The sequence below is a fragment of the Zea mays genome, chromosome 3, assembly GCF_902167145.1.
Source record: "Zea mays cultivar B73 chromosome 3, Zm-B73-REFERENCE-NAM-5.0, whole genome shotgun sequence".
Classification (NCBI taxonomy): Eukaryota; Viridiplantae; Streptophyta; class Magnoliopsida; order Poales; family Poaceae; genus Zea; species Zea mays.
In genome coordinates this window covers 43,875,742-43,947,344 of record NC_050098.1, presented here as the reverse complement: position 1 = coordinate 43,947,344, position 71,603 = coordinate 43,875,742, and the positions used below count along the sequence as shown (strand labels likewise).

The 71,603-nt window shown below is 49.0% G+C and overlaps 2 protein-coding genes across 4 annotated transcripts; both read right to left on the bottom strand.

Annotated features, from left to right (window-relative positions):
- Positions 1-24,153: 24,153 nt before the first annotated feature.
- LOC111591155 (uncharacterized) lies at positions 24,154-46,318 on the bottom strand. The gene is made up of 2 exons (XM_023302083.1): positions 45,973-46,318; positions 24,154-24,892 (listed from the first exon to the last, which is right to left on the bottom strand). Exons 1-2 carry the CDS (start codon positions 46,308-46,310, stop codon positions 24,154-24,156), a joined length of 1,077 nt encoding a protein of 358 aa, XP_023157851.1. The 5' UTR covers positions 46,311-46,318.
- A 345-nt stretch (positions 46,319-46,663) lies between these two features.
- Positions 46,664-51,973, bottom strand: LOC100191841 (Isocitrate dehydrogenase [NAD] catalytic subunit 5 mitochondrial). 3 transcript variants are annotated; one of them, XM_035965620.1, is made up of 8 exons: positions 51,620-51,973; positions 51,352-51,533; positions 48,486-48,806; positions 48,239-48,400; positions 48,065-48,139; positions 47,790-47,899; positions 47,502-47,574; positions 46,664-47,232 (listed from the first exon to the last, which is right to left on the bottom strand). In XM_035965620.1, exons 2-8 carry the CDS (start codon positions 51,514-51,516, stop codon positions 47,041-47,043), a joined length of 1,098 nt encoding a protein of 365 aa, XP_035821513.1. In that variant the 5' UTR covers positions 51,517-51,533; positions 51,620-51,973; the 3' UTR covers positions 46,664-47,040. The 3 variants fall into 3 exon arrangements, with proteins under 3 accessions (XP_035821513.1, XP_020405023.1, NP_001130737.1); XM_020549434.3 differs by having other exon boundaries at positions 51,630-51,752; NM_001137265.1 differs by having other exon boundaries at positions 46,683-47,232; positions 51,787-51,820.
- Positions 51,974-71,603: the final 19,630 nt, after the last annotated feature.

The following is a 71,603-nucleotide window of genomic DNA, read 5'->3' as shown; positions in this document are numbered from 1 at the left end:
TATTAAAGAAAATAAGAAGCATGTTAAAGTTAAAAATGCTTATGCTCAGGAGATAGAAAAATGTGAAAAATTAACTAGTGAGCTAAGCACTTGCCATGACACTATTTCCAACCTTAGATTTGAGAATGATAAACTGATTGCTAAGGTTGAGAAATTAAATGTTAGTGATGATTCTCTTGTCAACCTTAAAAATGATAATGCTAGTTTAATTGCTAAGATTGACAAGTTGAATGAATCCATTGCTAGCCTTAAGATAGAAAATGATAAATTGATTGCTAAGGCTAAAAATTTAAATGTTTGCAATGATATTGTTTCCAATCTTAGAAATGAAAATGTCATGTTACATGCTAAGATTGATGAATTAAATGTTTGCAAACCCTCTACATCTACCATTGAGCATGTTACTATTTGTACTAGATGTAGAGACATTAATGTTGATGCTATTCATGATCACCTAGCTTTAATTAAACAACAAAATGATCACATAGCTCAACTTAGTGCTAAAATCAATGAACATGACTTAGAAAATGAAAAATTTAAATTTGCTACAAGTATGCTCTATAGTGGGAGACGCCCTGGCATTAAGGATGGCATTGACTTCCAAAAGGGAGACAATGTCAAGTTTAATGCCCCTAAAAGATTGTCTAACTTTGTTAAGGGCAAGGCTCCCACGGCTCAGGATAACGAGGGTTACATTTTATATCCTGTTGGTTATCCTGAGCACAAAATTAGGAGAATTCACTCTAGAAAGTCTCACTCTGGCTCTCATCATGCTTTTATGTATAAGAGTGAGGCATCTAGCTCTAGGTAATCAACCCATGTTAAATTGCCTAAAAAGAAATCTCCTATAGCGTCAAATGATCATAACATTTTATTTAAGACTTTTGATGCTTCATATGTTTTAACTAACAAATCAGGCAAAGTAGTTGCCAAATATGTTGGGGCCAAACACAAGGGCTCAAAGACTTGTGTTTGGGTACCCAAGGTGCTTGTTTCTAATGTCAAAGGACCCAAGACCGTTTGGGTACCTAAGAACAAGGCCTAAAATTGTTTTGAAGGTTTATGCATCCAGGGGCTCAAGTTGGATCATTGATAGCGGGTGCACAAACCATATGACTGGGGAGAAAAGGATGTTCTCCTCATATGAGAAAAACCATGATCCCAAAAGAGCTATCACATTCGGGGATGGAAATCAAGGTTTGGTCAAATGACTTGGTAAAATTGCTATATCACCTAACCACTCTATTTCCAATGTTTTTCTTGTAGATTCTTTAGATTATAACTTGCTTTTAGTTTCTCAATTATGCAAAATGGGCTACAACTGTCTTTTTACGAATATAGGTGTTACTGTCTTTAGAAGAAGTGATGATTCAGTAGCATTTAATGGAGTGTTAGAGGGTCAGCTATACTTAGTTGATTTTAATAGAGCTGAACTCGACACTTGCTTAATTGGTAAGACTAACATGGGTTGGCTCTGGCATCGCCGACTAGCCCACGTTGGAATGAAGAATCTTCATAAGCTTCTAAAGGGAGAGTACATTTTGGGACTAACCAATGTTCATTTTGAGAAAGACAGGGTTTGTAGCGCATGTCAAGCAGGAAAGCAAGTTGGTGTTCATCATCCACACAAGAACATCATGACGACCGACAGGCCACTTGAGCTTCTCCACATGGACCTATTCGGCCCGATAGCTTACATAAGCATCGGCGGGAGTAAGTACTGTCTAGTTATTGTGGATGATTATTCTCGCTTCACTTGGGTGTTGTTTTTGCAGGAAAAATCTCAAACCCAAGAAACCTTAAAAGGATTCTTGAGACGAGCTCAAAATGAGTTCGGCTTAAGGATCAAGAAAATTAGAAGCGACAACGGGACGGAGTTCAAGAACTCTCAAATTGAAGGCTTTCTTGAGGATGAGGGCATCAAGCATGAGTTCTCTTCTCCCTACACGCCACAACAAAATGGTGTAGTGGAGAGGAAGAATAGAACTCTACTTGACATGGCGAGGACCATGCTTGATGAGTACAAGACTTCGGATCTGTTTTGGGCGGAAGCAGTCAACACCGCTTGCTACGCCATCAACCGCCTCTACCTTCACCGAATCCTCAAGAAGACATCATATGAACTCCTAACCGGTAAAAAGCCCAATGTTTCATATTTTAGAGTCTTTGGTAGCAAATGTTTCATTCTTGTTAAAAGAGGTAGAAAATCTAAATTTGCTCCTAAGGCTATAGAAGGCTTTTTACTTGGTTATGATTCAAACACAAGGGCATATAGAGTCTTTAACAAGTCCACTGGACTAGTTGAAGTTTCTTGTGACATTGTGTTTGATGAGACTAATGTCTCTCAAGTAGAGCAAGTTGATCTTGATGAGCTAGATGATGAAGAGGCTCCGTGCATCGCGCTAAGGAACATGTCCATTGGGGATGTGTGTCCTAAGGAATCCGAAGAGTCTCCACAAGCACAAGATCAACCATCATCTTTAAATCAAGCATCTCCACCAACCCAAGATGAGGATCAAGCTCAAGATGATGAAAATCAAGATCAAGAAGAGCCACCTCAAGAGAAGGACAATGATCAAGGGGGAGATGCCAATAATCAAGATAAGGAAGATGATGAGGGTCCAAGACCGCCACACCCAAGAGTCCAGCAAGCGATACAACGAGATCACCCCGTGAACTCCATCCTCGGTGATATTCATAAGGGGGTAACCACTCGATCTCGTGTCGCTCATTTTTGTGAACATTACTCCTTTGTGTCTTCTACTGAGCCATACAGGGTGGAAGACGCATTAAGGGATTCGGATTGGGTGTTGGCAATGCAAGAGGAACTCAACAACTTCACGAGGAATGAGGTATGGCATCTTGTTCCACGTCCTAATCAAAATGTTGTAGGAACCAAGTGGGTCTTCCGCAACAAGCAAGATGATCATGGTGTGGTGACAAGGAACAAAGCTCGACTTGTGGCCAAGGGATATTCACAAGTCGAAGGTTTGGATTTCGGTGAAACCTATGCACCCGTAGCTAGGCTTGAGTCAATTCGTATACTACTTGCCTATGCTACCTACCATGGCTTTAAGCTTTATCAAATGGACGTGAAAAGTGCCTTCCTCAATGGACCAATCAAGGAAGAGGTCTATGTTGAGCTACCTCTCGGCTTTGAAGATAGTAAGTATCCTAACCATGTGTATAAACTCTCTAAGGCGCTTTATGGGCTCAAGCAAGCCCCAAGAGCATGGTATGAATGCCTAAGAGATTTTCTTATCGCTAATGGCTTCAAAGTCAGAAAAGCCGATCCTACTCTCTTTACTAAAACTATTGCAAATGATTTGTTTGTATGCCAAATTTATGTTGATGATATCATATTTGGGTCTACTAACAAATCTACTTGTTAAGAGTTTAGTAGGATCATGATTCAAAAATTCGAGATGTCTTTGGAGGAGTTGAAGTATTTTCTAGGATTTCAAGTGAAGCAACTCCAAGAGGGCACCTTCATCAGCCAAACTAAGTACACTCAAGACATACTCACCAAGTTTGGGATGAAGGATGCCAAACCCATCAAGACACCCATGGGAACCAATGGGCATCTCGACCTCGACACAGGAGGTAAATCCGTAGATCAAAAGGTATACCGGTCGATGATAGGATCTTTACTCTATTTATGTGCATCTCGACCGGATATTATGCTTTCCGTATGCATGTGTGCAAGATTCCAAGCCGATCCTAAGGAAGTTCACCTTAGGGCCGTAAAACGAATCTTGAGATATTTAGTTCATGCTCCTAAGTTTGGCCTTTGGTACCCCAAGGGATCCACTTTTGATTTAATTGGATACTCAGATGCTGATTGGGCAGGGTGTAAGATTGATAGAAAGAGCACATCAGAGACTTGTCAGTTCTTGGGAAGATCCCAGGTGTCTTGGGCTTCAAAGAAGCAAAATTCAGTAGCCATTTCTACCGCCGAAGCCGAATATATTGCCGCAGGCCATTGTTGCGCGCAATTGCTTTGGATGAGGCAAACCCTTAGGGACTATGGCTACAAATTAACCAAAGTCCCTCTCCTATGTGATAATGAGAGTGCAATCCGCATGGCGGACAATCCTGTTGAGCACAGCCGCACTAAGCACATAGCCATTCGGTATCACCTTTTGAGGGATCATCAACAAAGGGGGATATCGAGATTGCATATGTTAGCACCAAAGAACAATTAGCCGATATCTTTACCAAGCCATTAGATGAGAAAACTTTTACCAAACTTAGGCATGAGCTAAACATTCTTGATTCTAGTAATTCTAATTAATAGCTTGCACACATAGCTCATTTATGTACCTTTGATCATCTCTCTTTCATGTGCTATGACTAATGCGATTTTCAAGTGTATTTCATGCTAAGTCATAGATTGAAAGGGAAATGGAGTCTTCGGCGAAGACAAGGCTTCCACTCCACTCCATCGTATTATTTCTACTTCACCGTCACTCTGCATCGCTCTCCAACTTTGGTATAATCCTTCACTCATGTATTATTTGCCAAAGGGGGAGAAAATTTGAAAAAGGGCTTATATTTCACTCACAAGTATCCGTTTTTGGTGATTCATGCCAAAGGGGAGAAAATATTAGCCCAAAGTAAAAGGACCGCACCACCACCAATTTTAAAAAATGTAGTCTTTCAAGTAGTATTAAAAGAAGTTTTTCAATTGGTATCTTATTTTTTATATAATTTCAAATTGGTTTGACCTCCTTCAAAATTAATATCTAAAACCCTCTTGAACACTAAGAGGAGAATTTCATTGAGGGGGAGTTTTGTTTAGTCAAAGGAAAAGCATTTAAAATAGGGAGAGAAATTTTCAAATCTTGAAAATGCTTATCAAAATTTTATTCATATACCTTTGACTATTTGCAAAAGGGTTTTGAAATGAATTTTACAAAAAGAGTTTGCAAAAACAAAACTAGTGGTGCAAGCGTGGTCCAAAATGTTAAATAAGAAATAAAGCAATCCATGCATATCCTATGAATGTAAAATTGGTTTAATTCCAAATAATCTTTGCACTTACCTTATGCAAACTAGTTCAATTCTGCACTTATATATCTGTTTTGGTTTGTGTTGGCATCAATCACCAAAACGGGGGAGATTGAAAGGGAAATAGGCTAAAAGCTTTTCCTAATTGATTTTGGTGGTTGAATTGCCCAACACAAATAATTGGACTAACTAGTTTGCTCTAGATTATAAGTTCTACAGGTGCCAAAGGTTCAACACAAACCAATAAAAAAGTCAAAGAAAGGGTTCAAATAAAAAGAGCAAAAGACAACCGAAGGCAGCCCTGGTCTGGCGCACCGGACTGTCCGGTGCACCAGGGAGAATCACTCCGAACTTGCCACCTTCGGGAATTTGGGAAGCCACTCTGCTATAATTCACCGGACTGTCCGGTGTGCCAGCAGAGTAACGGCTAAATGCGCCAACGGTCGTCTGCAAAAGCAACAGTGAACAGTGAACAGTGCGGACTGCGCGCGTAGAGTCAGAGCAGGCGCCAGATGGCGCACCGGACAGTGAACAGGACCTGTCTGGCGGCCCCACATGCCAGAGCTCCAACGGTCAAACCCTAACGGTTGGGTGATGTGGCTGGCGCACCGGACAGTGTTCGGTGGCGCACTAGACTGTCCGGTGTGCCCTTCGACAGCAGCCTTCCCCAACGGCCACTTTGGTGGTTGGGGGCTATAAATACCCCCAACCACCAACACTTCAAGGCATCCAAGTTTTCAGCCAACACATTCAATACAAGAGCTAGTGCATTCAATACAAGACACAAATAGAGTGAATCAAAATCTCTCCAAGTCTCAATTTCACTCAAAGCAATTAATGACTAGAAGAGAGAGTTTTGACATGTTCATTTGAGCTCTTGCGCTTGGATCGCTTTTCTTCTTCCTCCTTTCTTGTTCTCAACTCAATTGTAATCAAAGCAAGAGACACCAAGTTGTGGTGGTCCTTGTAGTGGACTAAGTGTCCCATTTGATTGAAGAGAACAGCTCACTCGGTCTAGGTGACCATTTGAGAGAGGAAAAGGGTTGAAAGAGACCCGGTCTTAGTGACCACCTCAACAGGGAGTAGGTTTGCAAGAACCGAACCTCGGTAAAACAAATCACCGTGTCATCCGCTCTTATTTGCTTGTGATTTGTTTTCGACCTCTCTTTCGGACTCGATTATATTTCTAACGCTAACCCCGGCTTGTAGTTGTGCTTAAAGTTTATAAATTTCAGATTTGCTTATTCACCCCCCCTCTAGGCGACTTTCAATTGGTATCAGAGCCTAGTACTTCATTAAGAGCCTAACCTCTCAAAGTGATGTCGGGAGCTCACGCCAAGAAGGAGATGGTGATCGGCGACAAGCCCGCCACAAGCCACGGGAAAGCTCTATCGGGAGAGTTCGGCAACAAGAAGAGGGAGGAATCACCTCCCCACGTCAAGTCGCACCGGAGTGGTGACAAGAAGAAGAAAATGAAGAAAGTGGTCTACTACGAGACCGACTCTTTGTCGCCTTCAACCTCCAGCTCCGACACTCCGTCCGTCACTTCTAAGCGCCATGAGCGAAAGAAGTTTAGTAAGATCCCCCTACGCTATCCTCGCATTTCCAAACGCACTCCTTTACTTTCCGTCCCACTAGGCAAACAACCAGTTTTTGACGGTGAAGATTATTGTATGTGGAGTGATAAAATGAGGCACCATCTAACCTCACTCCACGCTAGCATTTGGGACATTGTTGAGTTCGGGCGAGACAAAATCATAATGCGGAGCCACCCGTCCCCCAGTCTCGTGTGGGTTGGGGTTCGGGCGAGACATGGTCGACCCCATAAAAGTTCGCACGTTATTTGATCCTTTGAATACCCGTCGTCTCTTGTTGATCCAGCACCACGTCATATCCGTGGTATTTGCCCCCGATAATTACTAAAGCCTCGGTAGGGAGACTCTTTCAGCCCTTGTCCTCAAGGTTTCTTCACCATCACATATCATTGTATGCTGACGATGTGGTACTCTTCCTCTAACCAACAGCCAATGATATTGAAGTCCTACTCAATATTTTATATCTTTTCGAAGATGCTTCAAGCCTGCAGACAAATATTGAGAAAGCAGTGTGTGTTAGAGTACTCGTTTAGGGTTTTAGGGTTAGCCCTTTGTAATTACAGTCACACCCATGTGTAATGTGCTAGGTCCAACATCTTGGTCTATTAATACAACACCCAAACATGAGTTAGGGTTTGAGATTCCCATTCCAACTTGGTATTAGATTTAGGTTTAGGTTTCTCTCTCTCTTCCCCACCTCCCCAGCCGCTGGTCCCCTTCCCTTTGGTCGTCGGCGTCCCCTCTCCTCTGCTCACCTGGACGCGCCGCCACCAGGCCTCGGCCCTCCTCTCCACCAGCTCGTCGCGCTGCTCCCTTTGCTGGGACACGTCGCCTGGCCGCGTTCTCGACGCCGGCGCGCTGCCCCTATCGCTTCTCCTTGCGTTTGCCACCGGTGCCTGTGTCCTCCTCCCCTGAGCCGCCGCTAGGCGCATACCCAACTGGATTAGCCTCGCCGCTGCTTCCAGGGCTGGCCGTGTCGGTTGCGCCTCCTCGCGACGGCTTTCTCGACTTCCTCACGCCTGCACCCGTCCACGCCGTCGACCTCGACCCAGCCCGACGCGGCTCTCCTCCACCTTGTAGGCATGCCATGGAGCACGACTCCCCTCCACCGGCGACCTCCCCGGTGTCCCAGGTCATCGGTGCCACTCTCCTGGGCACCGGCGGCCGCGACCACATTTGTCCCCTCTGTTGCACCACCCCACTCCTCCAGGGCCGGTAGAGGCGCCCCTGGTCGTTTCCCCAGTCTTGGTGCGCTGCACCTCGCGGTGGCTAGCCTCCGTGCGACGCTCTGCCCCCTGCAGCGCCTAGTCTCCCTCCCGTGGCGCTCGGTGTGGCACCCCTCACCACCACCAGGCATGTCGCCCCACTGTCGAGAGCTTTCCTCCGCCAGCCTCCTACGGTCCAGCTGGCCTCTCCCGCCACTGGACTGCTCCCTTCCCCTGCTGACAACCCCATGCTCCCTTGTGCCACCCCTTTTCCCTGGTGGCGTGTCGTTCCTCTCCTCATGCTCCAACGCAGCGGCACTCGCCCAGCTCCCACCGTGGCTCTGCGTAGCCACCCGGCCCATGCAACCCCTCGCGCTGTCGTGTCCCCTTCATCTCCAACCTTGGGCCTCTCATTGGTGCTCCCCTCGTTGTCCTTGGTGGCCACCACCGCTCTTCCCGACCCTGCTGCTGCCCTATACAACAACACCTCCCTCGGCGTGCCCCCCGCTACTCCCCATCATGTCGTTGCCCTAGCCGTCGGTGCCACTTCCTTTTTGGCTCCGCCTTGTTTCATCGGGATCGTTGTGTGCGTCCTCCTTCACGACGACCAGTTTGCCCGGGGCATTTTCGTGGCCTTCTATTAAGCCATGAATCCTATCCTTTGTGATTGCATCGAGCTCCACCCTCAGGCGGGTCGTCACGCGCCTTTGCCGCTTGTCTTCCCCAGAGCTGTGATTGCTTCCCTGGCGATCGAGACCTTGTCGTCTCCCTCCCCTAGTAGTGACTGTCAGAGCACCTCCCCTGGCTCTTTCCGCGCACCCCGCTTCTTCACTACCCCCTCCCTCTCCCACCTATTGGGTGCTCGACTCCGAAGCTTCCTTCCACACTACTCCTACCACTAGCTTGTTATTCCACTCTCATCCACCACACCCCTCACATCCTCCCTCTATCGTTGTGGGCAACGGTTCCACCCTCCTTGTCACCTCAGTAGATGCATTGGTTCTTCTAGGACCATAATACCTTAACGACGTCTTTGTTGCTCCCGGTCTAATTCATCCCCTTCTCTTGGTTTGTCGCTTCACTAGTGACAAGCACTGTTCTATGGAGTTCGACCCTTGGTGGCTCACCATACGCCACCTTCCCAATCGTGTCGTGATCGCTCGCTGTGACAGCTCTGACCCCTTCTACTCTATTCACTTGCCATCCCCTTCCCCCACTAGCGTAGCCTCCCCCGATGCTCTTGCTACTACCACCACCTGCTCTGTTTGGCATCATCGTCTCGGGCACCTTGGACCTGACGTGATGTCCCAGTTTTCCAACTGATCAGATATCTCCTATACCCGGGGCTCCTCTGAGCGTCTCTGTCATGCTTGTCAGCTTGACCATCACTCTCATCTTCCTTTTTCCACTTCCACATTCAGGGATGCTCAGGCCTTTGCTGTTGTCCATTGTGATATCTGGACTTCTCCTGTCCTCAGCCTCTCTGGCTACAAATACTACCTGGTCATTTTGGACGACTTTTCTCATTTTCTTTTGACTTTTGCACTTTAGCTGAAGTCCGACACGTTCACCACCCTCATCCACTTCTTTGTCTGGGTCTCCACCTAGTTTAGTCGCCCGATCCGTGCCCTCTAGTGTGATAATGGCCATGAGTTCGACAATAACGCCTCTCGCTTCTTCCTCACCCATGGCGTCCAGTTGTGTCTCTTGTGCCCCTACACCTCTCCCCAGAACGGCCGGACAGAATGCATCATTCGCACCACCACCAACATGATCTGTTGCCTTCTCTTTTAGGCGTCCCTCCCTGCCAGCTACTGGATAGAGGCCCTAAACACGGCCACACACCTCCTCAACTGCCTCCCCTCGAAGGCGGTGAGCCACCCCACTCTCCACTTCACCCTATATGGCACAATCCTTTCCTACGACCACCTTCATGTGTTCGGCTATGCCTGCTATCCCAACACTTCTGCCACCGCTCCCCATAAGCTATCTCCCCACTCCACTCGCTGCCTCTTCCTCGGTTACTCCCCTGACCACAAGGGGTATCACCTCCACTTCACCCTATATGGCACAACCCTTTCCTACGACCACCTTCGTGTGTTCGGCTGTGCCTGCTATCCCAACACTTCTGCCATTGCTCCCCATAAGCTATCTCCCCGCTCCACTCGCTGCCTCTTCCTCGGTTACTCCCCTGACCACAAGGGGTATCACTGTCTTGACCTCGTCTTCCACTGCATACTCAGCTCTCATCACGTTGTCTTCGATAAAGATGTGTTTCCCCTTGCTGGCTCCTCCCCACACACCGATCTCAACTCTCTCCTTGAATCCGATCCGGTTCCCCCTACACTCCAAGCGCCCCGCCTTGCGCCTTTGCACGCGCCATGCGTGGCTCCGCCGCCTCCGCTCGTGCCTCTACCTGCACCACGTGTGGCCTCGACGCCTTTGCTCGAGCCACGCTCTACCTCGATGCCTCCGCTCACATCTCTTCTCACGCCACGCGCGGCCCCGTTGACCCCACCCGCGCCATGTGCGGCCACATTGACCCCTCCCGCGCAATGCACGACCCCATCAACAAGCGCGACCCACTTCCCCGACCCCGCCCTCTTCTACCATTGTCGCGGGCAGGCCACTCCCTTGGCTCCCATTGATTTGACCCTGTCGACGAGTGCGGCTCGCTACACTGACCCCGCCCTTGTCTACCATCACCGCGAGCGGGCCACTCCCTCGGCTCCTGACGCCCCGCCGGTGCGCACCGAGCCTCCCGTGTACCACCCGGTCTCCATCCACCGTGACCCCGAGCACGTTCACCCGATGGTGACTCGCCACACAGTCAGCATTCTCTGCCCTATCGATCGGCTGATCCTAGCGGTTGACACGACTGCCATTCCTCTGGACACCTCTCCGGTCCCCTCCTCCGTTCGCGTTGCCCTCGTCGACCCCCACTGGCGTCGTGCTATGGAGGAGTACGTGGCCCTGCTAGCCAACCACACCTGGGACCTGGTGCCTCGTCCACCAGGCACCACCGTGGTCATCGGCAAGTGGCTCTTTTGCCACAAGCTGACCTCAGACGGCTCCCTCAGTCGCTACAAGGCCCGTTGGGTCCTTCGGGGCTTCACCCAACGTCCCGGTGTGGACTACGACGAGACCTTCAGCCCTGTCGTCAAGATCACCACCATTCGAGCCATCCTCTCCCTCGCCCTCTCCTAGGACTGGACGATCCATCTGCTTGACGTCAAGAATGCCTTCCTCCATGACACTCTGACGAAGACTGTCTACTGCAACCAGCCCATCGACTTCGTCAATGCCGCTTATCTAGATCTGGTCTATCGGCTGAACCGCTCCCTATACAGCCTCAAACAGGCGCCGCAGGCACGGTACAGTCGCTTCGCCTCCTACTTGGTCTCCATCAGCTCCGTTGAGGCCAAGTCAGACACGTCTCTCTTCATCTATTGGCGCGGCGACGACACCATCTACCTCCTGCTCTACGTTGACGATATTGTGCTCACGGCATCCACCACCGACCTTCTATAGCGCACGATCGTCGTCCTTCAGCAGGAGTTCATGATGAAGGACCCAGGGTCCCTTCACCACTTTCTTGGCATCACCGCCGAGCGCTAGCCTCAGGGTCTCTTTCTCCACCAGCGCCAGTACACCATCGACATCCTGGAGAGGGCTGGCATGTACGACTGCAAGCCCTGCTCCACGCCTGTCGACACTCAGGCGAAGCTCTCTGAGGACGACGGGCTCCCGGTCGCTGACGTGACATCCTACTGGAGCCTGACCAGCACGCTCTAGTACCTAACCTTCTCTAGGCCCAACATCGCCTACACCGTCCAATAGGTGTGCATGCATATGCACATCCAGCGGGAGCCCCATCTCACCACTCTCAAGCGGATCCTGCGCTACCTCCATGGCTCTCTCGACTACGACCTTTTACTCCGGTCCTCCCCGATGTTGGAGCTCATGGTCTACACCGACGTTGATTGGGCTGGCTGTCCTGACATGCGCTGGTCCACTTCTGGTTATGTCGTGTTCTAGGGCGCCAACCTTGCCTCCTGGGCCGCCAAACGGCAACCTGTCGTCTCCCGCTCCAGCGCAGAGGTCGAGTACCACGCTATGGCCAACGGCGTGGCAGAGGCCTCCTGGCTGCGCTAGCTACTCCAGGAGCTCCACAACCCCCTTCAGCGCGCCACCCTTGTCTACTATGACAACGTCGGCGCAGTTTACCTCTCCACCAAACATGTGTAGCATCATCACACGAAGCACATCGAGATCGACCTGTACTTCGTCCGTGAGTGTGTCGTTGCCGGTGATGTTCGAGTTCTCAGCGTCCCCACCACGTTGCAGTTCGTCGACATCTTCACCAAGGGGTTATCGTCGAGTGTATTCACAAATTTTTTATCCAGACTCAACATCTATGTAGGATAGAGTTGAGACTGTGGGGGTGTTAGAGTACCCGTTTAGGGCTAATTTGGTGACCAGGGATCACGGGGGATTGGAGGGGATTGAGGGGGAAATTAGTTCATTTTCCCCTCAATCCCCTCCAATCCCCCGTGATCCTCTTGTCACCAAATCAACCCTTAGGGTTTTGGGGTTAGCCCCTTGTAATTACAGTCACGCCCATGTGTAATGGGCTAGGCCCAACATCTTGGTCTATTAATACAACACCCAACCATGAGTTAGGGTTTGGGATTCCCATTCCATCTATGTGCTCCCTATCCAATGCACTAAGGAACATATGAATGTGATCCAGGAAAATCTATCTTGTGAAGTACATGATTTCCCCTCAAAATATCTTGGAATTCCCCTCAGCCTTACAATATTAACAAAGGTGCAAATACATCCCATAATTGATAAAATTGCTGACCAACTCTCTGGATGGAAGGCAAACTTGACCCGGGCTGGCAGGGTTGTGCAAGTTCAGTTTGTGCTTACTACTCTGATGGTGTATCTCATCATGGCCATAGATCATCCACCCTAGGCAATTAAAGTAAATGATAAAATTAAAAGGGGCTTTGTTTGGAGGGGAAGGAATGAAGCTAAAGGTGGGCATTGTCTGATTGCTTGGGATAAAGTTCAACGACCAAAGAGCTTGGTGGACTAGGAATCTCTAACCCACACACTCTTGGCTGGGCATTAAGAATGAGATGATTATGATTGCAAAAAAATGACTCGGGTAGGCTATGGACCCTATCCCCAATCAAGTTACATGGATCTGTGGGTGCATTTTTTCAATGGATGTTGAAACTGTAATTGGTGATGGAAAGAATACTCTATTTTGGAAAGTCAGTTGGCTGCAGGGCCAAAGATTAGAAGACTAGGTACCTAACATTTTTGCCTTAGTGCCAAAAAGGAGAGCCAAACGACGTACAATCTATGAAGCTTTGACAAACCATGAGTGGATTAAGGATATTCAGGGAGCCTTGTCTGTTGTTGTACTTATTGAGTTTCTGGATCTTTGGGATTCACTAGCTCAAGTGGAGCCTAATGCCAAGGATTCCCATCTGTGGAGACTTGCCCCTTTAGGACTGTACTCTAGTAAATCGATTTATGATAATTTCTTCCAAGGAACAACTCCTTTCAGACCCTGGGAACACATCTAGAAGTCTTGGGCACCTAATAGGTATAAGTTTTTCATTTGGCTAGTTGCCCATAGGAGATGCTAGACCGCAAATCGACTGGCTCAGAGGAAATTGTCGCACCCTGATACATGTTCACATTGTGATCAAGAGGAGGAAACTATTGACCACTTGTTGATGAATTGTGTGTTGCACGACAGTTCTGGTTTGCTCTCCTCAGGCGTTTCAATCTCCAAAACTTTACGCCTCTACCTGAGGATGAGAGCCTTGATGCTTGGTGGAGCAGAGAGAGAGAGTGTATGAAAGTTTCTGATCTATCCTAAAGAGGGTTTACTTCCCTTGTTATTTTAGGGGTCTGGATTCTATGGAAGCACCATAACTTGTGTGTCTTTGAGGGTGCGACACCTAGTTTGGCAAGGACCCTGCTCCTTGCTGAGGAAGAGGCACACTTCTAGATGCTGGCCGGTGCTCGATGGATTTCCTTCTTGTCAGCCTCATAGCCTGCAAAGTAGGCTAAGATGTCCTTGGTTATCTTTATGTCTACATAGGCGCGGATGTATCTCTAAACTTTAGTGGCTAGTGGTAGTTTGTATTCACTTCTTTTCTTCTTTAGTATAATGATACACAACCCTCCTGAGTGTTTGAGAAAAAATGTATGTGTGTGTATATATGCCAGTGCTATTTGTCACCTAGGGTGAAGCTTCACCCAGTCATTAATTTTCGATAATGGCTGAATATCGCACAACCATTACCAGTAAAGGGGTGTAAACGATATGGATATTATCCGAACGTCCGAAGAGGTCAATTATTTGACTGGATAGTTTTTTAGGATATCCATTGAATATCCGGATTTTAGATCCGAATTCGGATACTACAGTTTGGATAACGGATACAAATATGATATGACTAATATCTGTCGGATATCAGATATCCGGATATCTTTTCGTATATATTCGACTCAGCATCCGAGTATTATCCGACTTTAGCCCAACAGGCAAAGGCCCACGCGAGACGACCCACGGTCCACCCACCGCTCAGACCTACACGGGCACGGCGATCCCTCTCCCACTCCCTCTCGAGCTCCTCTTCCCTTCTCCTAGGATCGATTCGGCCAAGCGGGAAAGCAGAGCGCAGAGGGGTGCAGTGGGCGTGGTGGCGCACAACAAGCGTAGCGGGCTCGACGGGTGGCTAGCCGCGACGTGCAGCCACTCTACTGTGACAGTGGCAGCGGCGGCCGACAACACATCACCACCACCAATCGACGTCACGTCACCGCCGCTACATCACCACTCACCCAGGGCCGGTCCTGACATTTCGGGGTCCCTAAGCAAAAAAATATATAGAGGCTCCGTATAACTATATATATATATATAATCTACACATCTACTAAACATATATCAGTACAGAAATTGCATATAACTTCCTGTAATATAGAATATTACACATTATTGTTTATAAAATAACATTGGCTGAAATAATAAAAACTTACTTGCCACTTCTCATCTTATAAAATTTCTCCTAACTTTTTTGATATAAAATCATCGATTATACTATTGATATCGATATCATCCAATAGCTTCTTCTCGATGCATAAAGTCACCAAACCATTCAACCTTTCTTGACTCATTGATGATCTTAAATAATTCTTTAGTAACTTTAATTTAGAGAAGCTTCTTTCAACAGATGCAACAGTAACAAACACAATAAATAATATTCTATAAGCAACAGAGGCATTAGGATAACAATCCACATCTCTGATATGCTAAAAAATCTCCATATATAGCAGACAATGAGCCGTTAGGCAAAGTAAACTTTAGAATATTCAATCCAGAAATCAAATCATTTAACTCAACATCACATGAACCATCATGAGAGAAAGTGTTTGCAAATTTAGTGCAACACTTTTTAAGTTCTCTATCATTTAGTGACCTTAGTTTGCTTGAGCTCAATAAAAACCCTGAATATACCTTTAAACATGGAGAGTTCTTCAAATCTGGTCCTCAAAGAAGTGCTCGCCATGTCAACTAATACCAAAAAATAGTTGACTTCAAAAGCTCTCTCATTTTCTAGAATTTCTTTATGGCAACTACTTTCATCAAATTGTTTTTTTCTCACCACTTTACGCTTTACTGGAAATTATGCATTTACACCAATATCATTTGCAATATCTTTAGCAATGGTTACCAGCGAGCAACGGCTAGGGATTTTATGAATAGAATAAATGTATATCATATATATATATATATATATATATATATATATATAAGAGTATATATTTTTTTGGGCTGGACCGGGGGCCCTACTGACTTTGGGGCCCTGAGCGGCGGCATACCCTGCCTACCCTCAGGGTCGGGCCTGCCCACAAACCTGCACCCATTATCCACGACGGGTACAATGTCACCCACTACAGGGGGTAGCAGGTATATATATAGGTCAGGGCTTTCGCCGAGCTATTGGAAGCCCAAGGCTCCTAATATCTAAACTATATATATATATATATATATGTCAGTGCTATTTTTCACCTAGGGTGAAGATTCACCCTGTCAGTAATTTCCGATAATGACTGAATATCGCTCAGTCATTATCGGTATTTACTGAATATCATTCAGTAATTACCGGTTGGGTGAAGCTTCACCTAGGGTGACGATTGAATCATATTCAGTAATTACTGGTAGAGGTGTAATCAGATCAAATATGGACGGATATCACCAAAACCATATTTGATTTCATATTTTTCTTCGGAATCGGATTCAAATACAGATAGCTTCGAATTTGAATACAAATACGGATATTCCCGGATGCAAATACGGATAGATGTGTGTCGAATACGGAACTAATCGGACATGGATAACATCAGTAGTGAATATTTTTGTCGGATACTGAGTAATACATCATTCCACACATATCATAGTTGCTGTAAGCATTTATCCACTATGAGTACAAAATCTTAATAATTTTTGCCTAAGACGAGGGAAAATATAAATTAGCATTTAGATCATTGACTAGTACATGTATACCTAGTACTGTGGTTATAACCGTGGATCGTGGTTGATCTTTTTCTTTTGAAACCGGTACATCAGTACATGTCAGCGACGAGCGACCAACGAAATTTGGACATGCATCACCTGGCAGGGTGGAAATTGGAAAATCTAGTTTGTCAACCGTAAATAGGAAACACAAATTAAAATGCCTGCATTTCCTCTCTTCCATCAGACCACTTGGACAAGCCTATCAATACCACCTTGCCATAGTACATGCTACAAGCGACATCTGATCTTATTGGCATCTTCAGAAGAAAGAAAGAAACCATGTATTTGTTCCCAGCACATTGCACATATCGAGATTTCCAATCAGTCCATCACGCTTGGAAATTAGAATGACTGCTGGCTGGTGAGTGCAGGCCCGACCCTGAGGGTAGGCAGGGTATGCCGCCGCTCAGGGCCCCAAAGTCAGTAGGGCCCCCGGTCCGGCCCAAAAAGATATATACTCTTATATATATATATATATATATGATATATATTTATTCTATTCATAAAATCCCTAGCCGTTGCTCGCTGGTAACCATTGCTAAAGATATTGCAAATGATATTGGTGTAAATGCATAATTTCCAGTAAAGCGTAAAGTGGTGAGAAAAAAACAATTTGATGAAAGTAGTTGCCATAAAGAAATTCTAGAAAATGAGAGAGCTTTTGAAGTCAACTATTTTTTGGTATTAGTTGACATGGCGAGCACTTCTTTGAGGACCAGATTTGAAGAACTCTCCATGTTTAAAGGTATATTCAGGGTTTTTATTGAGCTCAAGCAAACTAAGGTCACTAAATGATAGAGAACTTAAAAAGTGTTGCACTAAATTTGCAAACACTTTCTCTCATGATGGTTCATGTGATGTTGAGTTAAATGATTTGATTTCTGGATTGAATATTCTAAAGTTTACTTTGCCTAACGGCTCATTGTCTGCTATATATGGAGATTTTTTAGCATATCAGAGATGTGGATTGTTATCCTAATGCCTCTGTTGCTTATAGAATATTATTTATTGTGTTTGTTACTGTTGCATCTGTTGAAAGAAGCTTCTCTAAATTAAAGTTACTAAAGAATTATTTAAGATCATCAATGAGTCAAGAAAGGTTAAATGGTTTGGTGACTTTATGCATCGAGAAGAAGCTATTGGATGATATCGATATCAATAGTATAATCGATGATTTTGTATCAAAAAAGTTAGGAGAAATTTTATAAGATGAGAAGTGGCAAGTAAGTTTTTATTATTTCAGCCAATGTTATTTTATAAACAATAATGTGTAATATTCTATATTACAGGAAGTTATATGCAATTTCTGTACTGATATATGTTTAGTAGATGTGTAGATTATTATATATATATATATATATATATAGTTATACGGGGCCTCTATATATTTTTTTTGCTTAGGGCCCCCGAAATGTCAGGACCAGCCCTGTTGTGGGTTTCATACTTGTTGCCATCCCTAGTCACAAGAGACATACAAGGGAATATTCCTTGGTGTATGCTTTTTGTGGATGATGTAGTGCTAATTGATGAAAGTGGGCTGGAGAAAATAAGAAACTAGAGTAGTGGCGGGAGACTGTAGAATCAAAATGTTTTAGACTTACTAGAACTAAAACAAAATATATGAGATGTGCTTTTGGTAGGATTGTGGATCCTACCAGGGATCTCCCTTAGCCTATAAGGATGAACAACTGCGCGAAGGAGATGGGGGCGGCGACGCTGGGGCGCCGTGGCTGACCTAGGCTGCGCGGGCAAGCGAGATTGATTCTAACTCCTGGCTCCCTCAGGGAAGCCAGAATAATTTGATTCTGCTTAATTCCACAGATGACCTCTTACAAGTATTTATATCCCAGCTGATGCTTATCTGATCTAAGGATAAGAGCTATGAGATCTCTTCTAATCCTTATCCAACTAACTAGATATAATCTCTCCTTTTTATTAGCTAATCCTTATCTAATCTAACCTAGCTGATCTCCTGGCCGCATGTGGCCTATGGCCTGGCCGTGGGCCTTAGCCCTCCTAGCCACTAATGTCCCTGCGCCTGGTGTAGGGGATGTCGGTCATAACATCTCTACCCACCTGCTGAAACAGCTCGTCCTCGAGCTGAAAGTCGGGGTATGTCGATCGAAAATCCTCCAAGAGTTCCCACGTTGCATCTTCGTCCCCAAGTCCGTGCCACTTGATAAGGACCTGCTAGACATCGCGTCGTTTGCATGCGCAAAGAGCTCGTTCGGGCATCGACAGTATATGCCCGTCTTGGACCAGTGGCAAAGCACCCACCGCCTCCGGGGGATCACCACGGTGGGGCTTCAGCAAGCCCACATGGAAGACGTCGTGAAGGCGTGAGTCGGCCGGTAGCTACAGTTTATAAGCCATGGAGCTGATGCGCTCCAGTACCCAGAATGGTCCTGCGTACTTAGGCCCGAGCTTCTTTCGTGCGCCGGGCTCCAGGGACTGAGTGGTGCAGTGGAGCAAACGCAACCACACCCAGTCCCCAACAGCGAACTCCAAGGGACGATGGCCGGCGTCGGAGTGCTTCTTGGACAACTCCTGAGCTTGAAGAAGGCACTAGCGAACCTCAGTAGGATGTCGTCGCAGTTCCGTAGGAGAGTATCCACAACCTACGTGCGTACTGTGCCAAACGAGTATGGCAGCAAGAGTGGGGGCGGCCTACCATACACCACCTCAAAAGGTGTCGTCCGAAGAGCGATGTGGAAGGAAGTATTATAGCAATACTCTGCCCACGAAAGCCAATCCACCCATGTGCGCGGCTGGTCACCTGTAACACAACGAAGATACATCGCAATGACCTTGTTAACCACCTCCGATTGGCCATCCGTTTGAGGGTGGAAAGCTGTACTCATGCGCAGCTTCACCCCCGCCATCTTGAAGAGGTCACGCCACACGTTGCCAGTAAACACGGGGTCCCTGTCGCTGACGATGGAAGTGGGGAACCCGTGCAACCGAACAATGCCATCAAAGAAAACTCAGGCGACTGACGATGCTGTGTATGGGTGGTCGAGCGCGATGAAATGCGCATACTTGGAGAAGCGATCGACCACCGTGAGGATAACAGACTTGCCCCCGACTTTAGACAACCTTTCGATGAAGTCTGGAGATGTCGGCCCACACCTGGGACGGCACCTCGAGGGGCTGTAGCAGCCCAGCCGCGGTAAAGTTAGGGTCTTGTTGCGCTGGCACGTGACGCAAGACCGGACCCAGTCCGCGACCAGGGACCGATCTCCCGGAATGTAGAAGTCGGCGCGGAGTCGATGCAGTGTCTTCTGAATGCCCTCATGCCCGGCCGAGTGAGCTAGTAGGAGCGCTTGGTGGCGCAAGTCCCCAGAGTCCAGCACGTAGATGCGCCGACCGTGTAGTAGAAGTCCTACGTCCTCGCGCCACGACGCGCCCAGGTCACCGACGCGGAGGCGGCCCAGCAGCTGCTGAGCGTCGGTTGCAGCTGTTGTGGCCCTGCGCGTGTCATCTAGGAAGGCGAACGACGGCCCGGATATGGCCAATACTGCGCCTGTGGACCGGGGCGCATCGTCGTCCGCGTAACCGCGGTGGGATAGAGCGTCCGCCGCGACATTGAGATGTGTTGGTCTGTACTCCACCTCGAAGTCGTAGCCGAAGAGTTTGCTGATCCACTAGTGCTGAGGAACAATCGACAAACGCTGGTCAAGCAAAAACTTCAGACTATAGTGATCGGTACACACCAAGAAGGCGCGCCCCCATTGATACGGGCGCCAATGTTGAACGACCTGAACCAACCCGATTAGCTCACGCTCGTAGGCCGCGAGCTTGAGATGACGGGCTGCGAAGGGCCGACTGAAGTACGCTAGGGGCCCTGCCCCCTGGTGGAGCACAACGCCGAAGCTTGTGCCCGACACATCGCAGTCCACCATAAAGAGTTTGTTGAAGTCGGGCATCTAAAGGACCGGTCCCGTGGTGAGGGCCTCCGTCAGCGCCTGGAACCTATGGTCACTTCGTCGTCGTGGGCAGATTGTATGACGACGAACCGGCGGTGGGAAGGCCCAGCGTGGAGGTCAGGGCGAGCGTGGCGGTGGTGGAGGGTGGCGTAGTGTGCGGCGTGGTGGCTGGAGGCGTGGCGGCCATGGAGGCCGGTGGGGATTGCGACGAAGAACTCATGGTGGCCGGAGGATCGAAGGGCTCTGGTACCAAATTGGTAGGATTGCTGATCCTACCAGGGATCTCCCTTAGCCTATAAGGATGAACAACTGCGCGAGGGAGATGGGGGCGGTTGCGCTGGGGCGCCGTGGTTGACCTAGGCTGCGCGGGTAAGAGAGATTGATTCCAACTCCTGGATCCCTCAGGGAAGCCAGAATAATCTGATTCTGCTTAATTCCACAGATGACCTCTTACAAGTATTTATATCCGAGCTGATGCTTATCTGATCTAAGGATAAGAGCTATGAGATCTCTTCTAATCCTTATCCAACTAACTACAGATAATCTCTCCTTTTTATTAGCTAATCCTTATCTAATCTATCCTAGTTGATCTCTTGGCCACATGTGGCTTGTGGCCTGGTCGTGGGCCTTAGCCCTCCTAGCCACTAATGTCCATGCACCTGGTGTAGGGGATGCCGGTCATAACAGCTTTCGACACTACACATGAGGAAGGAGATGTTAGTTTGGAAGGTTAAGTAGTGCCTAGAAACGACACTTTTAGGTATTTAGGATCAATGCTGCGGAGTGACGGGGATATTGATGAATATGTTAGCCATAGAATCAAAGCAGAGTTGATGAAGTGGTGCCAAGCATCTGGCGTTCTATGTGACAAGAGGGTACCACAAAAGCTAAAAGGTAAATTTTATAGGACGCCTATTAGACTTGCTATGTTGTATAGTGCAGAATGTTGGCCTACAAAAAGACGTCATGTTCAACAGATAAGTGTTGTAAAAATACGTATGTTGTGTTGGATTTATGGCCATATATGAAGGGATCGAATTCAAAATGATGATATATGCGATAGGCTAGGGGTAGCACCATTTGAAGAAATGTTTGTCCAACATCTATTGAGATGGTTTGGACATATCCAACAGAGACCTCTAGAAGGTCTAGTGCGTATGGGATCTTAAGACACGATAACAATGAGAAGGGAGAAAGAGAAAGACCAAAGTTGACATGGGAAGAAGCAGTAAAAAGAGACTTGAGAGGATGAGGTTTACCCAAAGATTTAGCTTTGAATAGGAGTGCGTGGAAAAATTCTATCCATGTGCCTAAAACTTGATGGTGGGTTCTATTGGATTTTGAACTCCGTCTACCCCAACTTGCTTGTGATAAAATGCCTTATTGTTGTTGTTGTATAAAAAACAGTGCCAAAGCCTTGATCTTTTTTATGTACTATGATTGATTTCACAAATTTGTAGATCCTTAAGAGTTTGGTTTTCATAATCCCTGTGATCACATAACTTCATGCTGGTATCATTTGTCGGAATAATTCTTGGCACATGATCCTAAAAACTCGACCTGCGGGGTAAGACCGCTCGACGGTGTTATATTAAAAAGAAGACCTTCACACAGGTCAAGAAAACCCTGAACCCCTACCCCACCCATACATAGTGGCACTGTAGCCCATGTGAGAAAGACCACGACCGGGGCTAGGCCTTAGACCCGCGCTTTGGCATGAGACCGGCGAGGGAAATTTTTTAACCATAGCCTAAAATTCGCTCCCACGGGGAGTCGAACCTAGGACCTGAGTATTGCTACTCAGACCACCTAACCAACTCAGCTAGAGGCCTTTTCGCTTGGTACGTGATCCTAATCAACAATGATTGGTATTAAGTATTTTAATTTCCATTTCTTATATTTTTTAGTTCCATCTTTCTTATTTATATTTTTTGATGCATCTCCTATTGACATTTGGCTTTTCTATGTTTTTAAGGATTATAGTAGAGATTTTGGGCATATGCATGTCGGAACTTTTCAATTTTTTTCTTTTGACTCTAATTTTGACAAAAATGTACTATCCTCGAGTTTGTTGCTATGACCATGCGCTGCTGGATTTTGAATTTTGGTTACCTAGGTATCCATACAACAACAACAACAAAGCCTTTTTGTCCCAAGCACGTTGGGGTAGGCTAGAGATGAAACCCCATATGAAAACCTCAAAGCTTAACCCCCAAAGAAAAGTAAAGGGAGACAACGACAAAGGAGAACCGAAAAACGACGAAACGTGGAAACACATAAAAATAGATAAAACCCACAAGATCTAAAGGGGCACAAGAAAAGGTCAAACGATTAAGTAGGAAAAGCGAAACTACAAATCAGGGTTCTGGCACGTGAATTGCACACTTCCACCCCTTCCTATCCACGGCGAGCTCTTTATCAATATTCCACTCCTTCAGGTCCCTCTTCACAGCCTCTGTCCACGTCAAGGTTGGTCGACCTCTACCTCTCTTCACATTCTCGGGACGCCTAATTATTCCGATATACACTGGTGCCTCTTCAGGTCTTCGTTGGATATGTCCAAACCATCTCAAACGATGTTGCATAAGCTTCTCCTCAATTGGCGTCACTCCTACTCTCTCGTATATCATCATTCCGGACTCGATCTCTCCTTGTGTGGCCACATATCCAGCGGAACATACGCATCTCTGCCACACTTAGTTGTTGGACATGTCGTCTTTTAGTGGGCCAACATTCTGCTCCGTACAACATAGCCGGTCGGATTGCTGTCCTGTAGAATTTGCCTTTTAGTTTGTGTGGCACCCGGGGGTCGCATAAGACACCCGCAGCTTGCCGCCACTTCAACCATCCAACTTTAATTCTATGTCTGACATCATCATCGATGTCTCCCTCCTTCTGAAGCATTGATCCTAAGTAACGAAAAGTGTCTTTCTTGGGTACCACTTACCCATCAAGACTAACATCGCCATCCTCATACCCCATGGCACTGAAATCACACTTCATATACCCTGTTTTAGACCTACTAAGCCTAAAACCTTTTGCTTCCAGCGTCTGCCTCCACAATTCCAACTTTTGCGAAACACCACTCCTACTCTCCTCAATAAGTACCACATCATCAGCAAAAAGCATACACCACGGTATATCTCCTTGTATGTCCCTTGTGACCTCATCTATCACCAAAGCAAAAAGATAAGGGCCCAAAGCCGACCCTTGATGTAGTCCTATGTTAATTGGAAAGTCATCGGTGTCTCCATCACTTGTACGGACACTTGTCACAACATTAGTGTACATATCTTTAATAAGATTAATGTACTTTGTTGATACTTTGTGTTTTTCCAAGGCCCACCACATTACACTCCTAGGTACTTTGTCATAAGCCTTCTCCAAGTCTATGAAGACCATATGCAGGTCTTTCTTTTGTTCTCTGAATCTCTCCATAAGTTGTCTTAGTAAGAAAATGGCATCCATAGTTGATCTCCCAGGCATGAAACCAAACTGATTTTGGGTCACGCTCGTCATCTTCCGCAGGCAGTGTTCAATGACTCTTTCCCATAGCTTCATTGTATGGCTCATGAGCTTAATTCCACAGTAATTAGTACAACTTTGAACATCTCCTTTGTTCTTGAAGATTGGTACTAACGTACTTTGCTGCCCACTCGTCGGGCATTCTGTTTGTCCGAAAGATGGTGTTGAAAAGCTTAGTCAGCCATATTATCGCTATGTCTCCAAGGCATCTCCATACCTCGATAGGGATACCATCAGGGCTCATCGCCTTTCCTACCTTCATCCTTTTTAGCACCTCCTTAACTTCATTCTTGTATCCTTTGAACAAAACCCCTGTTGTTGTCATCGAATGGTTCGTCCAATTCTATTGTAGAACTCTCATTCCCTCCATTGAACAATTTGTTGAAGTACTCCTTCCATCTGTTCTTGATCTCTTCATTCTTCACTAATAGTTGGTTTGCTTCATCCTTAATGCATTTGACTTGGTTGACATCCCTTGTCTTCCTTTCACGAATCTTGGCCATCCTATAGATATCCTTTTCTCCCTGCTTAGTGTCCAACCGTTGATAAAGGTCGTCATAGGCTTGACCCCGAGCACTACTAACCGCTCGCTTTGCAGACTTCTTCACTATCCTGTACTTCTCTATGTTGTCTGCACACTTGTCATGATGTAAGCGTTTGTAGCAATCTTTCTTCTCCTTGATAGCCTTTTGGACATCTTCGTTCCACCACCAAGTGTCTTTAACTTCCCTTCTGTTTCCTTGACTCAACCCAAACTCTTCTGAAGCTATCTTTCGGATGCATGTCGCCATCTTCCTCCACATGATGTTTGTGTCTCCCTCTTCTGCCCAAGGGCCCTCCTCGATAACTCTCTCCTTGAAAGTTTGGGCCACATCCCCTTTAAGCTTCCACCACTTTGTTCTAGTGACCTTGTTATGCTTATTCCGTTGTAAACGAATCTTAAAACGGAAGTTAGCTACAATAAGCTTATGTTGGGTTACTACACACTCTCCAGGTATAACCTTGCAATCTAAGCAGGCATGCCTGTTGATAGTCGCCTAGAGGGGGGGTGAATAGGGCGAAACTGAAATTCTCAAAAATAATCACAACTACAAGCCGGGTTAGCATTAGAAATATAATCGAGTCCGCGAGAGAGGGTGCAAAACAAATCGCAAGCAAATAAGAGGGGTGACACGCGGATTTGTTTTACCGAGGTTCGGTTCTTGCAAACCTACTCCCCATTGAGGTGGTCACAAAGACCGGGTCTCTTTCAACCCTTTCCCTCTCTCAAACGGTCCCTCGGACCGAGTGAGCTTTCTCTTCTCAATTGCCTTGGAACACAAAGTTCCTACAAGGACCACCACAAGATTGGTGTCTCTTGCCTCAATTACAAGTGAGTTTGATCGCAAGAAAGAATCAAGAAAGAAGAAAGCAATCCAAGTGCAAGAGCTCGAAAGAACACAAGCAAATCTCTCTCTCTAAGCACTAGGGCGTTGTGTGGAATTTGGGAGAGGATTTGATCTCTTGAATGTGTCTAGAATTGAATGCCTAGCTCTTGTAAGTGGTTGGAAGTGTGAAAACTTGGATGCAATGAATGGTGGGTGGTTGGGGGTATTTATAGCCCCAACCACCAAACTAGCTGTTTGGTGGGGCTGACTGTCGTATGGTGCACCGGACAGTCCGGTGCACACCGGACATGTCCGGTGCGCCAGCCACGTCACCAAAGCCGTTGGGTTCCGACCGTTGGAGCTCTGTCTTCTGGGCCCGCCTGGATGTCCGGTGGCGCACCGGACATGTACTGTAGAGTGTCTGGTGCGCCAGTATGGGTGCGCCTGACTTCTGCGCGCGCTGACGCGCATTTAATGAGCTGCAGGTAGCCGTTGGCGCCGAAGTATTCGTTGCTTCGATGGCACACCGGACAGTCCGGTGTACACCGGACATGTCCGGTGAATTATAGCGGACTAGCCGTTGTGAATTCCCGAAGCTGGCGAGTTTCTGAGGCACCGTTCTTTGGAGCACCGGACAGTCCAGTGAATTTTAGCAGAGCGTCTCTGGATTTTCCCGAAGGTGACGAGTTTGACTTGGAGTCCTCTGGTGCACCGGACATTGTCCGGTGGTGCACCGGACAGTCCGGTGCGCTAGACCAAAGGTGCCTTCGGTTATCCCTTTGCTCTTTTGTTGAACTCAATACTTGGTCTTTTTATTGGCTAAGTGTGAACCTTTAGCACCTGTATAACTTGTACACTAGAGCAAACTAGTTAGTCCAATTATTTGTGTTGGGCAATTCAACCACCAAAATCATTTAGGAACTAGGTGTAAGCCTAATTTCCTTTCAATCTCCCCCTTTTTGGTGATTGATGCCAACACAAACCAAAGCAAGTATAGAAATGCATAATTGAACTAGTTTGCATAATGTAAGTGCAAAGGTTGCTTGGATTTGAGGCAATATAAATACTTACAAGATATGCATGGATTGTTTCTTTGTTTTTAACATTTTGGACCACGCTTGCACCACATGTTTTGTTTTTGCAAATGTTTTGGAAAACCTTTTCAAAGTTCTTTTGCAAATAGTCAAAGGTAAATGAATAAGATTTTGCAAAGCATTTTCAAGATTTGAAATTTTCTCCCCCTGTTTCAAATGCTTTTCCTTTGACTAAACAAAACTCCCCCTTAATGAAATTCTCCTCTTAGTGTTCAAGAGGGTTTTAAGATATCAATTTTGAAAATACTACTTTCTCCCCCTTTTCAACACAATAAGATACCAATTTGAAAAATCATTAGTTTTTAAAATAAGGTGGTGGTGCGGTCCTTTTGCTTTGGGCTCATACTTTCTCCCCCTTTGGCATGAATCGCCAAAAACGGAATCATTAGAGCCCCTAAATAACTCTCTCCCCCTTTGGTCATGAATAAGTAAGTGAAGATTATACCAAAGATGGACTCTTTTTGCTTGGTGCTCATGCTTTCTCCCAAAAAATGGAGAGTTGCTTGGAGTGACGGCGAAGGATGAGTTACGGAGTGGAAGCCTTTGTCTTCGCCGAAGGCTCCAATTCCCTTTCAATACACCTATGACTTGGTTTGAAATAGACTTGAAAACACATTAGTCATAGCATATGAAAGAGATATGATCAAAGGTATATAAATGAACTATGTGTGCAAATCAACAAAAGAAGTTCCTAGAATCAAGAATATTTAGCTCATGCCTAAGTTTGTTAAAAGTTTGTTCATCAAGAGGCTTGGTGAAGATATCGGCTAATTGATCTTTAGTGTTAATGTAAGAAATCTCGATATCTCCCCTTTGTTGGTGATCCCTTAAAAAGTGATACCGAATGGCTATGTGTTTAGTGCGGCTATGCTCAACGGGATTATCCGCCATGCAGATTGCACTCTCATTATCACATAGTAAAGGAACTTTGGTTAATTTGTAACCATAGTCCCTAAGGGTTTGCCTCATCCAAAGTAGTTGCGCGCAACAATGTCCTGCGGCAATATACTCGGCTTCGGCGGTAGAAAGAGCTACGGAATTTTGCTTCTTTGAAGCCCAAGACACCAAGGATCTTCCCAAGAATTGGCAAGTCCCCGATGTGCTCTTTCTATTGATTTTACACCCCGCCCAATCGGCATCCGAATAACCAATCAAATCAAAAGTGGATCCCCTAGGATACCAAAGCCCAAACTTAGGAGTATAAACTAAATATCTCAAGATTCGTTTTACGGCCGTAAGGTGAGCTTCCTTAGGATCGGCTTGAATCTTGCACACATGCATACGGAAAGCATAATATCCGGTCGAGATGCACATAAATATAGCAAAGAACCTATCATCGACCGGTATACCTTTTGATCGACGGATTTACCTCCTTCGTCGAGGTCGAGATGCCCATTGGTTCCCATGGGTGTCTTGATGGGTTTGGCATTCTTCATTCCAAACTTGGTTAGAATGTCTTGAGTGTACTTCGTTTGGCTTAGGAAGGTGCCTTCTTGGAGTTGCTTTACTTGAAATCTTAAGAAATATTTCAATTCCCCCATCATAGACATCTCGAATTTTTGTGTCATGATCCTACAAAATTCTTCACATGTAGACTCGTTAGTAGACCCAAATATAATATCATCAACATAAATTTGGCATACAAACAAGTCATTTTCAAGAGTTTTAGTAAATAAAGTAGGATCGGCCTTTCCAACTTTGAAGCCATTAGTGATAAGGAAATCCCTAAGGCATTCATACCATGCTTTTGGGGCTTGCTTAAGCCCATAAAGCGCCTTAGAGAGTTTATAAACATGGTTAGGGTACTCACTATCTTCAAAGCCGGGAGGTTGCTCAACGTAGACCTCTTCCTTGATTGGTCCATTGAGGAAGGCACTTTTAACATCCATTTGATAAAGCTTAAAGCCATGGTAGGTAGCATAGGCCAATAATATGCGAATTGACTCAAGCCTAGCTACGGGTGCATAGGTTTCACCAAAATCCAAACCTTCGACTTGGGAGTATCCCTTGGCCACAAGTCGAGCTTTGTTCCTCGTCACCACACCATGCTCATCTTGCTTGTTGCGAAAAACCCATTTGGTTCCTACAACATTTTGGTTAGGACGTGGAACTAAATGCCATACCTCATTCCTAGTGAAGTTGTTGAGCTCCTCTTGCATCGCCACCACTCAATCCGAGTCTTGTAGTGCTTCCTCTACCCTGTGTGGCTCAATAGAGGAAACAAAAGAGTAATGCTCACAAAAATGTGCAACACGAGATCTAGTGGTTACCCCCTTATGAATGTCGCCAAGGATGGTGTCGACGGGGTGATCTCGTTGGATTGCTTGGTGGACTCTTGGGTATGGTGGCCTTTGTTCTTCATCCTCCTTGTCTTGATCATTTGCATCTCCCCCTTGATCATTGCCGTCATTTTGAGGTGGCTCATTAGCTTGATCTTCTACTTCATCACCATGAGCTTCATCCTCATTTTGCGTTGGTGGAGATGCTTGCGTGGAGGAGGATGATTGATCTTGTACATTTGGAGACTCTTCGGATTCCTTAGGACACACATCCCCAATGGACATGTTCCTTAGCGCGATGCACGGAGCCTCTTCTTCACCTATCTCATTAAGATCAACTTGCTCTACTTGAGAGCCGTTAGTTTCATCAAACACAACGTCACAAGAAACTTCAACTAGTCCCGAGGACTTGTTAAAGACTCTATATGCCCTTGTGTTTGAATCATATCCTAGTAAAAAGCCTTCTACAGTCTTAGGAGCAAATTTAGATTTTCTACCTCTTTTAACAAGTATAAAGCATTTGCTACCAAAGACTCTAAAATATGAAATATTGGGCTTTTTACCGGTTAGGAGTTCATAGGATGTCTTCTTGAGGATTCGGTGTAGATACAACCGGTTGATGGCGTAGCAGGCGGTGTTGACCGCCTCGGCCCAAAACCGATCCGAAGTCTTGTACTCATCAAGCATGGTTCTTGCCATGTCCAATAGAGTTCTATTCTTCCTCTCTACTACACCATTTTGTTGTGGCGTGTAGGGAGAAGAGAACTCATGCTTGATGCCCTCCTCCTCAAGGAAGCCTTCAATTTGAGAGTTCTTGAACTCCGTCCCGTTGTCGCTTCTAATTTTCTTGATCCTTAAGCCGAACTCATTTTGAGCCCGTCTCAAGAATCCCTTTAAGGTCTCTTGGGTTTGAGATTTTTCCTGCAAAAAGAATACCCAAGTGAAGCGAGAGTAATCATCCACTATTACAAGACAATACTTACTCCCGCCGATGCTTATGTAAGCAATCGGGCCGAATAGATCCATGTGGAGTAGCTCAAGCAGCCTGTCAGTCGTCATGATGTTCTTGTGTGGATGATGGGCACCAACTTGCTTTCCTGCTTGACATGCGCTACAAACCCTGTCTTTCTCAAAGTGAACATTGGTTAGTCCTAAAATGTGCTCTCCCTTTAGAAGCTTATGAAGATTCTTCATCCCAACATGGGCTAGTCGGCGGTGCCAGAGCCAACCCATGTTAGTCTTAGCAATTAAGCATGTGTCGAGTTCAGCTTTATCAAAATCTACTAAGTATAGCTGACCCTCTAACACACCCTTAAATGCTATTGAATCATCACTTTTTCTAAAGACAGTGACACCTACATCAGTAAAGAGACAGTTGTAGCCCATTTTGCATAATTGAGATACAGAAAGCAAATTGTAATCTAATGAATCTACAAAAAAACATTGGAAATAGAATGGTCAGGAGATATAGCAATTTTACCCAATCCTTTGACCAAACCTTGATTTCCATCCCCGAATGTGATAGCTCGTTGGGGATCTTGGTTTTTCTCGTAGGAGGAGAACATTTTCTTCTCCCCAGTCATGTGGTTTGTGCACCCGCTATCGATGATCCAACTTGAGCCCCCGGATGCATAAACCTACAAAACAAGTTTAGTTCTTGACTTTAGGTACCCAAACGGTTTTGGGTCCTTTGGCATTAGAAACAAGAACTTTGGGTACACAAACACAAGTCTTGGTGCCCTTGTGTTTGCCCCCGACAAACTTGGCAACTACCTTGCCGGATTTGTTAGTTAAAACATATGATGCATCAAAAGTTTTGAATGAAATGTCATGATCATTTGATGCATTAGGAGTTCTCTTCTTAGGCAACTTAGCACGGGTTGGTTGCCTAGAACTAGATGTCTCACCCTTATACATAAAAGCATGATTTGGGTCAGAGTGAGACTTACTAGAGTGGATTCTCCTAATCTTGCTCTCGGGATAACCGGCAGGGTACAAAATGTAACCCTCATTATCCTGAGGCATGAGAGCCTTACCCTTTACAAAATTAGACAATATTTTAGGAGGGGCATTAAGTTTGACATTGTCTCCCCTTTGGAAGCCAATGTCATCCTTGATGCCAGGGCGTCTCCCATTATAGAGCATACTTCTAGCAAATTTAAATTTTTCATTTTCTAAGTTATGCTCGGCAATTCTAGCATCTAATTTTGCTATATGATCATTTTGTTGTTTAATTAAAGACATGTGATCATGAATAGCATTAATATCAACATCTCTACATCTAGTACAAATAGATACATGCTCAACTATAGATGTAGAGGGTTTGCAAGATTTTAATTCTACAACCTTAGCATGTAATATATCGTTTTCACTTCTAAGGTTAGAAATAGTAACATTGCAAACATCAAAATCTTTAGCCTTAGCAAGCAATTTTTCATTTTCAATCCTAAGGCTAGCAAGAGAAATATTCAACTCATCAATCCTAGAAAGTAAATCAACATTATCATCTCTAGGATTGGAAGTTGAAACATTACAAACATGAAAATCAACCTTAGCAATTAATTTGGCATTTTCATTTCTAAGGTTGGTGATAGTGTCATGGCATGTGTTTAGCTCACTAGATAATTTTTCACATTTTTCTACCTCTAGAGCATAAGCATTCTTAACCTTAACATGCTTTTTATTTTCCTTGATTAGGAAGTCCTCTTGGGAGTCCAAGAGATCATCCTTTTCATGGATGACACTAATTAGCTCATTTAGTTTTTCCTTTTGTTCCATGTTAAGTTTGGCAAAAAGGGTACGCAAATTATCTTCCTCATCACTAGCATTATTGTAACGCCCCGAATTTTGCAGTTGAATTTTTTTCTTTTCTTTACTCGCCAAAATTCGGGCGTTACCTTTTCTTTTTCTTTTTTTCCCTCGCTAAACCTTGACCTTTTCCAAAGTTCTAGCGGGATTCGGTTTGGATTTCCCGTGTAAGAAAAACCCAAAATACTTTATGTTGTTTGATGCACCATGCCGAGCCTTGCATTTCTTTTGATTGCTTTGAAAGTGCAAATGCATTCATGTAGAAAGATCGGATTTCGAAAATGAGGAGAAGATCTTTTCTTTCTTTTTCTCTCTCTTTCTCTCTCCTCTTTTTCTCTCTCTCCCGCGCCGTGGGCCGACCCCGGCCGGCCCAGCCGCCCCTGGCGCCCCCTCTTGGGCCTTGGCAAGCCCAGCCGCCCCCCCCCCCATCTTCCTTTTTCCCCAAACCCTCTCCCTCTCCCTCTCATTTTCTCTCATTTTCTCTCCCCCACCCTAAGCCGCCGCCGCCCCTACCCGCCCCTGCCCTAAGCCGCCGCCGCCGCCCTCGGCCGCCCCCTACTGCCGGTCGCCCCTCGCCGTCGCTCCCCAACGCCGGTGAGCCCCCCCCCCCTCTCCCTCTCCCTCTCCCTCTCCCTCTCCCCTCTCCCCTCCTCTCCCTCCCTGGCCCAACCGCCCAGCCGCCCTGGCCGCGCGTCCGTCTGGCCCTTGGCCGCGCGCGCCCTGGCCGCGCCCCCTGGCCGCGCCCCCTGGCCGCTCGGCCGGCTCGGCCGCCCTGGCCAGCCCGGCCGCCCTCCCCCCTGCGCGTCCCCGGCTCAGCCGCCCTGGCCGCCGGTTCGGCCGGCTCAGCCGCCCTCCCCCGCGCGCCCGCCCCAGCTCGGCCGCCCTGCCTAGGGCCGGTTCAACCGCCCTAGGGCCGGTTCAACCGCCCCCCCCCCCTTTTTTTATTTTATTTTATTTTCTGTGATCATAGTTATTTTATTTTAGGTAGGCTAATCATTGTTAATGTTATTGAAATATGAAGCTTAATTTAGAATTCCGTTACGCTAATTGATTCATGTGATTAACTGTTTATCTCGTTCAATGTTGATCAACTTAAAATGATTAGGTTTCCATTAGTGTATATGTAACAGAATTCTTTTGTTAAGAACCAATTGTAATTGATCGTTAGTGCATAAGATTTAACCCCCTGCGAGACCCTTTCCCCGTTTCTTTCTAACCATAATGAATGCGATATGGAATGTCATACTTGATGCATATTCGCTTTACTTGTTCCCTTGTATGGTGTACTGTTCTTTTGTATTAAATATGTGGATGTATGTATGTTTGCGCTCGCATAGAGAACGATCCGGTTGAAGAGCCCGAGGAACTCGCAGGAGAAGCCCCTGAGCAGCAATCGTTTGGTGGAGGCAAGTGTCCTTTGACCTATCTCTGTCCTATTCATTATCTAATTCACCTCCCGCTTACACATTTATGCCTAAGGATTGACTAGCTTTTGTTATCCATGTCCTTGTTCACCTATTTGGGTTGGATTATTACTGTTTAGCTCTATGCTATTGCTCAACTATAATCAATGAACATGATGAGATTATCTATGATACGCTGTTTTCCCTTCTCTTATGATGATGTGATACTTGTGGTCTTCAAGGGGGCTCGAGCGGTTTCTCGAGTGCCTCTCCGTAAGGACCTGTTCTATGGATGACCGCCCGGGAAAACAGTGCAACCATGAGGGTGGAATGGGGTGCCCTTAGCTGAATAATTAGAGGATCCGGGGTGTAGTTCACTTAGCCGTCGTGCCGTCAATGGGGCTCGGTGTATGCGGCTCGCTCTGCCAAGTTTGGGTTCGCCCCTTGGGGAGGAGTGCGGTGCATTTAGGAAACCTAACGGGTGGCTACAGCCCCGGGGAATCTTTGTAAAGGCTACGTAGTGATGCCCTGCTAGGCCACCTAGGTAGTGGTCAATGGGGAGTAGCTCTCTCCGGGCAGAATGGGAATCACGGCTTGTGGGTAAAGTGCACAACCTCTGCAGAGTGTTTGAAAACTGATATATCAGCCGTGCTCACGGTTATGAGCGGCCAAGGGAGCTCCAATGATTAGTGGTACTTGATCAGAGATACTTTGGTACAGGTGGATATGAGATTGATGGTTTTGATTATGACTATGGTGCTGGTAAGTGGTACTCTTTCCGTTTGGAAAGGAGTACGTTTGGGTTAATAACTTGGGTTAATGCTAAAACTTGGCTTTCTACTAGTAAGTAATAATTTGACCAACTAAAAGCAACTGCTTGACTTATCCCCACATAAAGCTAGTCCACTACAGCCAAACAGGATACTTGCTGAGTATGTTGATGTGTACTCACCCTTGCTCTACACACCAAACCCCCCCCCATCCCCAGGTTGTCAGCATTGCAACCACTGCTCAGGAGAAGATGAAGCCGTGGAAGGAGACTTCCAGGAGTTCCAAGACTACGACGAGTTCTAGGTGTGGGTTAGCGGCAACCCCCAGTCGGCTGCCTGTGAAGGCCGCGGTTATCTACGTTTCTTTTCTGCACTTTGATTTATTGTAAGACCTATATGGACGTCTCAGACGTATGATGTAATCGACTATTTCCCTTATTAATACTATTTTGAGCACTGTGTGATGATGTCCATATTATGTAACTGCTGTGTACGTGAATAACTGATCTTGGCACGTACATGGTTCGCATTCGGTTTGCCTTCTAAAAACCGGGTGTGACATAAGTGGTATCAAAGCCGTGCTGACTGTAGGACCGCTAACCTAGAGTAGAATGGTCGTTTTAAGGACTATAGACCTCTGTCTCTGCCTTGACTTTGATATCCCTTCAAAAGTTGGTCATACCGACCAAACCTATGTTCTACTATATATTATACCTTGCTGAAAATCATGTTTTATTCTAATCCTTCATTTATTTATGGTTCATTATTTGTTGGTCATATTGATTCTGTTCTCACCCTTTTGCTTGCGATGTCTTTTGTAGATGGCTCGACTTAGACACATTGCACAAAAGTCAGTCATCCCCTTCTTACCCTCCCGCCTTGCTGAGCGTCCGCTTCGCCGTCCCGTGGCCGGACAGTCCAGCCACTTGGAGAGACTACACCACCGCCTGCGTGAAGAGCAGGAGCGTCGACGACAGGAGCAGCAGAGCTCTTCCTTCTCGCTCCACCAGGAGATAGAGTCTGTGAGGAGCTGCTCTCCTGTGCTTCCTCTGGAGCCGCCCCCTGCACCACCACTGGGCGCCCCAGCTTCTGGAGTAGCTGCTGGAGGAGACCCAGACGACGGAGATGGCGACGACAGCTCGAGCCACGACACCGACTTCTCTGCTAACCTTGAGCCGGAAGGATGGGTTGCTCGACCCATCACTCGCGACGCTGCTCGCGGGTGTCACTTCCATGATGCGCTCGACACCCTGCTACGTCGGGCATTTAACCGGCATACTTGGTCCGTCGAGTATCGCTGTGTGGTCTACCAGCATAGTCGCGGGGTCTACCCGGACCGCTGGGAGGCAACTTGCTTGGTGCGCTGCCCGGAGAACAGTCTCCAGGGTGCAGAGGCCTGTTCAGAGCACTATTCTATCTCTGAGCGGGACTCAGCTGAGGCAGCCATGCAAGATGCTGCACGGCGTGCGCTTTCGCACTACTGCTCGGTTTTCGGTGGGGCAGCTGACGGTCTTGACCTGAAGTATTACCCCCGCCGTCCATCTGGCAGCACAGGAGGCGTGATTGTCTCACCTGTTGGTGAGGGCAATCCTAGGTTGAGCAGCACAGTCAACCTAGCCGCCGTGCTAAACACGGAGCTGGACCATGCATTAGACGAGCTGAGTAGGGCTCGTGCTGAGATCGCCCTGCTGCGGGCTGAGCGCGCGGAACGTCGTCATCTGGATGGTGGTTCCCCCGCTCCCGTCGGGACTCAGCACCCGTACCGCTCACCTCAGCGTGGACACCAGTCTTATGGCAATCCCGCCTGCAAGACCAAGATAACTCTAGAACCATAGATCGTTAGAGTTGGATCTTGTAATTAATACGAAATATATACATAGAAGCTTCAGTCTTAGCGTTAGTCTCGGTCTTAGTTAGTCTTAGTTAGACAGGGTAGTTTGCTATATCCTGTGCATTTATGTTTGTCATGATGAACTATGTTTGGTTTGGATCTTTGTAATGATTGTCACCAGAGTGTGGGTATCCCCTGCATTTTGGTTTACCTATTATGTTAATGGAGTTAGTTATATAGTTGGGAAACCCCTTTTATTCCACTTTCCTTTCTATCTGAGAAGCTGTGTGGTCTGTGTTGGAGATCAGTGAAGATGCTCATCTGTTCAGTGCTGCTGAAGAATTCTATTCTCTTTCCTTATGCTGCAAGATTTGCCAGATCAGTTCTGATGTGTGGTTGTATTCTGCAGATGTCAGAAAACAGGCGCAGAGGAGGAAGGCGTGCTCAGCAGGAGCGAGCCGCTCAACAGGAGGAGGTGCCCCAGCAGCAGCACCTGCCGCCCCCGCCCCCGTTGTCCATCGAGCAGATGTTTCTGATGCAGACTCAGGCAGTTCAGGCCATCGGTCAGACTTTGGCCGCCATTCAGCAGCAGCAGCAGCAGCAGCAGGCTCCACCTCAGCCTCAGATGCCTCAGATGCCCAGAGACAAGCGTGCCGAGTTCATGAGAGGTCACCCACCAACGTTTGCTCATTCTTCTGACCCTATGGATGCTGAAGATTGGCTGCGCACTGTGGAGCGGGAGTTGCATACCGCTCAGTGCGATGATAGGGAGAAAGTTCTGTATGGTCCCCGTCTGTTGAGAGGAGCAGCCCAGTCGTGGTGGGAGTCTTACCTCGCCACCCATGCCCATCCTGACGCCATCACCTGGGAAGAGTTCAGAGGTAGCTTTCGTCAGTACCATGTCCCTGCAGGTCTGATGACTGTGAAGAAGGAGGAGTTCCTGGCCCTCAAGCAAGGGCCATTGTCTGTCAGTGAGTACCGAGACAGGTTTCTGCAGTTGTCTCGCTATGCTCCTGAAGATGTTAACACCGACGCCAAGCGGCAGTACCGTTTTCTGAGAGGCTTGGTTGACCCTCTTCAGTATCAACTGATGAATCACACCTTCCCGACATTCCAGCACCTGATTGACAGAGCAATCATGACAGAGAGGAAGCGCAAGGAGATGGAAGATCGTAAGCGCAAGATCAGTGGACCCCAGCCTGGAAGCAGCAATCGTCCTCGTTTCTCAGGCAATCAACCTCAGCAGTTCAGGCAGAACCAGCGTCCACCTCAGCAGCATCAACAGTTTCAAAGGCAGTACCCTCGGAATCAGTACCAGAACCGTCAGAGCAATCAGTCAGGAGGTCAGTTTCCGAGGCAGAATCAGCAGGCACCTCGCCTTCCTGCCCCAGCAAACCAGCAGAACAGTCAGGCAGCACCAGCTCAGGTTGGAAACAGAGCATGTTTCCACTGTGGAGAGCAAGGTCATTGGGTGATGCAATGTCCGAAGAAGGCAGCCCAGCAGCAGTCAGGCCCTAATGCCCCAGCAAAGCAGAATGTGTCTCAGCCTGGAGCAGGCAACCGCTCTCAGCCGCGCTATAATCATGGAAGATTGAACCACTTGGAAGCTGAAGCAGTTCAGGAGACCCCCGGCATGATAGTAGGTATGTTCCCAGTCGACTCCCATATTGCAGAAGTGTTATTTGATACTGGAGCAACACATTCTTTCATTACTGCATCATGGGTAGAAGCACATAATCTTCCAATTACTACCATGTCAACCCCCATTCAAATTGACTCAGCCGGTGGTAGAATTCGTGCCGATAGCATTTGCTTGAATATAAGTGTGAAAATAAGGGGGATAGCATTTCCCGCCAACCTTATAGTAATGGGTACTCAGGGTATAGATGTCATCCTAGGGATGAATTGGCTAGATAAGTATCAGGCAGTTATCAGTTGTGATAAAAGGACAATCAAGTTGGTGTCCCCACTAGGAAAGGAAGTGGTGACCGAGTTAGTCCCACCTGAGCCGAAGAAAGGAAGTTGTTATCAGATGGCTGTCGATAGCAGTGAAGCAGATCCAATTGAGAGTATCAAGGTTGTGTCCGAGTTTCCAGATGTGTTTCCAAAGGACTTACCGGGTATGCCACCAGAGCGGAAAGTTGAGTTTGCTATAGAGCTTCTTCCTGGAACCGCCCCTATTTTCAAGAGAGCTTACAGAATATCTGGACCAGAGTTGGATGAACTTAAGAAGCAGATTGATGAGCTGTCAGAGAAAGGTTACATTCGGCCAAGCACCTCGCCTTGGGCCGCCCCTGTCCTATTTGTGGAGAAGAAAGATGGCACCAAGAGGATGTGTATCGATTATCGAGCTTTGAATGAGGTCACGATCAAGAACAAGTATCCTTTGCCCAGAATAGAAGATCTGGTCGACCAGTTGAGAGGAGCCAGTGTGTTCTCCAAGATTGATCTGAGGTCAGGTTATCATCAGCTCAGGATCCGACCTTCGGACATTCCGAAGACGGCATTCATTTCCAAGTATGGGTTGTATGAGTTCACAGTGATGTCTTTTGGTTTGACCAATGCGCCAGCATTCTTTATGAACTTGATGAACAGTGTATTCATGGATTATCTTGATAAGTTTGTGGTGGTATTCATTGATGACATTCTGGTTTATTCTCAAAGCGAAGAAGAGCACGCAGATCATTTGAGGATGGTGTTGCAGAGATTGCGAGAGCACCAGTTGTATGCAAAGTTGAGCAAGTGTGAGTTCTGGATCAGTGAAGTCCTGTTCTTGGGTCACATAATCAACAAGGAAGGATTGGCTGTGGATCCGAAGAAAGTGGCAGACATTCTGAACTGGAAAGCGCCAACAGATGCCCGAGGAATCAAGAGCTTCATTGGAATGGCCGGATACTATCGGCGATTCATTGAAGGGTTTTCGAAGATTGCGAAACCAATGACAGCGTTGCTAGGCAACAAAGTTGAGTTCAAATGGACCCAGAAATGCCAAGAGGCCTTTGAAGCGCTGAAAGAGAAGTTGACTACAGCGCCCGTCCTAGTCTTGCCTGATGTGCACAAGCCCTTTTCGGTGTATTGTGATGCTTGTTACACAGGTTTGGGATGTGTGTTGATGCAAGAGGGAAGAGTTGTGGCTTACTCGTCCCGACAGTTGAAGGTTCATGAGAAGAATTACCCAATCCATGATCTAGAGTTGGCAGCAGTGGTTCACGCACTGAAGACATAGAGGCACTATTTGTATGGGCAGAAATGCGATGTTTACACAGATCACAAGAGTCTGAAGTACATATTCACTCAATCAGAGTTGAACATGAGGCAACGAAGATGGTTAGAATTGATCAAAGACTATGAGTTGGAAATTTATTACCATCCAGGCAAAGCAAACGTAGTGGCAGATGCTTTGAGCAGAAAGAGTCAAGTCAATCTGATGGTCGCTCGTCCGATGCCTTATGAGTTGGCCAAAGAGTTTGACAGGTTGAGTCTCGGATTTCTGAACAACTCGCGAGGAGTTACAGTTGAGTTGGAACCTACCTTGGAGCGCGAAATCAAAGAAGCGCAGAGGAATGATGAGAAAATCAGTGAGATCCGGCGACTGATTCTAGATGGCAAAGGCAAAGATTTTCGAGAAGATGCAGAAGGCGTGATATGGTTCAAAGACCGCTTGTGTGTTCCCAATGTCCAGTCCATTCGGGAGCTGATTCTCAAGGAAGCTCATGAGACAGCTTATTCGATTCACCCTGGCAGTGAGAAGATGTATCAGGATCTGAAGAAGAAATTCTGGTGGTACGGAATGAAGAGGGAAATCGCAGAGCATGTGGCTATGTGGGACAGTTGCCGAAGGATTAAGGCAGAACACCAGAGACCTGCTGGATTGTTGCAACCGTTGCAGATCCCTCAGTGGAAATGGGATGAAATCGGTATGGATTTCATAGTCGGATTGCCTCGCACTCGAGCCGGCTACGATTCTATTTGGGTAGTAGTGGACCGTTTGACCAAGTCAGCCCACTTCATATCTGTCAAGACCAGCTACAACAGTGCAGTATTGGCAGAGTTGTATATGTCTCGGATCGTTTGTCTTCATGGTGTGCCAAAGAAGATAGTGTCAGACAGAGGAACGCAGTTCACCTCTCATTTCTGGCAGCAGTTGCATGAAGCTTTGGGCACGCATCTGAATTTTAGTTCAGCTTATCACCCGCAGACAGATGGTCAGACTGAAAGAACCAATCAAATTCTTGAAGACATGTTGAGAGCCTGTGCGTTGCAAGATCAGTCCGGATGGGACAAGAGATTGCCTTATGCAGAGTTTTCCTATAACAACAGTTACCAGGCCAGTTTGAAGATGTCACCGTTTCAGGCGCTTTATGGAAGGAGTTGTAGAACTCCGTTGCAATGGGATCAGCCTGGAGAGAAGCAAGTGTTTGGGCCAGACATTCTGCTTGAAGCCGAAGAGAACGTCAAGATGGTCCGAGAGAATCTAAAGATAGCGCAATCAAGGCAGCGAAGCTATGCAGACACAAGAAGAAGAGAACTGAGTTTCGAAGTCGGAGACTTTGTTTATCTGAAAGTATCACCGATCAGAGGAGTCAGAAGATTCGGAGTGAAAGGCAAGCTAGCACCCCGCTACATTGGTCCGTATCAGATTCTTGCAAGACGTGGAGAAGTGGCCTATCAGCTCAGTTTGCCCGAGAATTTGTCTGCTGTGCATGATGTCTTTCATGTGTCTCAGTTGAAGAAGTGCTTGCGTGTGCCAGAAGAGCAGTTGCCAGTGGAAGGTCTGGAAGTCCAGGAGGACTTGACCTATGTTGAGAAGCCAGCTCAGATCCTTGAGATTGCAGATAGAGTCACCCGAAGGAAGACCATCAGAATGTGCAAAGTCAGATGGGATCATCACTCTGAGGAAGAAGCAACCTGGGAGCGTGAAGATGATCTGATGGCCAAGTACCCAGAGCTCTTTGCTAGCCAGCCCTGAATCTCGAGGGCGAGATTCTTTTAAGGGGGATAGGTTTGTAACGCCCCGAATTTTGCAGTTGAATTTTTTTCTTTTCTTTACTCGCCAAAATTCGGGCGTTACCTTTTCTTTTTCTTTTTTTTCCCTCGCTAAACCTTGACCTTTTCCAAAGTTCTAGCGGGATTCGGTTTGGATTTCCCGTGTAAGAAAAACCCAAAATACTTTATGTTGTTTGATGCACCATGCCGAGCCTTGCATTTCTTTTGATTGCTTTGAAAGTGCAAATGCATTCATGTAGAAAGATCGGATTTCGAAAATGAGGAGAAGATCTTTTCTTTCTTTTTCTCTCTCTTTCTCTCTCCTCTTTTTCTCTCTCTCCCGCGCCGTGGGCCGACCCCGGCCGGCCCAGCCGCCCCTGGCGCCCCCTCTTGGGCCTTGGCAAGCCCAGCCGCCCCCCCCCATCTCCCTTTTTCCCCAAACCCTCTCCCTCTCCCTCTCATTTTCTCTCATTTTCTCTCCCCCACCCTAAGCCGCCGCCGCCCCTACCCGCCCCTGCCCTAAGCCGCCGCCGCCGCCCTCGGCCGCCCCCTACTGTCGGCCGCCCCTCGCCGTCGCTCCCCAACGCCGGTGAGCCCCCCCCCCTCTCCCTCTCCCTCTCCCTCTCCCTCTCCCCTCTCCCCTCCTCTCCCTCCCTGGCCCAACCGCCCAGCCGCCCTGGCCGCGCGTCCGCCTGGCCCTTGGCCGCGCGTCCGCCTGGCCCTTGGCCGCGCGCGCCCTGGCCGCGCCCCCTGGCCGCTCGGCCGGCTCGGCCGCCCTGGCCAGCCCGGCCGCCCTCCCCCCTGCGCGTCCCCGGCTCAGCCGCCCTGGCCGCCGGTTCGGCCGGCTCAGCCGCCCTCCCCCGCGCGCCCGCCCCAGCTCGGCCGCCCTGCCTAGGGCCGGTTCAACCGCCCCCCCCCCCTTTTTATTTTATTTTATTTTCTGTGATCATAGTTATTTTATTTTAGGTAGGCTAATCATTGTTAATGTTATTGAAATATGAAGCTTAATTTAGAATTCCGTTACGCTAATTGATTCATGTGATTAACTGTTTATCTCGTTCAATGTTGATCAACTTAAAATGATTAGGTTTCCATTAGTGTATATGTAACAGAATTCTTTTGTTAAGAACCAATTGTAATTGATCGTTAGTGCATAAGATTTAACCCCCTGCGAGACCCTTTCCCCGTTTCTTTCTAACCATAATGAATGCGATATGGAATGTCATACTTGATGCATATTCGCTTTACTTGTTCCCTTGTATGGTGTACTGTTCTTTTGTATTAAATATATGGATGTATGTATGTTTGCGCTCGCATAGAGAACGATCCGGTTGAAGAGCCCGAGGAACTCGCAGGAGAAGCCCCTGAGCAGCAATCGTTTGGTGGAGGCAAGTGTCCTTTGACCTATCTCTGTCCTATTCATTATCTAATTCACCTCCCGCTTAAACATTTATGCCTAAGGATTGACTAGCTTTTGTTATCCATGTCCTTGTTCACCTATTTGGGTTGGATTATTACTGTTTAGCTCTATGCTATTGCTCAACTATAATCAATGAACATGATGAGATTATCTATGATACGCTGTTTTCCCTTCTCTTATGATGATGTGATACTTGTGGTCTTCAAGGGGGCTCGAGCGGTTTCTCGAGTGCCTCTCCGTAAGGACCTGTTCTATGGATGACCGCCCGGGAAAACAGTGCAACCATGAGGGTGGAATGGGGTGCCCTTAGCTGAATAATTAGAGGATCCGGGGTGTAGTTCACTTAGCCGTCGTGCCGTCAATGGGGCTCGGTGTATGCGGCTCGCTCTGCCAAGTTTGGGTTCGCCCCTTGGGGAGGAGTGCGGTGCATTTAGGAAACCTAACGGGTGGCTACAGCCCCGGGGAATCTTTGTAAAGGCTACGTAGTGATGCCCTGCTAGGCCACCTAGGTAGTGGTCAATGGGGAGTAGCTCTCTCCGGGCAGAATGGGAATCACGGCTTGTGGGTAAAGTGCACAACCTCTGCAGAGTGTTTGAAAACTGATATATCAGCCGTGCTCACGGTTATGAGCGGCCAAGGGAGCTCCAATGATTAGTGGTACTTGATCAGAGATACTTTGGTACAGGTGGATATGAGATTGATGGTTTTGATTATGATTATGGTGCTGGTAAGTGGTACTCTTTCCGTTTGGAAAGGAGTACGTTTGGGTTAATAACTTGGGTTAATGCTAAAACTTGGCTTTCTACTAGTAAGTAATAATTTGACCAACTAAAAGCAACTGCTTGACTTATCCCCACATAAAGCTAGTCCACTACAGCCAAACAGGATACTTGCTGAGTATGTTGATGTGTACTCACCCTTGCTCTACACACCAAACCCCCCCCCCATCCCCAGGTTGTCAGCATTGCAACCACTGCTCAGGAGAAGATGAAGCCGTGGAAGGAGACTTCCAGGAGTTCCAAGACTACGACGAGTTCTAGGTGTGGGTTAGCGGCAACCCTCAGTCGGCTGCCTGTGAAGGCCGCGGTTATCTACGTTTCTTTTCTGCACTTTGATTTATTGTAAGACCTATATGGACGTCTCAGACGTATGATGTAATCGACTATTTCCCTTATTAATACTATTTTGAGCACTGTGTGATGATGTTCATATTATGTAACTGCTGTGTACGTGAATAACTGATCCTGGCACGTACATGGTTCGCATTCGGTTTGCCTTCTAAAAACCGGGTGTGACAATTATCATCACTAGAAGATTCATATTTAGTGGAGGATTTTGATTTAACCTTCTTCCTTTTGTCGTCCTTTGACATTAGGCACTTGTGGCCGACGTTGGGGAAGAGAAGTCCCTTGGTGACGGCAATGTTGGCGGCGTCCTCGTCGGAGGAGGAGTCGCTAGAGCTTTCGTCGGAGTCCCACTCCCGACAAACATGGGCATCGCCGCCCTTCTTGTAGTATCTCTTCTTGTTTCTTCTCCCCTTCTTGTCATCGCCCCTGTCACTGTCACTAGATATAGGACATTTTGTAATAAAATGATCGAGCTTACCACATTTGTAGCATACTTTCTTAGAGCGGGGTTTGTAGTCTTTCCCCCTCCTTTGCTTGAGGATTTGGCGGAAGCTCTTGATGATGAGCGTCATTTCCTCGTTGTCGAGCTTGGAGGCGTCGATGGGTGTTCGACTTGGAGTAGCCTCCTCCTTCTTTTCTTCCGTTGCCTTGAATGCGACGGGTTGTGCTTCGGGCGTGGAGGAGGTGCCTTGCTCGATGATTTTCTTTGAGCCTTTAATCATTAGCTCAAAGCTCACAAATTTTCCTATAACCTCCTCGGGAGACATTAGCTTATATCTAGGATCACCTCGAATTAATTGAACTTGTGTAGGGTTAAGAAATACGAGGGATCTAAGAATAACCTTGACCATCTCATGGTCATCCCATTTTTCGCTCCCGAGGTTGCGCACTTGGTTCACCAAGGTCTTCAAGCGGTTGTACATAGCTTGTGGGTCCTCCCCTTGGTGGAGCATGAAGCGACCGAGCTCCCCCTCGATCGTCTCCCGCTTGGTGATTTTTGTCACCTCGTCTCCCTCATGCGCGGTCTTGAGTACGTCCCAAATTTTCTTCGCACTTTTTAACCCTTGCACCTTATTATACTCCTCTCGACTTAGAGAGGCGAGGAGTATAGTGGTGGCTTGGGAGTTAAAGTGATGAATTTGGGCCACCTCGTCCGAGTCGTAGTCTTCATCCCATACGGATGGTACCTGTACACCAAACTCAACAACATTCCATATGCTTGTGTGGAGTGAGGTTAGATGATGTCTTATTTTGTCACTCCACATATTATAATCTTCACCGTCAAAAACCGGTGGTTTGCCTAATGGAACGGAAAGTAATGGAGTATGTCTAGAAGTACGAGGATAATGTAAGGGAATCTTACTAAACTTTTTGCGCTCATGGCGCTTAGAAGTTATGGAGGGTGCGTCGGAGCCGGAGGTAGAAGGTGATGAAGTGTCGGTCTCGTAGTAGACCACCTTCCTCATCTTCTTAATTTTGTCGCCACTCCGATGCGACTTGTGGGAAGAAGTCTTCTTTTCTTTCTTCTTCTCCTTCCTCTTCTCCTTGTTGCGGGACTCTCCCGATAGGGCTTTCTCATTGCTTGTAGTGGGCTTTTCGCCGGTCTCTATCTCCTTCTTGGTGTGATCTCCCGACATCACTTCGAGCGTTTAGGCTCTAATGAAGCACCGGGCTCTGATACTAATTGATAGTCGCCTAGAGGGGGGGGTGAATAGGGCGAAACTGAAATTCTCAAAAATAATCACAACTATAAGTCGGGTTAGCGTTAGAAATATAATCGAGTCCGCGAGAGAGGGTGCAAAACAAATCGCAAGCAAATAAGAGGGGTGACACGCGGATTTGTTTTACCGAGGTTCGGTTCTTGCAAACCTACTCCCCGTTGAGGTGGTCACAAAGGCCGGGTCTCTTTCAACCCTTTCCCTCTCTCAAACGGTCCCTCGGACCGAGTGAGCTTTCTCTTCTCAATTGCCTTGGAACACAAAGTTCCTACAAGGACCACCACAAGATTGGTGTCTCTTGTCTCAATTACAAGTGAGTTTGATCGCAAGAAAGAATCAAGAAAGAAGAAAGCAATCCAAGCGCAAGAGCTCGAAAGAACACAAGCAAATCTCTCTCTCTAAGCACTAGGGCGTTGTGTGGAATTTGGGAGAGGATTTGATCTCTTGAATGTGTCTAGAATTGAATGCCTAGCTCTTGTAAGTGGTTGGAAGTGTGAAAACTTGGATGCAATGAATGGTGGGTGGTTGGGGGTATTTATAGCCCCAACCACCAAACTAGCCGTTTGGTGGGGCTGACTGTCGTATGGTGCACCGGACAGTCCGGTGCACACCGGACATGTCCGATACGCCAGCCACGTCACCAAAGTCGTTGGGTTCCGATCGTTGGAGCTCTGTCTTCTGGGCCCGCCTGGATGTCCGGTGGCGCACCGGACATGTACTGTAGAGTGTCCGGTGCGCCAGTATGGGCGCGCCTGACTTCTGCGCGCGCTGGCGCGCATTTAATGAGCTGCAGGTAGCCGTTGGCGCCGAAGTATCCGTTGCTTCGATGGCACACCGGACAGTCCGGTGTACACCAGACATGCCCGGTGAATTATAGCGGACTAGCCGTTGTGAATTCCCGAAGCTGGCGAGTTCCTGAGGCGCCGTTCTTTGGAGCACCGGACACTGTCCGGTGTACACCGGACAGTCCGGTGAATTTTAGCGGAGCGTCTCTGGATTTTTCCCGAAGGTGACGAGTTTGATTTGGAATCCTCTGGTGCACCGGACATTGTCTGGTGGTGCACCGGACACTGTCCGGTGGCACACCGGACAGTCCGGTGCGCCAAACCAGAGGTGCCTTCGGTTATCCCTTTGCTCTTTTGTTGAACCCAATACCTGGTCTTTTTATTGGCTAAGTGTGAACCTTTAGCACCTATATAACTTGTACACTAGAGCAAACTAGTTAGTCCAATTATTTGTGTTGGGCAATTCAACCACCAAAATCATTTAGAAACTAGGTGTAAGCCTAATTCCCTTTCACCTGTCCTCTTTTCTCAAGAGGACGAAATCAATCTGGCTAGTGTGTTGGCCACTACTGAAGGTCACTAGGTGGGATTTCCTCTTCCTAAAGAAAGTGTTTGCTATAAACATGTCATAGGCTAGGGCAAAGTTCAGGATTTCCTCTCCTTGATTCCTAGTCCCAAAGCTGAAGCCTCCATGCACACCCTCGAAATTGGTGCTAGATGTACCCACATGGCCATTGAGATCTCCTCCTATGAAAAGCTTCTCGCCAACTGACACACTACTAACCATGTCCTCCAAGCCTTCCCAGAACTCCCTCTTTGAGTTCTCATTAAGGCTTATTTGAGGAGCATACATGCTGATAACATTAATCTTATTTCTATAAAAACATATGTTAGTCACAATAATCTTACATTAATCATTAAAAATCAAATTGAAACCTAGATGCTTTTAAATTGTTTTATATTTTAACTCATATCTTGCGCGCTTGTTCGCTCCTATCTTTGAATAGCAAAAAAATCAAAATAGGACAATAATATTAGTGAGAAATCTAGAATAGAAAACAACAATATTTATAAACTTAATTGAAGAAACTGTTGGAGTGCTATCAATAAAAAAAGTCATAAAAAGGTTTTTGGAGTTGCCCTAATTGTTAGTAGCTATTAGTGCTAATGCACCCAAACAAACTTCAAATAAATAATACCACCACGTTAATAAAGCTGCAAATTTCCATTGACACAAGATTTTGATTCTTTGTATGCATAAATGAAAACCCCAGGATTAACATGTCCCAACTGGTATTCTAACCAGTTAGCCCAATATTTCAAGAACGACAATGAAATAAACCCTACCTACTGCTGTAGTGCTGTTGTTGATTACAGAATTATTTACTCGATTCTGAAGTTGAAAAAATTTCTGGACAGCAAGATATGTGACAAAAATATTTGACGGTCTCAAACCGTGTTAACCACCCAAAGAAGTTCGAGGTGCTGCCAGTTAACCTCTTAAAGCTAAAGCTCCTCCCCATATGCGACAAAAAGATATTAGGAAGACAGAACAATCAGAAGGAAAGAACCACATCCGATTCTCAGATGTGATCACAGACTGCATTTGTAAACTCGGATGTCGATGCCTTTCCACCAAGATCAGCAGTCCTGTACTTCCCCCCAGCAATAGTCTGGAGGATGGCGTTGTGGATCCGGTCTGCTTTGTCGTTGAATTGCAAGTGGCGCAACATCATGACAGCACTCAGCATAAGAGCAGTCGGGTTCGCAAGGTTCTAAAAACAATCCACAAATCCAGGTAAATATATAGTAACTGTAATATCAATATACCGAAATGTTAATAGCAGGAACATGCCAGACAACTTTCAGGTTAAGCATTAAGCTGTATCTACAGAAGTAGAAAACAATTATATATTATATATAAAAGACATTAACTGATGAACTGCCTTGAAAAATCACAAAAATCTCTAACATATTATGTGAAACCACACAAGTAAAACACAATAAGTTATGGTAGACAGCAGAAACTGTTCCAAGATCTCACCTTGCCAGCAATATCAGGAGCAGAACCATGAACAGCTTCTGCTAGACAAATGCCACCTTCACCAATATTGCAACTGGAAAAAGAAACAAACAAATGTGAGCATTTGCCATATCAATCGGATAGACCTAGTGCTAGCGGCTCCCATGTGGGGTCTAGGGAAAAAATAACCGAGCAAGCCTTACCCCTGCATTGCAGAGAGGCTGCATCAAACTCAGGACCTTTGGCTCCAGGCCTGTCCTTTTGCCATATCAATACCCAACAAAATTAGATTAATCAAAGCAAATTTACCTGGGTGTTAGGCCCAAGCCCCCAATCAAACCAGCACATAGATCGCTAATGATGTCACCATAGAGGTTTGGCATCACTAATACATCAAAAAGACCAGGATTCTTCACAAGCTGGAGGCAAATGCAGTTCAGAATGAGTTACATCAGCATCAGCACAGCTTATAATAGTAAGAAAAATAATTGATATTAGCACTGCCTGATGCTTCAGGCAGGCCATCACTAAGAGCACAACAACAATTGACAGAAAAATGAATACTTTCAGCTGAGAGAACATACCGTCATACAACAATTGTCAATGATGACCTCCTCGTATTGAATTTCAGGGTACGTCTCAGCCACTTCACGGCAACACTACAAGTACAATAAAAATCAAGAAAACATAAGTTCAGAAAGAAAGAAAAAGAAATGCATCCATGATGAAAAAGAAGGAAACAATGGTAGACCACAAACCTTGAGGAAAAGACCATCTGTCTTCCTCATAATATTGGCCTTGTGAATCGCAGAGACCCTTTCCCGGCCATTGGCCTTGGCATAATGAAAAGCATATTCTGCCACTCTCAAACTTGCTTGGCGGGTAATAATTTTCAAACTTTCTACAACACCTCTCACAACCTGGAGCGAAACTAGGACAGGGTGAAAAAGAATCATGCTGACAAACTGACAATAATTGAAGCAACATCTCTTTAAGAATGCTTACCTGATGCTCAAGACCACTATATTCTCCTTCAGTATTTTCACGAATTGTCACAAGGTTAACATCATCGTATCTGGTCTTGTAGCCTGGGAGGCTGTTGCAAGGCCTGACATTGGCATAGAGCCCAAGTTCTTTCCTTAATGTAAGATTCAAAGATCGATGACCCTTTCCAATAGGTGTAGCCATAGGACCTTTCAAGCCAACTTTGTTTCTACGCACTGACTCCAGGCTTTCCCAAGTCAAAAAACTCTCTGTTCTGGGATCAACTTCTGTACCAACATAGTGTTCTTCCCATTCAATTGGTACCCCTGCAACATTGAATACCTGAAAGCGCAGAGCAAAAAAAATATTAAGTCAAGACATTGTAGAAACGAGCTACCTTCTCGGATATCATGCATCAATGAACTTCATCCACTAATTAACAACAGTAGTAAGCCCAACATCACTGCAGATTTTAGCTGAAAGCTGCAGTTTCACAATTGAAGTAATCAGCTTCCATTTTGCAACCATGTTTGGAAGTCCAAGACTTGCATATCATGGACAAAGATGCATGTCCATGCAATAGTTGTAAGAAATTTCAGAGACATGCAAACCAGAAAGAACAATTGCTGTTGCAATGTTGTCACTAATGGATACCAGTTGATACAGAGATAGAAGCATTCAGCAGCTCCTGAACTTCATGTTGTTCAACCATAAAGAAAGGTATTATCTTATAAGATTGAGTTAAATCAATCATATAAAGTAAATAACCTAGCTACTAGATTCGTCAAAAAACATAGCTACTGATTGTCAGGAAACATAGAATAGCAGTTCCTCAAACCAAGAGAAAGGGGATAAACTCTTACCAAAGTTTATAACAATATATAAATTAAACTTTCAAATGCCTTGTAACCCAGTGTCCTCATTAGGGCATCGAATATCATAAATATGACATAGAATCCAACAGCTCCATTAGCAGAAAAAAGGGAGTGACATCATTCAAGTACTCTCCTTAAACATCCATTCAAACTATTTCTAGACAGAAAATATGTGTTGCTAACGCAATTATGTGCCTGCCACCTGGGCACATTAAAGCATCAGGTTAGGTGTGTGTTTTTGTTGAATAATGTGTGCCTCACAATGAAACATGGCTTAGGATAAGAAAAAAAGAAAGAAGACATGAGGTTGCTAGGTCTAAATGAAACTCAATACTGTTAGGTAGTGTTTGGTTTCGGAGCAGTTGGGATGGAGTGGCTCCGTCCAGGATATTTTGAGGAGCCGAATAATTCAAGATTTGAGCATAATTTCCCTTTTTTAGCGTCACTCTATCATACATGGAACCAATCCAAACAACAACAAATTGAGAGCGGAGCGGCTCCGTCCCCACAATACTCCATAACCAAAAACTCGGTCCTGAATTGTAGGTGTAGTGGTGGCATTTTAAGACTGTTTAGTCTCTAATCAATTTGAACTAAAGGAGCATAAAAGGCAAGAGATGACTAGATGAGCAACAAGTGAACAGAGACTATCATCATGGAGATGGCAAAGCTCACTCTTCTAAAGTCCAGCCTCTTAGGCCTTACCATTCCTAGTACTTTGTATATGAGAAGGCGCCCTCTCTGTATTGCAGACCACTTATTCCCTACCCACCCTGCCGACCTTCTATGGTCATAAATTAATTTAATAACTACAAAGTATGATATGCCAAGGAATCCATATACAAAGTAAAACAGAACTTTTAAAAGTATTAAAAAATAAGAGCTTTATATGTGTAAATCAGACGACATGGTTTCTACGTCAACTGACAAATATAGCCCCAGTTAAAAGATAAGTTCCCTAGCTGATCCAAACACAAAAATAATAGTCAAAGGATACACGACAGGATATATTTTATATCTATGTTTGTATGTTACTCCTTATGTTTTTCTTACACATATGCTTTCTATGCCTTGACCCTCAAGTGCAACTTGAGGACCTGGTGACTCGTATCTTATTGGCCCTGCATTGGATCCAATAGAGTTGGTACAGTGAACGCAACAGTAGACTGCCCAGATTACAGTAGTCACTGAACGACTGAACGTATACTTGATATAATGCATTTCAGACAGAGAATTGGTCAAGGTGTAGATCACAAACTTTGAAAATAATAAGAGAGCCATAAATAACTGATAGAAACAGACTGAAAATCACAAATGACTATCCTGCTTCAAAAGGAACATCAAAACCGAAAATAATAGAAATATAACAACTGACATAAGTGACATCCATTTGGAAGAACACAGTCTCAAGTGCTCCTCCGGCAATAAGAACAACTTTCGATAATAGCATCCTCACATGGTCACCCAAACTGTTATATGCTAGTGTCAGATCAATCTCCATAAAGAACCCCTCAAAAATAAACTTTGCACAACCACGGCACATACGTTAGTGTTTGCATAAAGTTATAGCTACCATATTGTCGAATACAATATTATTTCTCTTTCTTAAGCCACTATGTCACTAACTAGAATCGGTTTAAATTCATAAATGCTAGCTCTTGAATAGCATATATACATTATGTTTCAGAAGCAGTAAAAAGTAGTGTTTAATCTATCTTGTTATAAGAACGAGAGGATGAGCATTTGGTTTGTTTATGATCCCCATCATAGTATGACACCTATCTTATTAACTCAAGCAGTCAAGCTCATTATTAGATCTTTCTGAGATAGGCATAAAAAAACAGTGCATCATCCTGCACGGCATGCTCAATATGTTCTCAGCTTCAAACCTGCCTAAAAGCTTAGCTTCAAACATAGCTTTAGTTTGTCCATCAAACAAACTAACTTTTGATTTACATGTAGACAATCTGAATAATTGTACAAAACAATCAAACCGAACCTAAATTTTGTACCTGCTTGACAGACTCGGCAATCTCTGGCCCGATGCCGTCGCCCGGAAAGAGCGTGGCACGGATGGTCTCTCCGGACTCCGTTGAAAACGGCGCCACGGCCGGTGCCGAAACCCTGCCGGTTACCCGCGGCAGGACACTCCCCTGCAGCAGCCTCCGGAGCGCCATGTCTGCCCCCCACAGCCCTGCGACAGCCAACAGCACGCACGTTAAACCTGATCGTCGCAGAACGGGAGGACGCCTGCATAGTGCCTAACAACTCGAAAGGTACACGAAACCACCCGTCTCCACGCGTGGAATTCGATCGGATGAAACCCTCTAGATTCCAGCGGAATTCGATCAGGGCCTCAGGGGAGAGAAGCTCGCCCCCAATTGAACGGGAGGCGATCACAAATAGGCAAGGAGCGGTGGGTAGCGAGATCGGAGAAGAGAATGTACCGGACAACGGTTATTCGCAAGGCTTGGCACAGCGACGGCGGCGGCAAGGAGGAACCGGCCGGGGGGATGCGGAGGAGAGAAGGGTGGTGCTGGAAGGAGACTTCTTCCGGGCTTCCTCCGATTTACCTGGCCGTCGATATGGATCGGACGGCTGGTGTTCCGTGTACCCTCGCCCCGTCGATGGTGATGCTTGTTTGTTGCGCAAGCAGTAGGGCTGGGCATTCGGTCTATTAGGGTAATTCGGTTCGGTCTATTTGGGTTTGTGAAATTTCGGGTTCTAAAAAATGAGAACCGAAATTTCCAAAAATATTTTTGTAACCGAACCCGAATAGACTCACAATTTCGGTTCGGTCTATTCGGTCCACCGAATAGACCTGAATTGTAGAGAGACTAGTATATTTTGTTAAAATATAGACAATGAATAATTAATTGAAAGTACTATTACTACAACAAGTGACTATAAAAATTAGCATACAAAGATATATATACTATCGTTTAGATGATATCATTATTTCTAGCTAATAAGTTCATAAATCATATAATAATACCATCACATATTAAGAGCTTTTTTATATTTCGGGTTATTAGGTCTATTCGGGTTTTATAGGTTAGGAACCGAACCCGAACCCATAACCCGAAATATAGCACATATAGGAACCGAACCCGAACCCGAAAACCCGAATAGACCAATAATTCGGTCTATTCGGGTTCGGTTCGGGTTCGGGTTCGGTTTTCGGTTTTAAAATGCCCACCCCTAGCAAGCAGAAGAGAAGGTTTTGTTCCTTTTTTTTCCGGAGATAGTAGAAGAGAAGGTTTTGTTCTTGAGCGACAGCAAAATAAGTGTTTTTAGGGTTTCACTTCAAGAATTTTAGCTTCAATTTTCTAGCTTTATCACAACAATTTCAACAAATTATTGAAGTGAGATCGAAGAGTGTTTAGCTTGTATATGGACTCCAGCTTCTGTGTAATATAATTGATTTTTGTGTATCCTTGACTACCATTGATTAGTGGATGTCATGAGAGAACCGAAGCGCTATGTTGTGTAACAAGTGACGTGGTGAGTAATTTTTATGCAACTTCATGAGTAGGTATGAAAATAGTGTTTCTGTGAAACACCCTTTGAGGAGCATAAATTTTATGAAGCCAGCCTCTAATGTCATTTTTTTAAAAGCTGGAGTTCATGAAGTTTGATCTATTTGGATGGAAGAAGTTAAAATGAAGCCGAAATTTTTGAAATGAAGCTCTCCAAATAAGCCCTTAATTGCAAAGTTCATTGTCATGTTGGCTTTGGAGAGCTTCTTACTTTCAAGGAGTTGGATTTAAAAAATCATGTATACGTTACGTCTGATTATTTAACATATTTGAATCTGGTTGTTTTGATTCACATGAAATCTCTCTTCGCAAGCAAACAGAACTAACATGAGACTGTATTTTCTTTTTTTCTTTCTTACATGAAGGTGTATTTGATGCTATCCATCTAATATATATGCATTTATAATTTATTGTAAGTCAAACGGTCCTAAATCCAATAAACTTATAAGATACTACTAATATAATTTCAAAAAATGGTATCCAAACGACGTAGTCAGGATATAGGACACACTTCCCTAGCGGGACTAGCAACCAAATCTGCATAGATAGAATACTAAAACTGGCTCCAACATTGTCGGCGTTTCGAGACCGGGGGTCTCTGGGCCGACGAGTGAAATGTCGCCGCGTGCCCCAGCCCAGATGGGTCGGCGCGAGGCCGAGCGCGAAGGGGGGAGAAAGGTGGCCGGATACAGGCGTGAGAGAGGTGGAAATCCCGCGGCCTTCATGTTCGTCCCGCGCCCAAGTCGGGTGCGCTTACAGTAGGGGGTTACAAGCGTTCACGAGGGAGATGGAGCGAGCGTCCTCACGCGAGCGCCTGTCTCGTCCTCGTCCCCGCGCGGCCAACCCTCTGTAAGAGGGCCCTGGTCCTTTCTTTTATAGGCGTAAGGAGAGGATCCAGGTGTACAATGGGGGTGTAGCAAAGTGCTACGTGTCTAGCGGAGGAGAGCTAGCGCCCTAAGTACATGCCGTCGTGGCAGCCGGAGAGGTTTTGGCACCCGGTTCGTGTGGTGTCGTGGTCGTCGGAGGAGCGCTGGAGCCTGACGGAAGGACAGCTGTCGGGGCTGTCGAGTCCTTGCTGACGTCCTCTTGCTTCCGTAAGGGGGCTGAGAGCCGCCGTCGTCACAGAGCGTGCGGGGCGCCATCATTGCCTATCTGGCGGAGCGTGCCAGATGGGACGCCGGTCTTGTTCCCTGTAGCCTGAGTCAGCTTGGGGTAGGGTAATGATGACGCCTTCTGTCGACGTGGTCGGTCCGCGCCCTAGGTTGGGCGATGTGGAGGCTCCTCCGAGGTCGAGGTCGAGTCTGTCTTCCGTGGCCGTGGTCGAGTCCGAGCCTCTGGGTCGGGCGAGGCGGAGACCGTCGGCTGAGGCCAGGGCTGAGTCCGAGCCCTGGGGTCGGGTGAAGCAGAGTTCGTCGTCTTCTGGGGTTGAGCCCAAGTCCGAGCCCTGGGTCGGGCAGAGTGGAGTTCGCCGTCTTCGGGGGCCTAGCCCGAGTCCAAGCCCTGGGTCGGGCAGAGCGGAGTTCGCCGTCTTCCTGGGCTTAGCCCGAGTCCGAGCCCTGGGTCGGTTGGAGCGGTGTTCGCCGTCTTCTGGGGCTTAGCCCGAGTCCGAGCCCTGGGTTGGGCGGAGCGGAGTTCGCCGTCTTCTGGGGCTTAGCCCGAGTCCGAGCCCTGGGTCAGGCGGAGCGGAGTTCGCCGTCTTCCGGGGCTTAGCCCGAGTCCGAGCCCTGGGTCGGGCGGAGCGGTGCTTCCTATGGTGCCTGAGACCGGGCCTGACTGCCTGTCAGCCTCACTCTGTCAAGTGGCACTGCAGTCGGTGCAGCGCAGGCGGCGTTGTCCTTCTGTCAGGTCGGTCAGTGGAGCGACGAAGTGACTGCGGTCACTTCGGCTCTGTCGACTGAAGGGCGCGCGTCAGGATAAAGGTGTCAGGCCACCTTTGCATTAAATGCTCCTGCGATTTGGTCGGTCGGCGCGGCGATTTGGTCAGGGTTGCTTCTTGGCGAAGACAGGGCCTCGGGCAAGCCGGAAGTATGTTCGTCGCTGGAGGGGGGCCTCGGGCGAGATGGAGATCCTCCGGGGTCGGCTGCCCTTGCCCGAGGCTAGGCTCGGGCGAGGCGTGATCGAGTCCCTCGAATGGACCGATCCCTGACTTAATCGCACCCATCAGGCCTTTGCAGCTTTGTGCTGATGGGGGTTACCAGCTGAGAATTAGGAGCAATGAGGGTGCCCCTAATTATGGTCCCCGACAAACATACCCTGTAAAAAAAGGTCTTATACACTAAATTGTAGAGAAGATTCTCGTTCTCTACTCTCTCTCCAGCAGGGTCCTCTAAACAGTCCTCTAAATTTAGAGAACGCTGCTAGATCCTCTATATATAGAGTTTCTCTCTCCTCTCCTCTACTCTATCTGTCGGGGACCATAATTAGGGGTACCCCAAGACTCCTAATCTTAGCTAGTAACCCCCATCAGCACAAAGCTGCAAAGGCCTGATGGGCACGATTCCGGTCAAGGCTCCGTCCACTCAAGGGACACGATCTCGTCTCGCCCGAGCCCAGCCTCGGGCAGGAACAGTAGAACAAGGCAGATTCACGCCTCGCCCGAGGGTCTCCTCAAGCAACGGACGCACCTTCGACTCGCCCGAGGCCCAGCTCGGGCAGGCTTCGCGGAGAAGCAACCTTGACCGGATCGCTACGCCAACCGACCATATCGCAGGAGCATTCAATGCAAGGATCGCCTGACACTTTATCCTGACGCGCGCTCTTCAGTTGACAGAGCCGAAGTGACCGCAGTCACTTCGCCACTCCACTAACCGACCTGACAGGAAAACAGCGCCGCCTGTGCTGCTCCGACTGCTGTGCCACTCGACAGAGTGAGGCTGACAGCAGCTAAGTCCAGCCTCGGGCGCCATAGGAAGCTCCGCCTCGCCCGACCCCAGAGCTCGGGCTCAACCTCGACGCCGGATGACGGACTCCGCCTCGCCCGACCCCAGGGCTCGGGCTCAACCTCGACGCCGGACGACGATCTCCGCCTCGCCCGACCCCAGGGCTCGAACTCAGCCTCGACTCCGGAAGGCGGTCTCCGCCTCGCCCAACCCCAAGGCTCGGACTCAGCCTCGACGCCGGACGACAGTCTCTGCCTCGCCCGACCCCAGGGATCGGACTCAGCCTCGACTCTGGAAGGCGGTCTCCGCCTCGCCCGACCCCAGGGCTCGGACTCAACCTCGACCTCGGACGACGGTCTCCGCCTCGCCCGACCCCCGGGGCTCGGACTCAGCCTCGACCTCGGAGGAGCCTCCGCCTTGCCCGACCTCGAGCTCGGACCGACCATGCCACAAGGGGGGCCATCATTACCCTACTCCTAGCTAGCTCAGGCTACGGGGAACAAGACCGGCGTTCCATCTGGTTCGTCCCGGTAAACAAATAATGATGGCACCCCGCGTGCTCCATGACGACGGCGGCTCTCAGCCCCTTACGGAAGCAAGGAGACGTCAGCAAGGATCTGACAGCCCCGACAGCTGTACTTCCACAGGGCTCAAACGCTCCTCCGACGGCCACGACATCACATGAACAGGGCACCAAAACCTCTCCGACAGCCACGACGGCATGTACTTAGGGCTCTGGCTCCTCTCTGCTAGACACGTTAGCACATTGCTACACCCCTCATTGTACACCTGGGCCCTCTCCTTACGTCTATAAAAGGAAGGCCCAGGGCTCTCGTACGAGAAGGTGGCCGCGCGGGAGAACGGGCTGGCGGACGGTCTCTCTCTCTCTTTCTCCCTCGCGAACGCTTGTAACCCCCTACTGCAAGAGCATCCGCCCTTGGCGCAGGACAACACGAAGGTCGCGGTTTCCCCTTGCTGTTTTCCCCCCTTTGTGTTCCGTCTCGCGCTGACCCATCTGGGCTGGGACACGCAGCGACAATTTACTCGTCGGTCCAGGGACCCCCCGGGGTCGAAACGCCGACAGTTGGCGCGCCAGGTAGGGGCCTGTTGCGTGTTGACGAACAGCTTCCCGTCAAGCTCCAGATGGGTAGTCTCCAGCAACCTCTCCAACCCGGAACGACGCTCCGTTTCGGGAGTCTTGAGTTCATGTCCCTCGACGGCAGCTACGACATGGTACTCCTCCCTCCGCCGCTCGACAACGACAATGGCGGCCGTCAGCCCGCCCACCGGCGGTGGAATCAACGACTTCTTCCCCACGTGGCGGAAGAGCAACATCCGGGTCTGCCCCGTCACCTTCCCCGCCGACGGAGGAGGAGGCGGGGCAGGCATGGCCAAGCAGGAGGCGGCACCTCGTCGGCTGTCGAGCGAGTCGACGGCGTTGGCGCCCCAGCGGGGGACACGTCGGGCGTTGACCTCGCGTCTGAGACGAAGACGAGCGCCGTCTCCCCGCAACACGCCAACCCCAAGCTGACGGACGACGCCAGCACGCTCGCGAAGGACATGCTGGGCGTTAGCCTCGTACCTGAGACAACGGTGCAGTCCGTCCCCGACGCGACTTCGTCACCACCCGTCGATCAAGAGGTACCGTCCGTTTCCCATCATATGCCTTTTAGATTCAGCCGCGACCCACCAAGCGACCCCGCTTCGGTGGACGCTTTCATAAAGGCACGTTCAAACCCTCCGGGGTATCATATGCGGTCAACCTGGGACCGACTGACGGTCATCTCAACCTACGGGCCCTTGGGTTCCGAGGGAGATGACGAGCCCGACTCTAGTTGGGATTTCTCCGGGCTCGGTGACCCCAGTGCCATGCGGGACTTCATGACCGCATGTGACTACTGCCTCTCCGATTGCTCCGATAGTAGCCACAGCCTCGGTGACGAGGACTGTGGCCCAAGTCTTGAATGCTTCCACGTCGATCTAGGGGGTCTCGACGAAGGCAACCATCTTGGTATGCTGGAGGACGGTGATCCCCCTAGGCCTGCGCCTCGCGTTGACATCCTTCGGGAGCTAGCTGTGGTCCTAGTCCCTGCGGGGGGTCAGGACGCACAGCTCGAGCAAATCCGCGAGATGCAGGCCAGGCTCGACGAGGAAGCAGGACAACTTGTGCAGCTCCGGCAGACTATCGGGTAGGAGGGGGTAGGCCGAGCACCAGCCGGAGAAGCGCGTCATCTGGCCCAGGACGTCCAACACCGCATTACCGACGATGCCAGGGCAAGGCTGCCCCCAGCTTCCAGTGGGGTCGGCCAGAACCTGGCCGCAGCAGCAATACTACTCCGAGCGATGCCGGAACCATCCACCACCGAGGGGCGGCGTATCCAGGGAGAGCTCAAGAATCTCCTGGAGGATGCCGCGGTCCGACGGGACGAAAGCTCTACCTCCCGAAGGCAAGGGTACCCCCAGAGCATCGCGCCGTGACTTCCTGATTCATGCGGGAAGCCTCGGTCCACACCGGGCGCACGCGGAACACAGCGCCTGCGGCCCCGGGTCGCCTCGGCAACGAGCACCATCGCCGCGACCGTCGAGCCCACCTCGACGAGAAGGTGCGCCGAGGCTACCACCCCAGGCGTGGGGGACGCTACGACAGCGGGGAGGATCGGAGCCCCTCGCCCGAACCACCCGGTCCGCAAGCTTTCAGCCGGGCCATACGACGGGCGTCGTTCCCGACCAGGTTCCGAACCCCGATTACTATCACCAAGTACTCGGGGGAGTCAAAGCCGGAACTGTGGCTCGTGGACTACCGGCTGGCCTACCAGCTGGGTGGAACGGACGACGACAACCTCATCATCTGCAACCTTCCCCTGTTCCTCTCCGACGCCGCCCGAGCCTGGCTGGAGCATCTGCCTCCTGCGCAGATCTCCAACTGGGACGACCTGGTCAAAGCCTTCGCCGGCAACTTCCAGGGCACATACGTGCGCCCTGGGAATTCCTGGGATCTCCGAAGCTGCCGCCAGCAGCCGGGGGAGTCCCTGCGGGACTACATCCGGCGATTTTCGAAGCAGCGCACCGAGCTGCCCAACATCACCGACTCGGATGTCATCGGCGCGTTCCTCGCCGGCACCACTTGTCGCGACCTGGTGAGCAAGCTGGGTCGCAAAGACTCCCACCAGGGCGAGCGAGCTGATGGACATCGCCACCAAGTTCGCCTCTGGTCAGGAGGCGGTCGAGGCCATCTTTCGAAAGGACAAGCAGCCTCAGGGGCGCCAGCCGGAAGACGTCCCCGAGGCGTCCGCTCAGTGCGGCGCGAGGAAGAAGGGCAAGAAGTCGCAAGCGAAACGAGACGCCGCCGACGCAGACCTTGTCGCCGCCGCCGAGCACAGGAACCCTTGGAAGCCTCCCGGAGGCGCCAACCTGTTCGACAAGATGCTCAAGGAGTCGTGCCCCTATCATCAGGGTCCCGTCAAGCACACCCTTGAGGAGTACATCATGCTTCGGCGCTGTTTCCACAAGGCCGGGCCACCGGCGGAAAGTGGCAGAGCCCACAACAACGACAAGAAGGAGGATCACAAGGCAGAGGAGTTCCCTGAGGTCCACGACTACTTCATGATCTACGGTGGGCAAGTGGTGAACGCCTCGGCTCGACACCGCAAGCAAGAGCACCGGGAGGTCTGCTCGGTAAAGGTGGCGGCGCTAGTCTACCTAGACTGGTCCGACAAGCCCATCACCTTCGACCAGGGCGACCACCCCGACCGTGTGCCGAGCCTGGGGAAGTACCCGCTCGTTGTCGATCCCGTCCTCGACAACATCAGGCTTACCAAGGTCCTCATGGATGGAGGCAGCAGCCTCAACATCATCTACGCCGAGACCCTCGGGCTCCTGCAGATCGATCTGTCCTCGATCCGGGCCGGCGCGGCGCCCTTTCACGGGATCATCCCCGAGAAACGCGTCCAACCCCTTGGGCAACTCGATCTGCCCGTCTGCTTTGGGACTCCCTCCAACTTCTGAAAGGAAACCCTCGCGTTCGAGGTGGTCGGGTTCCGGGGAACCTACCACGCAGTACTGGGGAGACCATGCTACGTTAAGTTCATGGCCGTCCCCAACTACACCTACCTCAAGCTCAAGATGTCGGGCCCCAACGGGGTCATCACCGTCGGCTCCACATACCGACACGCGTACGAATGCGACGTGGAGTGCGTGGAGTACGCCGAGGCCCTCGCCGAATCCGAGGCCCTCATCGCCGACCTGGAGAACCTCTCTAAGGAGGTGCCAGACGCGAAGCGCCACGCCGGCAACTTCGAGCCAGCTGAGACGGTTAAGTCCGTCCCTCTCGACCCCAGCAACGACGCCTCCAAGCAGATCCGGATCGGCTCCGAGCTCGACCCCAAATAGGAAGCAGTGCTCGTCGACTTTCTCCGCGTGAACGCCGAGGTTTTTGCGTGGAGTCCCTCGGACATGCCTGGCATACCGAGGGATGTCGCCGAGCACTCGCTGGATATCCGAGCTGGAGCCCGACCCGTGAAGCAGCCTCTGCGCCGATTCGACGAAGAAAAGCGCAGAGCCATAGGCGAGGAGATCCACAAGCTGATGGCTGCAGGTTTCATCAAAGAGGTATTCCATCCCGAATGGCTTGCCAACCCTGTGCTTGTGAGAAAGAAAGGAGGGAAATGGTGGATGTGTGTAGACTACACCGGTCTAAACAAAGCATGTCCGAAGGTTCCCTACCCTCTGCCTCGCATCGATCAAATCGTGGATTCCACTGCTGGGTGCGAAACCCTGTCTTTCCTCGATGCCTACTCAGGGTATCACCAAATCAGGATGAAAGAGTCCGACCAACTCGCGACTTCTTTCATCACACCCTTTGGCATGTACTGCTACGTTATTATGCCATTCGGTTTGAGGAATGCGGGTGCGACATACCAAAGGTGCATGAACCACGTGTTCGGAGAACACATTGGCCGAACGGTCGAGGCTTACGTCGATGACATCGTAGTCAAGACGAGGAAAGCCTCCGACCTCCTCTTCGACCTTGAAACGACATTCAAGTGTCTCAAGGCGAAAGGCGTAAAACTCAATCCCGAGAAGTGTGTCTTCGGAGTCCCCCGAGGCATGCTCCTGGGGTTCATCGTCTCCGAGCGGGGCATCGAGGCCAACCCGGAGAAAATCGCGGCCATCACCAACATGGGGCCCATCAAGGACTTGAAAGGAGTACAGAGGGTCATGGGATGCCTTGCGGCTCTGAGCCGTTTCATCTCGCGCCTCGGCGAAAGAGGCCTACCCCTGTACCGCCTCTTAAGGAAGACCGAGCGCTTCACTTGGACCCCCGAGGCCGAGGAAGCCCTCGGGAACCTAAAGGCGCTCCTTACAAGCGCGCCCATCTTGGTGCCCCCCGCTGCCGGAGAAGCCCTCTTGATCTACGTCGTCGCTACCACTCAGGTGGTCAGCGCCGCGATCGTGGTCGAGAGACAAGAAGAGGGGCACGCATTGCCCGTCCTGAGGCCGGTCTACTTCATCAGTGAAGTACTGTCCGAGACCAAAATATGCTACCCGCAAATTCAGAAGCTACTGTACGCGGTAATTCTGACGCGGCGAAAGTTGCGACACTACTTCGAGTCTCATCCGGTGACTGTGGTGTCATCCTTCCCCCTGGGGTAGATCGTCCAGTGCCGAGAGGCCTCGGGTAGGATTGCAAAGTGGGCAGTGGAGATCATGGGCGAGACAATCTCGTTCGCCCCTCGGAAGGCCATCAAGTCCCAAGTCATTGCGGACTTTGTGGCTGAATGGGTCGATCCCCAGCTTCCAGCAGCTCCGATCCAACCGGAACTCTGTACCATGTTTTTCGACGAGTCGTTGATGAAAACAGGAGCGGGTGCGGGCCTACTCTTCATCTCACCCCTCGGGAAGCACCTCCGCTACGTGTTGCGCCTCCATTTCCCGGCGTCCAACAACGTGGCCGAGTACGAGGCTCTGGTTAACGGGTTGCGCATCGCCATCGAGCTAGGGGTCCGACGCCTCGACGCTCGTGGCGACTCGCAGCTTGTCATCGACCAAGTCATGAAGAACTCCCATTGCCGCGACCCGAAGATGGAAGCCTACTGCGATGAGGTTCGGCGCCTGAAGGACAAGTTCTACGGGCTCGAGCTCAACCACATCGCCCGACGATACAACGAGACTGCTGACGAGCTGGCTAAGATAGCCTCGGGGCGGACAATGGTTCCCTCGGACGTCTTCTCCCGAGACCTACATCAACCCTCAGTCAAGACCGACGACACGCCCGAGCTCGAGAAGGTCTCGGCCCTGCCCGAGGCGCCCTCGGCTCAGCCCGAGGCACCCTCGGCCCCCGAGGGTGAGGCACTGCGCGTCGAGGAAGAGCGGAATGGGGTCACGCCTAATCGAAACTGGCAGACCCCGTACCTGCAATATCTCCACCAAGGAGAGCTACCCCTCGATAGAGCAGAAGCTCGATGACTGGCACGGCGCGCCAAGTCGTTCATCTTGCTGGGTGACGGAAAGGAGCTCTACCACCGCAGCCCCTCAGGCATCCTCCAGCGATGCATATCCATCGTCGAAGGTCAGGAATTATTACAAGAAATACACTCGGGGGCTTGCGGTCACCACGCAGCACCTCGGGCCCTCGTTGGAAACGCCTTCCGACAGGGTTTCTGCTGGCCAACCGCGGTGTCCGACGACACTAGGATTGTACGCACCTGCCAAGGGTGTCAATTCTACGCAAAGCAGACCCACCTGCCTGCACAGGCTCTGCAAACGATACCCATCACCTGGTCGTTTGCTATGTGGGTCTGGACCTCGTCGGTCCCTTGCAGAAGGCACCCGAGGGCTACACGCACCTGCTGGTCGCTATCGACAAATTCTCCAAGTGGATCAAGGTCCGACCCCTGAACAGCATCAGGTCCGAACATGCGGTGGCGTTCTTCACCAACATCATCCATCGCTTTGGGGTCCTGAACTCCATCATCACCGACAACGGCACCTAGTTCACCGGCAGAAAGTTCCTGGACTTCTGCGAGGATCACCACATCCGGGTGGACTGGGCCGCCGTAGCTCACCCCATGACGAATGGGCAAGTAGAGCATGCCAACGACATGATTCTACAAGGACTCAAGCCGCGGATCTACAACAACCTCAACAGGTTCGGCAGGCGATGGATGAAGGAACTCCCCTCGGTGGTCTGGAGTCTGAGAACAACGCCAAGTCAAGCCACGGGCTTCACGCCGTTTTTTCTAGTCTATGGGGCCGAAGCTATCTTGCCCACAGACTTAGAATACGGATCCCTGAGGACGAAGGCGTACGACGACCGAAGAATCGAACCAACCGAGAAGACTCACTGGACCAGCTGGAGGAGGCTCGGGACATGGCCATACTACACTCGGCATGGTATCAGCAGTCCCTGCGACGCTACCACGCTCGAGGGGTTCGGTCCCAAGACCTCCAGGTGGGCGACTTGGTGCTTCGGCTACGACAAGACGCCCGAGGGCGTCACAAGCTCACGCCTCCCTGGGAAGGGCCATTCATCGTCGCCAAGATTTTGAAGCCCAGAACATACAAGATGGCCAACAGTCAAGGCGAGGTCTACAGCAACGCTCGGAACATCTGACAGCTACGTCGCTTCTACCCTTAAGATGTTTTCAAGTCATTCATATACCTCGTTTACATACATAAATAAAGTCTAACCATCAAGGAAGGGTCAGCCTTGCCTCGGCAAAGCCCGACCCTCCCTCGGGGGCTAGAAGGGGGGCACCCCCTCTGCGTCAAAATTTTCCTCGGAAAAAATCTTTCTGCCAGAACATCTTTCGTGCTTTTCGACTACTTCAAAAGTGGGATCCTGAAAACGACGGAGTACACGTAAGCAACAAGGCCGACCGAGCCGAGGGACTCCTACGCCTCCGGGATACGGATACCTCACTCATCACCTTCTGCGATAAGTAACTCACGCTCGGATAAGGGATTCCGCTGACCGAACAAGTCTTAACGCTCGAAAACTCTTCTGCCGAAACGATTTTTCGTGCCTTCTCGACTATATCGATAACAGAATCCTACGGACGAGTAAGAGTACACATAAGCGGCAAGGCCGACCGAGCCGAGGGACTCCTACGCCTCCGGGATACGGATACCTCACTCATCACCTTCCGTGAAAAGTAACTCTCGCTCGGACAAACGATTCTGTTACCGGCAAATAAGTCCTGATACTCGAAACAAAGGGAAAAGAAACACAGCTTTACAACACGACGACGGTATGTTTGGGCCTCGGCGGCCGCAAAAAACATACGCACACTACAGATAAACTATTCCTGCAGGATCAGACATCAGTGGGGGAGCAGCAGCACACTCGGCGTCGACTCCACCTTCGGCGGAATCCGACCCGGCCTTGGACGGCAACACGGTCGGAGGATCTCCACCTCAAAGGAACCTATCGGCACCACGCCTGGGCCATCGCCGCTAGGGTCTCCTCCGGGAACCCGGCCCAAGCAGACGGCTCGACTGGCCGCTCCGTAGCCTCAGCCAGCTGTCCCCCGAGGACATCAGCCCGGCTCATGGCCTCGTCAACCCGACTCCGGCGTTGGTCCCGCCAGCGGACGGCCTGGCCAGGCTCCGGCCAACGAAGCTTCTTTTCGAGCCAACTCCGCCTCTGTCCATGCCGACACCGCTGCCTCCAGCTCCGGCTCATCGCAGAGCGGCCGAGGGTTCCTTTAACTAAGCAAGAGAAGCCTCGGGCGGCAAGGCCGACTGAGCCGAGGGACTCCTACGCCTCCGGGATACGGATACCTCACTCGTCACCTTCGCACGAGGCAACTCACACTTGGTTAAGCGATCCAGCTAGCCGACAGGCGAGTCCTGGTGCTCGAAATAAGGAAGAAACATGGTATTGCACCCAAAATACCTACATGTTCAGGCCCCGACAGCCACAATGAACAGACACCGGCACTCAAGGTGCCATTAAAACGGAACTCCGGTTCCACTCCCGCTGGTATGAACAACCTCCACATCGGAGAGCCTGCGGGACGACAAACTCCGGGTGACTCGCCAGCGACCTCTGCGGCAGCAACGATGGTCCCGGGACGGACGTTGCCGCCAGAAGGCTCTCGTTCGCGTCCCCACTCAAGGGACGAGAACCAGACATTAAAGCCAAAGAACCGGAGGTTGGTCCGCGGGTAGCGCTGATGGCCTCGTCAGCAGAGAAGCTTTCTCCAGCTGCCACCACCTCAGCACCGACGGCGGCGTCCACCTGTCCACCAACACCGCACCGGCGAGCGCCGGCCGCCCCAAAGCGCACCGGCAGGTCCTCACTCCCGTCCTCGCCACGAAAACGAGGACAGAGGACGGAATGTTGCACCCTGGCTGGGCAGCAACAGTTCGCCTTCCCCGGCATGGCTGGAGGGCGCCTCCTCCGCAGAGCTGGAGGACGGTTTCCACCCCCAAAAGCTGGAAGAAGAGGTGGCCCGCCGACTCGTGCGGGAGGTAGAGCTCCGGCTCGCCTCGCTCTCCGCCCCAGCAAGGATGATGAAGATCCTTGAAGCTGAGGGCGGGGCAGAGGCCGCAGCCCGGCTTGCTTCTCCCCACCATCAAACTGGTGGTCACCGTCTTGGGTGACCACCGGCGAGGGGATGCAGCCGGGCCGCCTGATGAAAATCCTTGAAGCCGTGCGATGGCTGAAAGGTATCAACTTCCGCGAAGTTGCGTTCCTCCAACGACGACAAGACAAAAGCAACGCGGGCGCTCCCCATCCGGGGGCTCGGAAGGTGGAAGGGCGCGATGCATGAGGAGAGTGCGAAGACATGGTTGCCATCCAAGGGGGTCGCCCTCCTTTTAAAGGCGACTCTCCCCACTTGCGTCCTTAGCCGTCGCGGACTGAGTCTTCACCAACACGCTCCAAGGTCCTCCCCCTACGACACGGGGGCTGGGTCCCACGCGTCATGCAAGCTGGCCTAGGACAGAAGGAGCCAAACCGCCACGCGTGGAGCACACAACTGCCCAGCGGTTACAAGCACTCCTCCACTTTCGCCCAGACCAGTGGGTGAAAGGGCGGACCGCCATGCAGGCGGCATGCAACCGCACCAAGGGGGCGCACCCTTTCGACTTCGACGCGCCCATCATGGAGGCCCAGGCCCACACGTCATGTAACCGGCGCGCCGGTTACTACGTGCGAGAAACTGCACCACCACTTGCGCCAGTACCGCGCCTTCTCGACTGCGGAACCGGTGCCGCGACTCGAGGCAACCCTGCGCATGGCCCAACAGTGCCAACCGAGCACATCGGTCACGGGTCAGTCAGCCGCGGGAGAAGGCGCGATGGTCGATATGGCGAAAAGTGGGCCGACAGTAATGGCGGCAGCAGGCGGACGGAAGCAGCAGTCAAGTCGTCTGCAGGCTCACGTCCCCTCCTGGGATAGCGAGAGAGCCCTCTCCCACGGCGTGAAGACGACGTGCCCGTGTTCCGTTCCTCGAACGGCTCGCGCACACACAACGGCTGCCCCGCGAACCACTCGTCCCGTCGCATTAACTCTGCGGCAGGACAGGCGACACCTTTGGCAGGCGAAGCGGGCGACGCTTCACCTCCACCATAATGACCGCGTCAAAAAAGGTGCGCCACGTCGTTCAAATTCATATCCCTTTTTCTCTTCCCCTTTCTCTCTCTTGCTACAGGGACCGGGAAAGGGGATACTCCGAAAGGGATCCTTCTCCGCGAAGGAAGCAGGCCCCAAGCCCTCATACTGATCAGAGGTTCGAAGGCTGGCCCCTCAGAAGGGTTCAACAACCGCCTCAGAGCACTCGGGCTCCGCGCCCACTACTGGTCAGAGGTTCGAAGGCTGGCCCCTCGGAGGGGTTCGACAGCCGCCTCAGACCACTCGGGCTCCGCGCCCACTACTGATCAGGGGTTCGTAGGCTGGCCCCCGAAGGGTTCGACAGCCGCCTTAGAGCACGCAGAGCGAGGGATGACTCTAGGTACGTCCGATACATGGCCGAGGCTCGGGCTACGCTCCCGAAGTACCCTAGGACATTTCCGAGACCAGCAGGAGCGATTCTGTAACGGAATTCCATCAGAGGGAGACATCGAGCCCTCGGACCCTATCAAACGGGACTGGGTCCGGCAAATCACCTGCAGGTACTTTTGGAGCGTGCCTCTGGGCCACTAGCCAACCCATATCGAACGGGGCACGGGCGTCCACTCGGATCACCCGTTAGCAACTCACTGGAGACACCATGTTCGGTGCCCTCCGAAGGCAACATGGCGCTTTCCCCCCTCCTCCTTACGGAAAGGCGACGCAGGGGCGTATGAAAAAAGCCGAGTTAGTCCTTGACCGTCCTCTCGCTCTGTGCGGAGGCTCGGGGGCTGCTCTCGCAAACCCGGCTCCGGCCAAACCGTTGACAGCGTCAACATACCAGCCCGAGAACTTGGAACCTGACTATGCACCCTGGCTACGGCCAGTTCGCATGAGGGAACAACCAGACCGACCGAAGCATCACGAAACGCGCTAAGACCTTGAAGGAGTCACACCACTCCTCCGAGGCCTCGGGGGCTACACCCGGCGGGTGCGCTCGCGCGCACCCACCGGAACAAAATGCAACCGAGAAAGGCCGGTCCCCTTGCAAAAAAGTGCGACAAAAGCCTCCAAGCGAGTACTAACAGTCCCTTCGAGGCTCGGGCGCTACTGTCGGGGACCATAATTAGGGGTACCCCCAAGACTCCTAATCTCAGCTGGTAACCCCCATCAGCACAAAGCTGCAAAGGCCTGATGGGCACGATTCTGGTCAAGGCTCCGTCCACTCAAGGGACACGATCTCGTCTCGCCCGAGCCCAGCCTCGGGCAGGAACAGTAGACCAAGGCAGATTCACGCCTCGCCCGAGGGTCTTCTCAAGCAACGGACGCACCTTCGACTCGCTCGAGGCCCAGCTCGGGCAGGCTTCGCGGAGAAGCAACCTTGACCGGATCGCTACGCCAACCGACCATATCGCAGGAGCATTCAATGCAAGGATCGCCTGACACCTTATCCTGACGCGCGCTCTTCAGTCGACAGAGCCGAAGTGACCGCAGCAACTTCGCCGCTCCACTAACCGACCTGACAGGAAAACAGCGCCGCCTGTGCTGCTCCGACTGTTGTGCCACTCGATAGAGTGAGGCTGACAGCAGCTAAGTCCAGCCTCGGGCGCCATAGGAAGCTCCACCTCGCCCGACCCCAGAGCTCGGGCTCAACCTCGACGCCGGATGACGGACTCCGCCTCGCCCGACCCCAGGGCTCGGGCTCAACCTCGACGCCGGATGATGGACTCCGCCTCGCCCGACCCCAGGGCTCGGGCTCAACCTCGATGCCGGACGATGGTCTCAGCCTCGCCCGACCCCACGGCTCGGACTCAGCCTCGACTCCGGAAGGCGGTCTCCGCCTTGCCCGACCCCAGGGCTCGAACTCAGCCTCGACACCGGACGACGGTCTCCGCCTCGCCCGACCCCAGGGATCGGACTCAGCCTCGACTCCGGAAGGCGGTCTCCGCCTCGCCCGACCCCAGGGCTCGGACTCACCCTCGACCTCGGACGACGGTCTCCGCCTCGCCCGACCCTCGGGGCTCGGACTCAGCCTCGACCTCGGAGGAGCCTCCGCCTCGCCCGACCTCAGGCTCGGACCGACCACGCCACAAGGGGGGCCATCATTACCCTACTCCTAGCTAGCTCAAGCTACGGGGAACAAGACCGGCGTCCCATCTGGTTCGCCCCGGTAAACAAATAATGATGGCACCCCGCGTGCTCCATGACGACGGCGGCTCTCAGCCCCTTACGGAAGCAAGGAGACGTCAGCAAGGATCCGACAGCCCCGACAGCTGTACTTCCACAGGGCTCAAACACTCCTCCGACGGCCACGACATCACATGAATAGGGCGCCAAAACCTCTTCGACAGCCACGATGACATGTACTTAGGGCTCTGGCTCCTCTCTGCTAGACACGTTAGCACATTGCTACACCCCCCATTGTACACCTGGGCCCTCTCCTTACGTCTATAAAAGGAAGGCCCAGGGCTCTCGTACGAGAAGGTGGCCACGCGGGAGAACGGGTTGGCGGACGGTCTCTCTCTCTCTCTCTCTCCCTCGCGAACGCTTGTAACCCCCTACTGCAAGCGCATCCGCTCTGGGCGCAGGACAACACGAAGGCTGCGGTTTCCCCTTGCTGTTTTCCCTCCTTTGTGTTCCGTCTCGCGCCGACCCATCTGGGCTGGGACACGCAACGACAATTTACTCGTCGGTCCAGGGACCCCCGGGGTCGAAACGCCGACACTATCCATTTGAATACTTTAAACAATTGGTTTAACGAAACTAAAATATGTACAATATATTTGAGAGTATGATAAATACGTATGTAAAAAAATAAAAAATGAAAATAGTCACCTCCCCTTCTGTTGATAGAGACCTAGGGCTTTAGGGGAGAGGACTTTTTGTCTATTTTCATTGTTGCTTGCCTTTTCTAATTGTCTTCTGAGAGTGTTTACCAACTCTGGTCAGTTTGAGAAAAAAAATCTAGGAAAAGAAAAGGGAGAGGGCAGTAGTGTGGAGGACGGTGTAGTGCTTCTGCTTTCATCATGTTAAATGCTGGTGTTCGCTAACCCGAAGCCTCATGGTATTTTCTGGGAAGTTGTGTATTGTTCGCCTTTGTGCGACAGTTTTTGTTGTTGTATTGGACTAGTTTGAGAGTTAACTTATAGGGGGTGTTTGATTTGAGTAATCACTCTATCCAAAATAAGGTGGTGCATCGTAAATTCATTTCTCAAATTTTGTAGAATAATCTCAATCCTCGTGTTAATACTAACTAACTATAAGAATGAGATGCTGATGGATCAACTTATTATATTCCACGAACCAAACAAAATAAGTCAAAAGATGATGGATACTTTATTCCTTAAGCTAAACACCCTAGTAGTTCATGACATTATGATATATAAAAATCGTAGCAATGCAAGGACACCTAACTATAATAACATATGTTATTTATTTTTATATAATCGTTGTACATTAATATTTTATCGAATTTATGTGTTGTTGCAATCACCTACAATATATTGCAACGCACCGCCACCTACTATCCTTTAATATCAAGTTCCATAGTTTTTGTTGAACAAGTATACATTGAACTGGTAAATCAGGGTTGCAGCGGTAAAAATCAAAACTGATGTTTTTATGATGTAGAAGCCATTGTTATTTTCTCTGTGTGTCAAAAAAATGGTTGCCTATGGAATGGAAAATAGGTTTTGCTCCATCATGCCGAGTGAAAAAACCTTAAATGACAAACATTTATGCAGAGTGAAGTTATAAGAGGTTTTACAAATTATAAATTACAAAAGCAAGTTAAAAGTAGGCGTGAGAGATCAAACATGTACTCTCGTGCTTTGGGGGGACTTAGAAGCAGTCATTTTTATTTTTCTCATTTGCCACCACATGGTAACTTGACTGCTTTGTGCCGCATTTCAGGCTTTGACCAACAGAGAAATTTGGTGCCACCTATGTATCGCAAATCAGTAAGGCATTGTTAGGTTATTTCAATTCCATATGAATTGACATGGATTGAAATATATTTTGACTTGTTATGGATTTAAACCGATTCAATATCATCCGATCCACATAGATTAACGGTGAAACGAGTAAACTCTAAAGTGCGCAATCCCCTGCATCCCTAAACCTTAGTTCTAGAATTTTCTGATTGCAGGCCTTAGTAAAGGAGCGGGTTGTGTGCGTGGTCACTGATTCCAAAAGGCCTTAGTATTGGTTTTGGAGCTGAAACGTTTCAGGTTTTTTTTATCAGGCAACGTTTCAGGTTTTAGTTTCACATGGATTTTGTTTCTTCCCTCCTCTTTATTAGCAACCTTACTTTTCAGATTTAAACGGATGGATAGAGTTGTAGATTATGATCATCATTTACAGAATCATTTATTTCCTCGTATTATTGGCTCTTATTATTCTAGGCGACAAAGATTAGTGTTGGAGTGGATGTCATGTCCTATAAAAAGTTTTTCTATTTCAATCTATTAGAGTTGCAGTAGCACCTGCATACTAATAGGACGCATTTGAAGTATTGGGGCTTGTTTGGGATCAAAGGTAATGAAGTGGATTGAGGGGGCTAGAATCTCCTGCTACTTAATTTTAAATAGTGAGGGATTATAGCCCCCTCAATCCCCTCCATTACCCTTTGTCCCAAACAAGCCTTTAGTGGAGCTCGTGCAATGAGGTGTCCCAGTGCTACCGCTACCATTTAAATTTTAAAATTTGTTTCTCCAAAAACTATTCAGAATAAAGCATCAACTTTCACCGTTTTTATTAGCTACATATTTATCATGGTGATGTTTGTCATTTTGTATCTATGTTTTATACTAATTTTTAATTTTCGTGCCAACACACGAGCAAATACATTATTTATGTATGAAGATACCAAGCAACCAGGGTTCAATATCGGTACATGGAAGTCGGGAGGAGGCCAAAAGGGTCGAAGGAATCTGGGTAGCCTCGATAGTCATGCACAATGTTGGCAAGGTAGAAATACAAGTCTACATCAAGTAAGTCAAATAAAAAGCATCTTCAAGAGATCAGTCGAAGCTAGTGCTCCTGCATGAAGAATTAGCCGATTAGAAGGTCCACTTCATATCACAATTGACCGAAGGGATGGCAACGGATCGGGTACGGATTGGATAGAGTAAATACCTGCCCGCGACCATACCAGCGGGGATTATCCATATCCGCCCATGACTACCCACAAGTAAAATTTTGTACCTGTCCCATACCCATCGGGTATCGGGCGGATATCGGATACCCGTCGGGTATAGCAGCTTGGTGCATTCTCCCTAAATGAAGTCTAG

Coding starts and splice junctions, on each gene's coding strand:
- LOC111591155 (XM_023302083.1), bottom strand. CDS start 46,310: ATGTATGCTCCTCAAATAAGCCTTAATGAGAACTCAAAGAGGGAGTTC. Junction 24,893..45,972: donor CTCTTGAGAAAAGAGGACAG/GTGAAAGGGAAT, acceptor GACTATCAACAG/GCATGCCTGCTTAGATTGCA.
- LOC100191841 (XM_035965620.1), bottom strand. CDS start 51,516: ATGGCGCTCCGGAGGCTGCTGCAGGGGAGTGTCCTGCCGCGGGTAACC. Junction 48,140..48,238: donor CAGATGGTCTTTTCCTCAAG/GTTTGTGGTCTA, acceptor TTGTACTTGTAG/TGTTGCCGTGAAGTGGCTGA. Junction 47,900..48,064: donor TTGACAATTGTTGTATGACG/GTATGTTCTCTC, acceptor ATTTGCCTCCAG/CTTGTGAAGAATCCTGGTCT.